The sequence below is a fragment of the Capricornis sumatraensis genome, chromosome 17, assembly GCF_032405125.1.
Source record: "Capricornis sumatraensis isolate serow.1 chromosome 17, serow.2, whole genome shotgun sequence".
NCBI classification, from domain to species: domain Eukaryota; kingdom Metazoa; phylum Chordata; class Mammalia; order Artiodactyla; family Bovidae; genus Capricornis; species Capricornis sumatraensis.
In genome coordinates, this window is record NC_091085.1 from 53,177,550 (window position 1) to 53,249,427 (window position 71,878).

At 43.9% G+C, this 71,878-nt stretch overlaps 1 protein-coding gene across 2 annotated transcripts; it reads left to right on the top strand.

Moving 5' to 3' along the window:
* The first annotated feature begins 10,552 nt into the window (after nt 1-10,552).
* On the top strand, nt 10,553-52,444 carry STX2 (syntaxin 2). 2 transcript variants are annotated; one of them, XM_068989581.1, is made up of 11 exons: nt 10,553-10,621; nt 22,016-22,090; nt 28,183-28,282; nt 37,708-37,782; nt 39,341-39,414; nt 40,100-40,208; nt 41,906-41,979; nt 42,101-42,238; nt 45,120-45,230; nt 47,101-47,224; nt 50,321-50,432. In XM_068989581.1, the coding sequence occupies exons 1-10, from the start codon at nt 10,592-10,594 to the stop codon at nt 47,179-47,181; spliced, it is 867 nt and encodes a 288-aa protein (XP_068845682.1). In that variant the 5' UTR covers nt 10,553-10,591; the 3' UTR covers nt 47,182-47,224; nt 50,321-50,432. The 2 variants fall into 2 exon arrangements, with proteins under 2 accessions (XP_068845682.1, XP_068845683.1); XM_068989582.1 differs by lacking the exon at nt 47,101-47,224 and having other exon boundaries at nt 50,321-52,444.
* The last annotated feature ends 19,434 nt before the right edge of the window (nt 52,445-71,878 follow it).

The following is a 71,878-nucleotide window of genomic DNA, read 5'->3' on the forward strand; positions in this document are numbered from 1 at the left end:
ATGACATAGTTGGCCAGAGGGTTGCAGGTGTTAAGAAAGAAAAAAAAAAAGGTAAGAGGGATCAGAGTGAGAGGAAGAGGGTGGTAATTTTTAACAGGGAGAGATACTCCTGAAAAGTGTCACTGGACCAAAGTCTTCTATTATTATTATTATTACTTTATTTATGTATTTTTGGCTGCGGTTGGTCTTTGTTGCTGTATGGGCCTTTCTCTAGTTGTATTGAGCTGCGGCTACTCTCTAGTTGCTGTGCATGGGCTTCTCATTGCAGTGGCTTCTTTTGTCGCGGAGCACTGGCTCTAGGGCCCCCGGGGCTCAGTATTTGCGGCATTTGGGCTCAGCAGTTGCGGTTTCTGGGTTCTAGAGAGCAGCCTCAGTAGTTGTGGAGCAGGAGCTTAGTTGCCCCTCGGCACGGGGGATCTTCCCAGATCAGGGATCGAGCCCATGTGTCCTGTATTGGCAGCTGGATTCTTTACCACTGAGCCACTAGGGAAGCCTCTGGACCAAAGTCTTAAAGGAAGTAAGGGACAAAGCTATACAGTATTTGTGGGAAGAGCATTCAGACAAGAAGAGTCAGTGCAAAGGCCCTGAGGTGGAACGTGTCTGGCCCAGGAGTCAGTGGAAGGAAGCGTGGAGGGAAATAGGCTCTGGAGGTATTAGAGAATGATCAGTTAGGGCAGGACCTTGCAGGCCACTCTAAGAACTTTGGTTTATATTCCCAGTGAGTAAATAATTTATATATATAGTATATGTATAATAAATTGTCCCACAAAACTGCACATCATGTTACCAATGTGCTATAACCTCTGGAGTGTGGGCTTAAACTTCAGAATTAAAGAATCAAGGCTACTGCAAGCAACCATTTCTTTTCTTCCATTTTTTTTTAAATTTATTTATTTGCTTTTGGCTGCACTGGGGCTTCACTGTGGCACACGGGCTTAGTTACTCCATGGCATGTGGGAGCTTACTTCCCCAGCCAGGAATCGAACCCATGTCTCCTGCATTGGAGGGTGGATTCTTAGCCACTGAACTGCCAGGGAAGTCTGAAGCAACCATTTCTGACTGATGTATCAGTTGTGAAAAGTAAAACCAATGGTCTAGATGAGAATCTAGGTTGCATAGGCTTCTATTGCTGACATAACAGAAAAAGATAGGAGGCAATGTGTTGGAGCCTTAATGGGAGTCTCTAGCCTAAGAATTGTTACATGCTTCCTACAGTAACTTCAGGAGGCATTCATTTCTGTATTAGCTCTGTATAGGCTCTTCTTAGACATCCTGGAGTGTGAAGTTAAGTGAGCCTTATAGGAAACATTGCTACCAATGAAGCTAGTGGAGGTGATGGAATTCCAGCTAAGCTATTTAAAATCCTAAAAGATGATGCTGTTAACATGCTGCAGTCAGTATGTCAGCAAATTTGGAAAACCCAGCAGTGGCTACAGGACTGGAAAAGTCAGTCTTCATCCCAGTTTCAAAGAAGGGTAGTGCTAAAGAATGTTCAAACTACTGGACAATTGTGCTCACTTCCCATGCTAGTGACATTATATTCTAAATCCTTCAAGCTAGGGTTCAGCAGTATTGAATCAAAAACTTCCAGATGTACAAGCTGGATTTAGAAAAGGCAGAGGAACCAGAGATCAAATTGACAACATTTGTTGGATCATAGAGAAAGCAAGGGAATTCTAGAAAAGCATCTACTTCTGTTTTCTGGACTACACTAAAGCCTTTGATTGTGTGGATCACAACAAACTGTGGAAAATTCTTAAAGAGATAGGAATACCAGACCATCTTACCCGTCTCTCAAGAAATCTGTATGTGGGTCAAGAAGCAACAGTTAGAACCTTACATGGAACAACTGACTAGTTCAAAATTGGGAAAGGAGTATGACAAGGCTGTAGATTGTCACTCTGTTTATTTAACTTAAATGCAGAGTACACCTTGCAAAATGCCAGGCTGGATGAAGCACAAGCTGAAGTTGCCAGGAGAGGATTGCCAGGAGAAACGTTAACAACCTTAGATATTCTGATGATACTACCCTAATGGCAGAAAGTGAAGAGGAACTAAAGAACCCTCTGATGAAGGTTAAAGAGGAGAGTGAAAAAACCAGCTTAAAACTCAGTATTAAAAAAGTAAGATCATAGTATCTGGTCCCATCACTTCATGGCAAATAGAAGGTGAAAAAGTGGAAGCATGGCAGCTTTTCTCTCATTGCACTCTAAAACCACTGCAGATGGTGACTGCAGCCATGAAATTAGAAGATACTTGATTACTGGAAGGAAGGCTATGACAAATATAGACAGCATATTAAAAAGCAAAGACATCACCTTGCTGACAAAGGTCCATATAGTCAAGGCAATGGTCTTTCCAGTAGTCAAGTATGGATGGAGAGTTGGACCATAAGGAAGGCAGAGCACCAAAGTATTGATGCCTGTGGTGCTGGAGAATACTCTTGAGAGTCCCATGGACAACAAGGAGATCAAACCAGTCAGTCCTAAAGGAAATCAATCCTGTATACTCATTGGAAGGACTGATGCTAAAGTTCCAATCATTTGGTCTCTTGATCCAGAGTCGACTTATTGGGAAAGACCCTGATATTGAGAAAGACTGAAGGCGAAGGAGAAGAGGGTGACAGAGGATGAGATGATTGGATGGCATCACTGAGTCAATGGACATGAACTTGGGCAAACTCTGGGAGATAATGAGGGACAGGGAAGCCTGGCATGCTACAGTCCGTGAGACAGCAAAAAGTTGGACAAGACTTAGCAACTGAACAGCAATCACAACAGACTTTTCTACTCTGTGGTGACTAAATGTATGCTTTATTTGTTCAGTATATGTCAACGCAAAACATAGATATGTGAGTAGGGAAGACAAATACAAAGATCAATATGTTATCATCCTTGCCTACCTATTCTTTCATTCATTTACTTGTAACAGCCCTTGAAAAGGGATATATGAAAAATATGCCCTGTCTTCCAGAAGCTAAATTTTTAATTTAATTTTAAATTAAAGAAAAAATTTAAAATGTTTATTTATTTGTCTGTCCCAGTCTTAGTTCCCCCATCCATCCTGGGTGGTTAATACTAAGTAATCAGATTCTCTTTCCTGGGAATATAGGTCTCTTTCAATCTTGAGTAGAAGGTATTTTGAACCCACTACTGTGGCCTAACTGATATTTCAACCCCAGAAACATCCAACTGCATTTGTATGTACGTAATAGGGACAAAAGTGCTGAATTATATATTAGTAGTCACACTTTCATTCCTTCCCTGGCAGGATAAGAAAGTCCTGGTTGACAATTCAACGTTATCCAGCTGCTCTCTCCATATTATATGTTATGGAATAATCTGTTGTGGGAGGGGGAGGAAAAGGTAAGGTCAATACTTGTATGCATGCTAAGTTGCTTCAGTTGTGTTCGACTCTTTGCAGCCCTATGGACCATAGCCTACCAGACTCCTCTGTCCCTGGGATTCTCCAGTCAAGAATACTGGAGTGGGTTGCCAGGCCTTCCTCCAGTGAATCTTCCTGACTTCAGCCAGCACTTATTGGAGAGAAATTAATAACAATGGTAGATGGAAAGAAAGTGCCCTTGTGGGGAAGTTTAGGGTGTGATGAGCAAGAAAGATGATATTCTGGGAACTTTAAGGTATAAAGGGCTCCCCAGGTGGCTCAGTGGTAAAGAATACCCCTGCCAAGGCAGGAGACATCAGTTCAACCCCTGGGTTGGAAAGATACACTGGAGGAGGAAATGGCAACCCTACTCCAGTATTCTTGCTTGGAAAATCTCATGGACAGAGGAGCCTGGGAGGCTATAGTCCATGGGGTCACACAGAGCTGGATACAACGGAGCACACAAGCAGATGCAGGTAGGGTATAAAATACATGGAACACTAGGAAACTGTAGAAAGGGTTTAAAGAGAGATCTTGGGAGTAACAAATGAGACCTCATCTAATATTCTCAGAAATAACTGAATAAAGACTGGAATCGTTTTTAATTGCCTTGACTGTGGGACTCCATTTTTCCAAGTGAAATGCCACGGAGACTGGATGTTTAGATGCCACATTCAGAATCCAGGGAACATTTATGGATAAACACGTTTAATCAAAATTGTCCTGACATCAGTAAGTATTCATTTTAACAAAGTGTCTCTCAGAGGGAACTGTGTTGGCGCAATTCAATGCCTCAATTAGTGTTCTACACAGTGCAACTGAAGGATCGCAATGTCTTCCCTTTTCACTTCTTGCTAATGAGTTTATCTTCACTGGAATCGAGTGGGATGGAGTGGATTATTCAGCCACCCAGAAACCTTCATCCTTCTACAGGCTTATTCATCATACCTCCCTCTGCCAGTGATTTTGTGCCAGGCATTTCTGGTCTCAGGCGGGTCACATGACTGGGTTTGACCTGTCACAGCTGCAAAATCACCTGACTTGTGATGGGTTGGGAGGTAGGCAAATAAACCCAGCTGAGTGAGAGTTGGACTATAAAGAAAGCTGAGCACTGAAGAATTGATGCTTTTGAACTGTGGTGTTGGAGAAGACTCTTGAGGGTCCCTTGGACTGCAAGGAGATCAAACCAGTCAATCCTAAAGGAAATCAGTCCTAAATATTCATTGCAAGGACTGATGCTGAAGCTGAAACTCCAATACTTTGGCCACCTGATGTGAAGAACTGACTCATTGGAAAAGACCCTGATGCTGGGAAAGATTGAGGGCAGGAGGAGAAGGGGAAGACAGATGATGAGATGGTTGGATAGCATCACTGACTCAATGGACATGAGTTTGAGTAAGCTCCGGGAGTTAGTGATGCACAGGGAAGCCTGGTGTGCTGCAGTCCATAAGATCGCAAAGAGTCAGACACGACTGAGCTACTGAACTGAACTGATTCAATCAGAGTGAAGTTCGGGAATGAAGCTGCAACCCAGAAAAGGTGCTGTTTCTTTTCCTTGGGACTGAGTCTGGCTCCTGGCTCAGCCAGACACCAAGGCAGAGGAATCACCTGAGAGATGAAAAATGAGCTCTGATGGCTGAGTACCTGTGTCAGACCTGCCTGTCTGAGTCAATACTCCAACCTGACTGAGAAAGATCAGTTCTTTCCTTTGTACTTTTCACTGCCAAGATTTTATTCATTGATCAATAGCTCTTTAGTTAGTATAAAACATTTCTCTATTACAACTCTTGTCATTGGAAAGTATGGGTGTGTGTGCAGATCAGTTCAGTCAGTTCAGTCGTTCAGGCGTGCCTGACTCTTTATGACTCCATGGACTGAAGCATGTCAGGCTTACCTGTCCATCACCAACTCCTGGAGCTTGCTCCAGCTCATGTCCATTGATTTGGTGATGTCATCCAACCAGCTCAGCCTCTGTCACTCCCTTCTCCTTCTGCCTTCAATCTTTCCTAGCATCAGGGCCTTTTCTAAGGACACAGTTCTTCACATCAGGTGGTCAAGTATTGGAGCTTCAGCTTCAGCATCTGTCCTTGGAGTGAATATTTAGGACTGATTTCCTTTTTGTCCAAGAGACTCTCAAGAGTCTTCTCCAATACCACAGTGCAAAAGCATCAATTATTCGGTGCTCAGCCTTCTTTATGGTCCAACTCTCACATTCATACATGACTACTGGAAAAACCATAGCTCTGACTATATGGACTTTTGTTGGCAAAGCTGTCTAGGTTTGCATAGCTTTGCCTCCAAGGAGCAAGTGTCTTTTAATTTCATGGCTGCCGTCACCATATGCAGTGATTTTGGAGCACAAGAAAATAAAGTCTCTCACTGTTTTCATTGTTTCCCCATCTATTTCCCATGAAGTGATGGGACTGGATGCCAGTCTTAGTTTTTTGAATGTTGAGTTTTAAGCCAGCTTTTTCACTCTCCTCTTTTACTTTTTTCAAGAGGCTCTTTTTAGTTCCTCTTTGCTTTCTGCTATAAGGGTGGTGTCATCTGCATATCTGGGCTTCCCTGATAGCTCAGGTGGTAAAGAATCTGCCTGCAATGCAGGAGACCTGGGTTCTATCCCAGGGTTGGGAAGATCCTCTGGAGAAGGGAAAGGCTACCCACTCCAGTATTCTGGCCTGGAGAATTCCATGGACTGTATAGTCCACGGGGTTGCAAAGAGTTGGACATAACTGAGTGAAAGGACACTTTCACTGTCATCTGCGTATCTGAGGTAACTGATACTTCTCCTGGAAATCTTGATCCCAGCTTGTGCTTCATCTAGCCCAGCATTTCGCATGATGTACTCTGCATAGAAGTTAAATATGCAGGGTGACAATATACAGCCTTATTGTACTCCTTTCCCAATTTGGAACCAGTCCATTGTTCCGTGTCCAGTTCTAAGTGTTGCTTCTTGACCTGAGTACAGATTTCTCAGGAGGCAGGTAAGGTGGTCTGGTATGTCCATCTCTTTAAGAATTTTCCAGTTTGTAGTGATCCACATAGTCAAAGGATTTGGCTTAGTCAATAAAGCAGAAATAGATGTTTTTCTGGAATTCTTTTGCTTTTTCTATGATCCAATGGATGTTAGCAATTTGATTTCTGGTTCCTCTGCCTTTTCTAAAGTGTGTGTAAATAATTTTTACTCGATGCAGTTTCTCCAGGCTGATTTTGCACATCTAAAGTCTGTTAAGATTTGATGCTTTCATCAGTTTTTGAAATAGAGCAAATTTTGCAGTATTCACTTTTAGGAAGTTAATTTTATGTTAATGAGTCTTTTTCCCCAAACCTAAATTCCTGGGTAATTTTTTTTTTAGCTGTTACTAACCAGATATAACTTTTCAGTTTTTAAAATTTGTAACAAATCTTACCATGTGTAGTTTAGATTTTTTATTACATGGTAATTATTTCTAAGAGTAATAAGCCTAAGTTGATCAAACACACGTCATTCATACTTATTGTTTGCAATTAAGAGGGCCAATGAATAGGGCAAATCAGTTTCTCGAGGCATAGTGGGGTCAAGATGAGAAAGTCATACACAGCCTTTCAACTTGAAAGCAGCCTTATCACCACTTTACAGGCAGGAAAACTGAGTCTTTGAGAGGTCAGTCTTTTTGTTCTGGAAACCTAAAACAATAAGACCGCCAGTTATTTTACCAGCAACATGGGTTTATTCCCGAGCAGCAAAGAATTTCTACTTGCAACATGCAAATATGGCAAACTACAAACAAGTCTGGTAAAACAAAAGAAAGAAAATTCTTACAGGGGAGAAGGGGCACCTGGGAGGGGTTTTTGTGAACAAAAAGTCCATGGGAAGAAACTAAGAATTTGAAATACAGTGGCTTTCATTGACTGAATTGTGCTGGTCTCTCATTGACTGAGTTGTTGCCAGGCCAAGAGAAAAAACTTTCTCTTGCTGGCAGTAGTAATGTCACTTTCCATGGGAGATGCAAGCAAGGTACCATCTCTTCCTTCTGGGATCTGTATTGACAATGAGTGAGAGTTCCCCCTCTGGCCTCGACTCCATTTTAGTGAGGTCTCCCTTTATATATCTTCACAGTCCAAAGTCACCCATAGTAAGTAGCAGAACTGGGATTCAAAGCCAGGTCTCGACATCTATTTTTACTATTATTTTACTGAGGTATAGTTTATTTACAATATTGTGTTAATTTCTAACACATAGAAAAGTGGTTCAGTTATACACACACATTCTTTTTCATATTCTTTTCCATTGTCACAGGATATTGAATATAGTTCCCTGTGCCATACAGTAGATCCCTGTTGTCTATCCATTCCATATATAATGGTTTGCATCTGCTAACTCCAAATTCCCAAGCCATCCCTCTCTCAACCCCTCCCTCCTGGGCAACCACAAGTTTGTTCTCTACGTGAGTCTGTTTCTGATTTGTAGATAAGTTCGTTTGTGTCACTTTAGATTCCACATATAAGCTATGTCATTTGGTATTTGTCTTTCTCTTTCTGACTTGCTTCACTTAGCATGATAGGCTCCAGGTCCATCCATGTTGCTGCAAATGGCATTATTTCATTCTTTTTTTTATGACTGAATAGTATTCCATTGCATACATGTATCACGTCTTCTTTATCCATTCATCTGTTGTTGGACATTTAGGTGGTTTCCATGTCTTAACTACTGTAAATAGTGCTGCTATGAACATTGAGGTACATGTGTCTTTTTGAATTATATTTTTTGGACATCTATTATTTTATTTTACAAATTATGTATTGAGTGCCTCCAACTTGCCAGAAATTTTGTAGGGATTGGAGCCACAAGACAATGGTGAACAAGAAAGACTAAAGCCCCTATTCCCTAAGACCTTGTATTTTTAAAGTAACCTAGCTCCTAGCCTGTAATCTGTCTATTTTAATTCTCTTAGCAATATATTAGGGCTTTTTTATTCTAAGTGAAGAAACTGAAAAAGATTTCATTGGCTCATGAAAGTTACTGCTTGACAGAAGACCTCAAATGCTGTGTACAGGACCAAGTGTTTTTTGTCTAGCCTCTCTGTTTTACTTCCTTTATATTAAACTCATTCTTAGAAAATCTCTGCACAATTGCCCACTCTTCCCCTGCCAACACCTTGTTTTAATTGCTTAGTCAAAATGGAAAAGTTTTGTTCGATCCATATCCATCAATTTACTGATTTTGATTATGAAAAACATATCAAAGTCATAAATTAAGAAGAGACAAGTTTGCCTCTAGTTCACCCAAGTTTGAAAAGTGAAGTTGCTCAGTCATGTCCAACTCTTTGTGACCCCATAGACTGTAGCCCTTCAGATGCCTCTGTCCATGGAATTTTTCAGGCAAGAATACTGGAGTGAGTTGCCATTTCCTACTCCTGGGATCACCCCACTTCATAGGTACCAGCTAATCTGGAGTCTTAGATCAACCAGGAGGGCAATTAATCAATCAATCAAGCTTGTGCAATGGAGCCCCAGTAAAAACTCAGAATTTGGTGGCCTGGGTGAACTTTCCTTGTTGGCAACTTCATGTATTCTGACATCCATCAGTGTTGTGAAAGTAATGTGTCTGGACTATCCAAGGAGAATACATCAGAAGCTTCACATTTGGTACAACCAGGATGTCCTCCACTCTGCCCCCTCGCCCCACCACCAAGCATGTCTGCCCTTTCCTGACATTAATGTATCCATCCCCTGTGTTAAACCTCAACTGTGAGCATTGCAGTTTTCAGTGAATTCTGTGAGTCCCTCCAGTGAGTTACTGAACTTGTAGTTGGTGTCAGAAGTCAGAGTGGTCTTGGAGACTGTTCCCTCTAACTTTTTTTGGCCTAAACTCTGGTGCCTCCCATGACCACTATCTGATGTAGCCACCTCTCTCTCAGCCCTTCTCCAAGTCTATGCCCCATTTTCTTATTTCTTTGTCCACTTCTGTATTGTCTGTTTCTCACACTAGAACTGCATCCCAAGGCCTGAGCCTCTGCATATTACCACTTCATGCCATTTTAAATTACATTCTTTAAGTTATATTAGTTAATCATTATGGGTCTTCAGTTCAGTTCAGTCAGCTCAGTCATGTCCAACTCTGTGACCCCATGGACTGCAGCACACCAGGCTTCCCTGTCCATCACCAACTCCCAGAGCTTGCTCAAACTCATGTCCATGGAGTCAGTGATGTCATTCAACCATCTCATCATCTGTCTTCCCCTTCTCCTGCCTTCAATCTTGCCCAGCATCAGGGTCTTTTCCAATGAGTCACTTCTTCATATCAGGTGGCCAAAGTATTGGAGCTTCAACTTCAGCATCAGTCCTTGGAATGAATATTCAGAACTGATTTCCTTTAGGATTGACTAGGCCTTAGTCACACAAAAAAGGATAAGAAGCCATAAAAGTGTGTTTTATAGTCACTCACTCCTGTCCGACTCTTTGCGACCTCATGGACTGTTGCTCCTCAGGCTCCTCTGTCCATGGAATTCCCCAGGCAAGAATACTGGAGTGTGTTGCCATTCCCTCCTCCAGGGGATCTTCCCGACCCAGGGATTGAATGCTCTCCAGCATGGCAGGCAGGGGCCACTAGGGAAGCCCCAAGAATCCTTGAAGAGACAGTCTTTGTTCGGAATATGCATCTGCAAAGCTGCACTTAACCCATCTCCATACACTTGCTAAATTCGTCACCAAATTTTCCACGAATTTTTAAAGTAAATCAAATGAATGTGAAAGCACAAAACCAAAAGCAAATCAAGAAGAGCAAAAGTCATACCTAACCGACCAGGATAAGAGACCGCCCCTTCGCGGCCAGCCCCGCCTCTCCTCAGCAGGCCCCGCCCCTCCCCTTTCAGTCAGGCTCCTTCCCCCACCAGATCGCGTCTGTTCCTCTGCCGCGCCTTTTGGGCGGGCCCCTTCCCTCCACGATAGTCCCCGCTTACCCAAACCAGGCCCCGCCCCTCCCCGGCGGACCCCGCCCGTTGGGTCGCGGCATTCCCTCAGGAAGGCTCCTGCTGTCTGCGTGGGTCTGGGCGCGGCGCGGGCCGGGCATGCGCAGAGCAAGAGGGTGCGGTTGCCGTGGCAGCGCCGGCCGAGGGGAGGGCGACAGGCGGGCTGAGGCGGCGGCGGGGACACCGAGAGCCCGCGGCCAGCCGGAGGCGGCGCCGGGCAGGCCGGAGCGGCGGGGCGCGGCGCCCGGCCCGTGGGGATGCGGGACCGGCTGCCGGACCTGACGGCGGTGAGCCGCGGGCGGGCGAGCTGGAGTGTAGCGGTTCGGGCCGGGAGCCCTGGGGGCGCGGAGATGGGCGGGGCGGGGAGGTGCGGGGCTGGGCTGGGGGCTCAGGGTGCGGGATCACAGAGTGAGTGGGGAAGGCGAGTCCAGGTCCCGGGGCTCAGGCCGGGCGGGGCGGCCTCTGTGCGGGGTTGGAGGGGGCGCACGGCTTCCCCAGTCCGCAGCACCACCGTCCCACCATCTCCCCAACGCCCCGAAGGCACTCTTCTGCCCTCGCTTCTGCACTGGGCGTTGGGGCAGGGAATAGCTTTTGAGCCGGCGTCTCGGGGCCCGGCCAGGCCTCGAACCTCCTTTTCTGAGCTGGGCTCTGCTGCTTCTTCAGGTGACTTCCTTCCCTAGAGGCTGTCCATTCCTTCGCCTAGTTTAAATCCTTGCAGAGCACTTATCAGGACCAGAAATTACTTGTTGAATTATGGCCTATTCCATCCTAGTATGCGTCAGCTCCCTGAGAGCAGGGACTTGTCCCCTAGTTCCCTGTCTTATATCTGGGGTTTTGGGTGGGACCCCGCGCGCAGTAGGAGCTCAGTGGCTAGGTGGGAACGGATGCATCTGATGCCACATGCCAGTGGGCGCCTTGCCGGACTGGATGCTGGAAGGGAGCGGTGAGGCAGGTACAGAGGGGCGCCTTTTGTTTCCCCTGTAAATAGTTTGCTTTGTGTTTGTTTACTCTCAGTAAACCCCGCTGGTGGAGTACATAGGTGCTCAGCAAATTACCGATAACTTTAGTAAGAGAACAGTGTTTTGTTCCCTTAGGAATGGGAGTTGTGTTTGATGCATTCCACAGACAATACTGTGAATGAGATGATGACATTGAAACGGTAGTGGTTTATAGAATGTAGAAGAGTTGAAACATTTTAGGTGAACAGAATTAATTCTGACTTTTTTCTTGAAAAATATAAGTACTAAAATAGAGTTGAATGTTTATATTTCGTTTCCCAGTACTCTGAACAGCCTCAGAACAGAGCAAGGCCCACTGCACTAACGCATCCATTTAATGTAATGAATTAACTCTCTCCTTGGCTTCTAGAATGGATCCAGCCCTGTCCCAGGCTTAGGAAGTAGAATAGTCCCTCAGATTCTGTTGGCCGGATGAGGAATCTTAGTTCAGAGAAGCAATGAATTATTCATTCTGCGATTATGGAAATTATACTTTTACACTCTCTCCCAGAAAGTTTCTTCATAGTGATTTTTCTTTCCTTCCCTTTTTATCAACGGTTAGATATTTTGACGTTTATGTTCACAGGTTAGCAACATGTTAAATGGCAAATTGCTGTTCTGTTATCGCACTCAATGGAGTATCATTCCTTGTTAGAACTCAGATATTTGTCAAGTGAAGAAATGAAGACTGTATCATGAAAGAATAGACAAATTTAGGAATATTGGAGAACAGTAGAAAATATGTTAGTTGAATATGTGAGAAGCTTTTCTTGACTTGTTTAGCAAAAAAAGCAAAAAACAAAAAGAAGGCAGTTCTTTATCACTCTTAAGTGTATGTGTATTTCAGCCCTTATGGCAACAGTGTTGGTAAGAAGATGTTTTAATGTAGAATTCTAGAGGAAGAAGTGATCTTTTCTGATCCAGTACCATGTTGCTGTAGACGAAGATTAAGCAGCTGTAGGGCAAATTAGTGGACGTATCTATGTCTGGAGTTGTTGAATCTTGGGCAGAGAATTTCTGAACCACTCAAAAACCTCAGTTTTTCTGTATACAAAATGAGGATAATAAGATTTTTTTGTGTGTACTCTTATGGAAGAAGTGCTGAATCATAAAATTATCGCCTGTGTGTGACACTCTAGGAGCGGGTGGGAGAGAGAATAATGCTTTGTAATTACAAGTGCTATTAATATGTATTAGTTTTTAAAATGTTTTCAAGCAGTTATAAAAAGCAACCTTCTCCCTGGCATTTTAACTCAAAATTGAATCTGACATACTTCAAGTTTAACTTTTAATATTTATAAACTCATCTGAAAATTATCACCTATCAAAGCTATTTTTTTTTTTTTTCAGGAAATGTGTGTTTTCCAGGTAGCTCTTGGAGTAGTAAAATGACCTTTCACAACCATGTTTCTAAGTGGCTGGTGTTTTTTCCTAGGCAAACGTGAATATTTAATTTTACTAGTTAAAATGCCTGTGTTGTCCACATTGACAAAATGTTCTTGATGCCTTCTAGAAGTTTCCTTTATTAGCTGTTAGTGATTCCTCGTGAGAAAAAGATTCCCACTGATAACTACTTGGAAAGGACTTAAAAGTTAGTTTGTCCAATACAGTTTGTCAAATACAGGTTTAGCTGCTTCTAAGTAAGAATTCTCTTTTTGAGCAGCCAGTTAGTTCATTTGGGTGCAGAAAGTTTGAGTGACTTGCCCAAAGTTTCCTAAACTCTAAATCCAGAAGGATATTTCTGGTCTTTAAAAAAATAAAAGGACCACCCATTCAGTAGATTCTGAGCACCGGATCTCTGTGAGGTTATGTGCTAAGTGCAGAGGGCACAGAAATGAACTGGGTGTGTGCTGTGAATGTGCACAGCCGGGTAAGGAAGAGTGCAGAAGCAGAAGGAAATAACATTTAGGAAGTAAGTCAAAGTGGAATTGCTGTCCTTCGAGATAATAACCCCAAATATATTTTGATTACCTTTTTAAAAATGTTTGTGAATGCAAAAGACTATTACGATAGTTAAAAACAGAAAAATTGCAAATTTCAGCTGTGGGAATTTGCAGAGTAATAGACGTAAACACACATACTTAGATGGTATTCATTAGTAGACATATGAGAAAGTTACATTTTTTAAGAAAAATTATATTGAAATGTAGTTGATTTACAATGTTCTATTTCTGCTGGACAACAAGGTGATTCAGTTATATATATATATATTTTTTTTCATAATCTTTTCTATTAGGGTTTTCACAGGGTATTAAATATAGTTCCCAGTCTATACAGTAGGACTTTATTGAGAAAATTACTATTTTTAATACTTGGGTTCATGGTGATGAATTGCACGTAAAATTTTTTAAAGGGCAAGAGAAGCTGCCCGCATATTTTTAAGGTTCTGTTTTGGCAGCTCAGATGGGGACACAGAGTACAGGTTGTTACGTGGTAAAGATTCAGGTTCCAACTTAGAAAGTAAAAACATTTTTTTCTAAGTATGTCACTGAAATTGAAAATACTGAGAATTTCATAATACATGTGTACTTTAATATATGAATTGTCTGTAGTATTTGAATATGTTTATAGTTGAGGATTTCATAATTTACTGAATCCTGTGTCATTGTACAGACAGTTGGGATCCCACAGTTGGGATCTTTGCAGCCCAGATCTATAGTTTCTCTGTGTGTAGGCAAGGATCGGTTGCATTTCCTCTTCCAGGGAATCTTCCCAACCCCAGGGATCGAACCCATTTCTCTTGCGTCTCCTGTATTGGCAGGCAGATTCTTGACCACTGCGCCTCCTGGGAAGCCCTTGATATTTCTCTGGGAACCACAATAAATACTGTTTGTATACAAAATAAAAAGGCAAAGTCTCCACATTTCCACAGGTTAATTACTTCTTGTTTTTAATTTCAAGTCTGTTCATTCTGAATATAAGGGATGGAGCACCCAAGAGAGAACCAGCACCTCACTCTGGCAGGTCCCCTGGTCCAGTCCGCTGTTCCCACGCGCCCTCCTCTCTGGGTCCTCATGAGCTACTCACTTTGTATGTCTCTTGCCCCCTCCCCTTTTCTGGCCCCACGTTTTCTTTTGGCCTCAGTGCAAGCACCACTACCAGTAAGTCTTCCCTCTTGTGTCCCCCGCGATCGCCCGTCCCTGCCCATCTGAACACACGCGTGGTGCTGTTTTCTGCACCCTCCCGCAGACTCTGCACCTTTCCAGGTTTGCTCTGAGGGCTCAGGACTCTGCATGGAGCACCTGCTACGTGTGGTTTGAGTGTCTTTGCATCTGAGCACGCCCATGGTTAGTTAGGAAAATGCAGATGACAATAGACTCTGTTGTCTTCAGGCTCTTTGGGTCGCAAGGGACAGAAACCCCTTCGCTAAAACAGAAAAGGGAGATTGATGCAATGATAGAATGGGGCTTCAGACTCAACAGCGGGACCTGCTGTCAGACCTCACGAGGGGATGGAACCAGGGGCTAGCGAGCAACCAAGACTGCCTCTGTCCTCCGGTCCTGCCCATTGTGCCGCTTCATGCTGTGTGTGTCTGTGTCTTTGTTTCCTGGTTTCCCTGTCCTTCTGTATGCGCTTTCTCTTCTCTCCATCCCCACCTCCATCTCATCTCTCTGCCCTTCATTCATTCCTTTAGCTGGTCTCAACTGAGTGACTGCTACGTGCCAGGCACTGTTTCAGGCCTAAGTTGCAACAAGACCCTTGAAGTCCTTGCTCCCCTGAAACGTGTCCTGGGGGGACGGGACAAGGAACAGTTAAGTCAGTGAGTAGTAACTGCTGGGGAGGATATAACACGGTGAGTGGGTATGGGTTGGCTGCTTTGGGCTGGATGATCAGGGGTCTTGATCAGGGAGGTCTCTGAGCTGAGATGTGATAAGAAGGAGCCAGCTGGGTACAAGCTGGGCAGGGGGCATGGCCAGCCAGGGCTCTCCTATGAACGACAGAAGGATGATGAGTTTGATAGTCAGTGGTGAGCGAAAATGAGAGATGAGGAAAAATCTTTAAACATGTGTTTGAGAGGAAAAAATCAGAAGCATTTATGCAGTACAGTGTTATTTATGTAAAGTGTAAGGACCTGTAGTATTTATAATAGTAATAATGGAGATAAATATGAAGTGAAAATGTGAAACATGAAACAGTAATATTCTACCTAGGGCATAAAACTATAACTGATTATATAAAAATATGGGAAAGAATTGATACTTATATCTGGCAACATGATTACCAACTGGCCAGCAGTCAGCTTTTACCTATTTTTAATTACAAGTATTCTTTTTTTTTCTTTAACTGAAGTAATTTTGAAAAATTACCATATTCTAACAATAAAGCTATTGCCACCATTGGGCATATTTCAAGATAATTGCTTCTCCACAATTAGCATTTGCATGGAAGGCCCTAGTGTACATGTATATGGAGAATAACATGGAGAAAAATTCAGTATCTTATCCAACTTTGGATTCTTTTAGTTTGCGATAATTCAGCTTCTGAATTATCTCAACAGAGAGCATTCCAGTGACAGATAATTCATCTTTGTTAAATAGTTTCTAAATAGGGAAGCTCCTTACTGTCTCTTCCTCACAATACTTTTCACAGAGAGAATTGTATTTTAATATAATGTTCCTTTTAAGGAGAATTCTTTTAAAATTTAACAGAAATGGAATGTTGATATTTGGGTGCTTATCTTGCACTTTGACCCTTTGGAAATCAAGTTGGAGGCTATTTCCACTGCTCTTAGTGAATGCCATGAATCATTTTGTTATTTACGATAAGTACACTGTTATAAACAACAGCTATTGTACAGGGGTTACACCATCTCAGCTGGAAAGATGGAACATGGGCTTCATGGACATGGTGGGGGGGGTGATTGTGTAGCTTAAATAACATTGTTAGGTAGTCATTTTTTGTTTTGTTTTTTAAGTGAATGGAAAAGCTAAGATAGTATTACTGGGTCTATTTTCTTATGTCTAATAGTTCTGAGAATTCTAGATAAACCTAAGAAATATAAGTAGGAAATGGGCTTTACTCCAACATAAAATAAAAAGTTAAAAAAGAAAAAATGTCTTCACAACTGATTTTATATGTTTTATCTTTTTGTGACATAAGAATACCATGCCTTAACGAATAGAATAATTTTAGTAATCTCTAATCTGCAAAAATTGTGTTAAAATTGCACACAGTGTCGTTGTTTTGCTGATTTTTCTCTAAGGCACTGAAACATAATAGTAAAACCGGTAGCGCCCGCCCCCCCCCACCCAAAAAAAAGGAAGGAAAAAAGACAGTAGAGGAGACAGATTCCAGTCATTGGCTCCCTCTTGGTCTGCAGGTAGAGAAATGAACGATTTACCAGCAAGTGAATGACTGTGAATAGAGATCACGCGTGGTGACATGTGGGTCTCAGCATCCAGGAAGAGCTGAGTTTTTTGGTGGTTGGTTGGTTATTCACTGCCTCCTGCAAGGAGAGTGGTCCATGTGTAATGTAAAAGGACTGACTTCCCTCAGGGAGAGTGTCGTGTTGGACATTGTCTGTCCTGAGCCAGAAATAACTAAGTTTCTGGAGCAGGTAGAGTAGGGAGCTTAGGTTCTTGGCTGTGTCACACGTGGCAGGCAGCCTGTGTGTGGGCTTTGCCACGAGATGGTGTAGTGCTGCCGGGCTGGGGGCGAGGGGAGCGTGCAGGTGAAGTGAGGCAGTCTGTGAACTGACCACTGTGGAACCCATGCAGTGGATTCATCAAGGGCTCCCGGTATTATTCCTTCTACTTTTGTACGTGTTTTGTCATTTTCCACAACAAAAAGTAAGACTGACCAAACACTAAGGCCTCTGAGAACCTCGAGTAGCTGTCAGAGGGGTGAGATGGGTGCCCTCCGCCCCAGGAAAGCCACAGTAGGGGCAGGTGGGTTGTCATCACTCACCCTCTGGGCCACAAGGGAATCCCAGCCCTGCTCAGCCACGTTCAAGTTCATTCTCTACCCTTCCCCCATTCTTATTTGGTGAATTCATGGGGACTTAATTTAGTTCACTTCAGTGTCCCTGGCACCATGAACGTCCCCCGCCTGCATCTGAGAAGTCAGCTATTGGGGGACAGTGATATGCAGGGTCATTCAAAGAGGACATGATTGTGAAGGCCAGGGAAGCTGCCCCGGGAGCTCACAAGGGAGCCTGGGAGCCAGGCTGTGCCTGGAGGACCTACGTGAAGTCCCCTCCTCCAGGAGGAGGTCCCTGGTGTGTGGTCAAGAGCCAGGGCTTCTGAAGTCAGATGGATAAGGTGGTCTCAGCTCTGAGTGTCCAGGGCAGCCCCTCATCCCTCCTGCCTTAGCTGCTTCTCGCAGAGTTGGGGGAGCTGGTATGGAAGGCATTTTAAGTTTCCTGGTGCTACTGCCATTGGTGAGTCAACACAGTTGTGGGTCAAACCCTCCTGGTTCTCAGAGAGGCTTGAAGCTGTGAGCACGGTGCTCAGCTGTCCCGGGGTGTTCTGTGTGTGAAACGGGGGCGCTCGCAGGCCTCAGGTGGTGCTGGAGGACCAACACAGCAGCAAGTCCTCCTGCTGCCCCAGTGCCCTGGCCCGTGATGCTCGTTAGCAGCCCTCTTTCACTTCAAATGATGCGGGAGCCTGGAGAAGAGCTCTAAGCCATTGGTGGGTTTGCCTGAACATTAATTTTGTTGCAGTTAGCTGATGCTGATCTGCCTTTAAGTGCTCTTTTACTGGGAATTAAGAGCATGGACCTGAAGTGATTTTAAAAGCCTTTATTGGTATTTGCACACCCTGTGAAGTCATATGCCTTATGAAGCCCCAAGTGGGCAGTTTTCCTGCAGCCCCACCTTTGGAGGAGGAAACGGATGTCATCTTCACTTTATAGACCAGGAGACAGACTAGGAGACGTTGGTAGTGCCCAGCAGGTAAGCAGGTTAGAAGCCAGACGTGCGACTCCCAAGACAGTATTCTTCCCTCTAGACGAGACTGTCTGCTTGGGTCCAGATCGATGTCTTGGTTAGTTAGCACAGTTGGTTAAAGAGAGGATCGGGTCAGCACGCTTCAGTCCTTGGTGTTAGTATGTCCTTGGGCCCTCGTGACAGAAGACCACAGATGGGGTCACAGACGTGCTGTCATGTCTGGCCCTGGAGGCGAGAAGCCTGAAGTCAGGATGTCACAGGGCCATGCTCCCCCGAACCTGGGGGCCATCCTGCCTTGCTGCTTACGTCTTTCGGGAGTGGCGGCAGTCCTTGGCTCTCTTTGGCTTATAGACCGTTCACTACCCTCTCTGCCTTGCTTGCCACGTGGCCGCCTCCCCTGTGTCTCTGACTCTTATGAGGACAGAGTCATGTGGGGTTAAGGGCCCATCCTGCTCCAGCATGACCTCATCTTAGCTAATTCCGTCTTCCCAGACCCTTTCTCCAAGTACGGGTCCTGGGGGTTTGCAACATTTATTTTTAGGGGGACACTTCAACCCATAATACCTGCCCTGTTAGAGCACAAATGCAACATTCTCAGTAGCAGCGCTGCCTAATTGCGGGCATCTTCCTCCACGACTGGAGTCACGTGAGAGCAGGGTGGTGGCTCAAAGTAAGGGCCCTGCTGGGGAAACCACTCCAGGCGGATGCCCTGGGGAGTCAGTGTAAACAGAAGCAACGGTGTGGAGAGAGCTCGGCCCACAGCCCTGAGAGGCGCCCGCTGACCCCCTCCTGCAGCTCAGAGAGCTTCTCCCAGAATCCTGTGGAGGTGGGTCTGCTTTTCCCTCGAGACTGCCCCCTGGCCCAGTGTGTGTGTCACCTGGTGATAAAATATTCTTTACGGCTCTCATAAAAACCCCTTGTCTGAGGGAGCTCGTGCCTCTCTATCTTGGAGAAGCACATTTCTTCTCCCTTTGCCCTCGTAGGTTGTCTTATCTGCACCCAGAAGTGGCCCCAGGGCAAGGGAGGTGCGGAAGCCTTCCATGGGGTGGTGAGAGATTATTGAAGTTTAGGCCAGGTCGATTTGCCTCAGCATGGGCCCTGGAAGCTGTAGAGGGAGGGTGCATTGTGTTTTCTTACCACATTTATTACATTTGGCAGATTTTTCTTAACTAAATGTAGTGGAATTTTGTTTCCACATTATTCCTGGTTGCAGATCAGTAAAGCTACACATAAGACTTTTAGTGCTTAAAGACTCTGATTTTCCTGAGGGTACAGAATTCCTGAAATCTGAGGCTGCCTCAGCTTTCGCAGTTAGAGCTGAACTGGCCGCCCAGCGTGCCCTCAGGGAGATGGTTCCAAACAGTTCCCTCCTCTGTACGCTGCCAGGCGCCTTCGCTTTCTCCTCTCGAATGCACAGCTCTCACTGGTAGTTGCTGTGGCCCATGTCCTTGATAAACACTGTGTGACTCGGATGCCAGGTCCCGGGGTCTGACATTGTCTTCTCTCCCCTGTAGCTGTAGACAGAGGTTGCTTTCTTCCCAGTATAGTAAGTTCCCTACATACAAACGAGTTCCGTTCTGAGAGCATGTTCACAAGTCCGGTTTGTTTGTAAGTCCAACAAAGTTGGCTTAGGTACCTAACTAACACAGTCGGCTATATAGTGCTATAGCGTGAAAAGAAGTGAAATGAAGTGAAGTGAAAGCCACTTAGTCGGGTCCGACTCTTGGCGACCCCATGGACTATACAGTCCATGGAATTCTCCAGGCCAGAATACTGGAGTGGGTAGCCATTCCTTCTCCAGGGGATCTTCCCAACCCAGGGATCGAACCCAGGTCTCCCGCATTGCAGGCAGATTCTTTACCAACTGAGCCACAAGGGAAGCCCTGCACACAGATAATACATAAAAAACAAACAGAAAATTAAACATTTAAAATCTTACAGTACCTTGAGAAGTATAGTAGTATAGCAGAACAGCTGGTGAACTGGACTGGCATCGAGTGAACAGGCAGGAAGAGTTACTGGAGTGGGGAGTGGAGGTGGGAGATGGTAGAGCTGAAGGATCGTCAACAATAGGAGACGGAGGGCAAGCTGCAATTTCACTCACACCTGACGTTGATGACACTGGTTTCTTGCTGGCTTCAATTCTATCTACCCTCTCAAAAAAACAGTCCAGTGATGTCCGGGTAATAGTTCTTTTTTTCTCGTCATACCAGTTACCAACTACATCATCGCTGCTTTTGCACTTGCTTCCAGACATCCTGGGCTTGAAATAAAACTGCATTACTATACAGTAAAGTACACAAAAGCCCAACCACTTGTAGGGGATGTACGCACGTGACAACATGTACCAGACTTGCGTACTCACGTGATTGGACATGGGAATGTACGTTCACGTCTTTGAAAGCTTGCAACTTGAAGATTCATGTGTAGGGGACTTACTGCAAAGACTTTTCACTGTTTCATTCTTTTGCCTCCCTTGAGGGGTGGGTTAGGGTTACAGTGTGATGAGGTTCTGGATGTTCTAGGGTAGTCTCAAGTCACGGAATGCCCCACTTAGGCCCCACTCAGCCAGAGACCCAGCCCTCCAGGCGGTCCTGATGTCCCTCAAGTGTGAGAACCCCTGGCCTAGAACATCTCTTCGATATTATTTTAAACTGATGGCACCTGATTTGTAAAGTACAGTGTCATCTTGGCCTTTGCCAGCGGTGGGCTGCTCTCTTCCTCAGTGTTCCTCTGTTGTTCAGTCACTAAATTGTGTCCAACTCTGTAATCCCCTGGACTGCAGCACGCCAGGTTTCCCTGTCCTTCACCATCTCCCAGAGTTTGCTGAAACTCTGAGCATTGAGTCGGTGATGCCATCCAAGCATCTCATCCTTTCTTGCTCCCTTCTCCTCATGCCCTCAATCTTTCCCAACATCAGGGTCTTTTCCAATGAGCTGGCCCTTCATATCAGGTGGCCAAAGTATTGGAACTTCAGCTTCAGCATCAGTCCTTCCAAAGAACATTCAGGGTTGCTTTCCTTTAGGATTGACTGGTTTGATCTTGCGGTCCAAGGGACTCTCAAGAGTCTCCTCCAGTTCCACAGTTCACTCAGGTCTTCTTCACTGAGTCTTTCTTTAGTAAAATGTTTATTGATTATACGAGTGTGGCCATAACTTGGAATTACTTACTTAGGGAAAAATGATAAACACCAGCTAACATATGTGAAAGTTCTTTGAAAATTATTACCTAATCTGGAAAAGAGGGTTACAGAGGATGAGATGGCTGGAAGATGTCACTGATTCTGTGGACCTGAACTTGGGCAAATTCTGGGAGATGGTAGGGACAGAGAAGCCTGGCGTGCTGCAGTCCATGGGGTCGCAAAGGGTCGGACACGACTGAGCGACTAAACGACAACAACTAGAAAAGTTGACTAGTGGTGTCAACTAGTCTTTAATCTTTATAGGCAGTGTGCAGTGTAAGCAGATTCACTTGTGGAAGATAAACCTGGCCTCTGTCACATGGACGTACTCAGTGAGAATGAATGATCGATCCTCTGGTGCTCAGTTCTCGGAGATCTAGCCATTGATTCCCCCTGACGTGGCTGCTTCTCCAGGCCGATTGGCTGTGTGCGCCTGCCCTGACTGTGGCCGGGTGGATGTCACGACCTTGGTGGGTGGCGGGCTTCTTACGCTTTGGTGCTTTTAGTGAGCTGAGATCGTGTAGGTACCCAGCTGCTCTTGTCTTTCAATTCACCGTTGGTGCCTCTGTGAAAACTTTTAAAACCAAATTTTACATTTCGTATTTTTCCATTTCAGTGTAGGAAAAATGATGATGGGGACACAACTGTTGTTATTGAAAAGGACCATTTTATGGATGATTTCTTCCATCAGGTAAGAGTCATTTCGTGAAAGCCAGTCTGTCATTTTTCTTTAAACATAATTAAATTAATGTAACTGTGCATTTGTCGTGTTTGAAATAATACCAAAACTAAATATTTTAAAAAGTTGGCGTTTGAATGACAAAAAGTGCTGTAGAATTTTTAGTGCTCTTAGCACATTTGTTGCTGTTGAGCCCTTCTTCCTGGTGACTTACTTGGGGGCGGGGGGGGGTGGGGCAGGGTGGGTGAGAATGGTGACTGTGGGTGCCGAGGGCCTCTGAGGAGACTAAAGCCCGTGGGCTGGGGGTGGTCAGCAAGGTGGGCATGCTGCTCACGGGCTCATGCTGGGAGAAGGTACCTCCTCCAAACACAGAGTCTCTCGGGGAGGTCCTGCCGCACCCATGGCCAGCAGGGTCCTCCAGACGAAGGGAGACTGGGTCCTGGGAGTGGAGGGCCTGGTGGCACTGATATCCCTCAGCTGGCAGTCAGGCGTGCACAGTACACACAGTGAGGCTCCTCTCGCTCTTCTGTAGAATGGCAGTGAGTCCAATATATCTAAGGGCTCGCTCATATTGTGTATCTTCTAAAATCTTTGATTAAATTTTAAATTCTTCTCCTGAGAACTTTCCCGTATATCAGAGCATGAGTCTTTAGGTCATATGGGACTTTGCTCACTCCTGAGAGCTCTTATCCTTGAGCAAAGATATGATTGTGGCAACTCTGCTCTGCCTTGGTTAGCCTGGCCTTTCTCTGGACTGTCTGTACAGGGGCGAAGCCTCTGGACCTGTGCCCTTGGGTCTTCTCTCGAACCTATCTGTCTCCCAGACTTCTCCCTAAGGCCTTTCCTCTCCCTCTCAACTCCCCAGGGTTTTTTGTAGAATTTAAACATGACAGCATGTTTAAATTCTTAACCCTAAGTCATAGTTGATCAAATTTTGCATAATTTCAAAATTTTGAAATTGAGTCTGAGGAACAGATATTCTGACTTTGTTAGGCATTAGGAAAAGAAACATGGTCAGTATATAATTTTTTAACAGTGAAAGCTTCATTTTCAAGGACTTGTTTTGATTATGCTGAATCTAGTCTAAGAGTTTCAGTTGATCCTTAAATCTGTTGGCAGAGTAAACTGGTCTATCATTAACATGGATTTGAAAATATGTAATATGTTAATTAAAAATGTATTACAAGTTACCAACTTTCCAGCCAGAATTTATTGAATACGTAGTTCATTGGGTTTTGAATATATTTATGTTAGTTCCTAGTCTTTTCTAATGGAAAAAAACATGAAATTAAATCATTATCTATAGGAGCTTACTTTACTGGCGTTAAGTTACTGGATTTCTGGATTTCACTTTGCAAACAAGACGCTTTTCATCCTGATTAGTTTACTGGCCCACTTTGTAAAATCATTATTTCTCTGATTTTACCCCTTTTACCTAGATGCTTAATTCTTCCATGTCAGTTCTCCAGAAAAACCCATATTTTTAATTTACAGAAGCTTTTAGCAATAAATGTGGTATTTTACAGAAGAATTATGATCACTGTGTCGTTAAGCTGTAGTAACTTAGCACTAATCTATTTTGGCTGCAGGTGTTAGAGGTGCCTACAAAAACGGGTGAGTGGTGTGAGGGAGGTTTGAGAGCCATTGACTCTAACTTAAGTTCCAGTTTCATTTGTTAAATAGTTGACTTATTTTGCAGTTAACTTCTGTGAAATGACTTTTTTTTTTGGCTGTGCCGTGCTGCATGTGGGATCTTAGTTCCCCAACCCGGGACTGAACCTGTGTGCACTGCAGTGGGAGCCTGAGGTCTTAACCACTGGATCACCAGGGGCATCCTGAAATGACTTCTGAAACAAATAGAGAAGCAAATGATGTTTGTTAATACAAGCTCTTTCTTTAGAAAACAACATTTAGATCTTAAGTATCACATAGAATATTGCAAAAGATAGGAATTTTGCGCGTGACCAGTATTGGTTAAAACTAAAATAATGCTGTAATAGGCGGCCAGGAGATCCCCTTTTTGTGAAAGTAGTTTGTGGTTGTCTGAGAGAGCCCATGTGGTGTAATTCATAGGCGTAAACGGGCCTGGCGCCACCGTTAGGATGACACTTCCCTCCTGGTACCGAGTTGGTGGCTCAGCAGTTTCCTTTTCTTTTTGGGCCACACTGGTGCTTCTGCTGCACAGATAATGTTGGTGTGTATACTGTAGAACCTTCCAAGAGGCAAAGGAGTATCTTTTCTACTTTGTGACAGATGCGTTTTACTGACTTTACTTCAGAAATGGTGCTTTAAAGATGGCTAACTGAAATGTAAATCCGTGCACTAAAACTGCAAAATCATTTGTGCTCAAGCCTGTGTGATAAAGTAGCAAAACTTTTAAAAAGGTTCTGTTGAAATTTTTTGTGTGGTTTTTACCTGATTAATAAAATTAAATTACAAGTGTGTGAAGTTCTGTAGAAATCATGTATAGATGGAAATAACACTCAGGACCAATGAAATAGCCATTCACTGCTCTATGAAAGCAGAATTCTGTGTCAGACTGTCATCTAATATGCCGCTTTTCAAAATGTGCTTTGGGGCTTGGACCCAGTGTCCCTGGGATCCCTGAGACCCTTCCAAGGAGTTCGTGTGGCTGAAACAGTTTTTGTTAGAATACGAAGATGCTCACCTCTTTGCTCTCCCTCTGTCATGAATGACCATGGGGGTGGGGGCAGCTTTCAGAGGCCACGTCACAACAGACTGAACACGGAAACAGGCATCAGAATCAAGGTGCCTTCCGTTAAGCTAGAAGCTAGATTTGCAGAGAAATGCAAATCACTGCTCTTACTGTCACTGATTTTGAGGGAAAATACTGCTTTTTTCCATAAAAATATGCTATTTATGTTAACATGTATTTTTCGTTTCCTGCTGCTGCAGTAACAAATTGCTACAAATACAGTAGTTTTAACAGAGCACGTGTTTATCGTCTCACAGTTCCAGAGGTCAGGAGTCTGGAACGAGCTGTTTGGGGCACACGTCAGGGTGCTTGCAGGGTCATATCCTCCTATAGGCGTGAGGGAATATCTGCGTTCTTGCTGTTCCAGCTTCTGGAGCCTCCTCCATTCTTGGCTCATGGCCCCTTCCTCCATCTAAAGCACATCTCTGCTTGTTTCTAAATTTGATCTCGTTGCTTCCGTTTTATAAGGACTCTTGTGGTTCCTTTGGATATTCAGATAATCCAGGATAATCGCCCATCTCGACCCTTAACTAACCACACCTGCCAAGCGCCTTTTGCCCTGTAAGGTCACGTGCAGAGGATTAAGATGTGGCCATCCACCACAGCATATCATGGGTTTGTGATGAGTGTAGTAAGAGAATTCATACATGTTAAAGGTGTATCTCCACTGTGGTACTTAGATCAGAAGGAGCTGCAGCCTACATGAGCCAAAGCAGACATCTCACCTCTCCACAGAGAGCTGCGTCCCCGTTGCTCAGAAATCAGGATGATGAGAGAGGACCCACTCCTACGAGAGGCCTCACCCCACCCCCATCTTCATCTGCTTGTCTTCTCACCTCTCACCTCGAGAGGGGTCCTTTTTAAGTTTCTTTATGAGACATTGCAGTGTTTCTTCCTATAAATGTTAACATCTGCCCGTTATTCTGTTTGTTTTGGCTTTTTTTCATCATTGTTAACACATATATACAGTATTCTGCAACTCGTAGGTATTTTTTTCCCCTGTGATTTTAACTGGGTAGTATATGTAATATATCCTGAGTATCTTTTTATGCCTTTTGTTATAGTTCCATAATGTAACCTAACAAGCCTCCTTTTGCTGGGCTTTAGGATTTTCCTAATCTTTTTCTTTTTTAAAATATGACCATTTTTTAAGTCTTTATTGAATTTGTTACAGTATCATTTCTGTTTTATGTTTTGGTGTTTTGGCCGTGAGGCATGTGGGGTCTTAGCTCCCTGACCAGGGATTGAAGCACTTCCTACATTGGAAGTGGGAGTCTTAACCACTGGATTGCCAGGGGAGTCTCCCAGAGTTTTAAGTGTAGAAAATGTGCTTAGATAAATGCTGGAGAGGGTGTGGAGAAAAGGGAACCCTCCTACACTGTTGGTGGGAATGCAAACTAGTACAGCCACTATGGAGAACAGTGTGGAGATTTCTTAAAAAACTGCAAATAGAACTACCTTATGACCCAGCAATCCCACTGCTGGGCATACACACCGAGGAAACCAGAATTGAAAGAGACACATGTACCCCAATGTTCATCGCAGCACTGTTTATAATAGCCAGGACATGGAAACAACCTAGATGTCCATCAGCAGATGAATGGATAAGAAAGCTGTGGTACATATACACAATGGAGTATTACTCAGCCGTTAAAAAGAATTCATTTGAATCAGTTCTGATGAGATGGATGAAACTGGAGCCGATTATACAGAGTGAAGTAAGCCAGAAAGAAAAACACCAATACAGTATACTAACACATATATATGGAATTTAGAAAGATGGCAGTGACGACCCTGTATGCAAGACAGGAAAAAAGACACAGCTGTGTATAACGGACTTTTGGACTCAGAGAGAGAGGGAGAGGGTGGGATGATTTTGGAGAATGGCATTCTATCATGTATACTATTGCCAGTCTATGTCTGACGCAGGATACAGCATGCTTGGGGTTGGTGCATGGGGATGACCCACTGAGATGTTATGGGGAGGGAGGTGGGAGGGGGGTTCATGTTTGGGAACACATGTAAGAATTAAAGATTTTAAAATTAAAAAAAAAAAAGTTCTATGGAAAAAAAAGCTCAACATTCAGAAAACGAAAAAAAAAATAAATTAATACCATTTAAATAGTAGAGAATGCTTGAATCTTGTATGGAGTCTAACAAACTAAACATGTAGGCAATGAATAATGGTCAAATTATCAAAATTACAATTAAACTTTTGCTGGAAACTCAAAAAAAAAAATAAAGTTTCATTTCACATTCAAAAAAAAAAAAGAAAATGTGCTTAGTTTCCTAGGGCAACACACATTTCAGGGCTTGAAACAGCGCAGATTTATCCTCTTTATTTCTGAAGGCAAAACGCCCACCCTGGTTCCACTGGGATGAACCGTGGTGTCAGCAGGATCGCACGCACTCCTGGGAGGCTCCCTGGAGAACTGGCCTCTCCAGCTCCCGAGCTGCGTCCCCGTCCCCTCCCCCACCCCCCACCACCTTCTTCCAGGCCAGCAGCAAAGCATCTTGCTTCACTGGGTCGCGTGGCCTTCTTCTGTAGCCACATCTTCCTCTGTTCCCCCTTACAAGTACACTTGAGATGATGTTGGGGGTCCACCTGGAAGGTCCAGGATCATCCGTCTCCCCATCCAAGGATCCTTTGTTTAGGTCACATCTGCAGTTTCTTTTGCCATATAAGGTAACCAACAGAGGTCACAGGGAGTTAGGTCCTGGACATTTTGGGGGGACAGTATTCATGCTGCCACCCTTGTTAAGAATCCATCTGGACAAATCTTTCTAATGAGTACATTGCATTTTGAAGCAAGTGTTGAATACTTTAGATAATCAGAGGCAAAAAATAATGACTAAGAAGGCTTGGTCTTACCAGCTGTCCATACCTCCCCACATGAGAGTGTTATTGCTGGCCTGGCCTACAGAGGGAGTTCCCGTCTTGACTGCGCAGAGAACTGGTGCTCATAGCAGATGCTTCTATAATAGTTGCCACTGTCTGTGGCAGTACTGGGTCGTGATTGTAAAACTTCTTACAGCCAACTAGGTGTTCCTGGGGATTGATACTGCCTTATTTCCCTTTATTCTGAAAGTTTTAAATTTTATATGTTTTACTTTTTAAAATATTTTATCCTATATATATATGTATATGCAGGAGCATAGATGATTAACAATGTTGTCTTGTTGTGCTTGTCCACCTAAGACAGCAGAGGGACTCAGCCATATACATACATATATCCATTTCCCTTTATTTTTTTTGAGTGGTGCAAGGTTATTATTTCTTTATGTGGTACTTACTCACTTATTTCCCTCTTTTATCCTTCCCTTTTTAGGTGATGAAAGGCAAATCTGAATTTGCCACAGTGGTGATGACTTTTTCTCTCTCTCTTAGGTCGAGGAGATCAGAAACAGTATAGCAAAAATAGCTCAGTATGTCGAAGAAGTGAAGAAAAACCACAGCATCATTCTTTCTGCACCAAACCCAGAAGGAAGTAAGTTGTTGGTTTTAAAAAGAAGTGTGCCTGTCTGTCTGATCTGCCTGTCTTGCTATCCATAACACAAGCCTCAGCCCACCCTCTCTATTCTCTTGTCTGGTCTGGGTAAGCCAAGGCCTCGGGGTGTGTGTGTGTGTGTGTTTATAGCTTGCGTGGGATCTGCTGTTCAGCCTGGGTGAGGACAACTGATGCATGACAGCCATGAGAATACACGGACGTGGCTTTGCAGAACTTCGGGACCACATCAGTGATTGATGGGGCCTTCAGTTCAGTTCAGTTCAGTTCAGTCGCTCAGTCGTGTTCAACTCTTCGCGACCCCACGAATCACAGCACGCCAGGCCTCTCTGTCCATCACCAACTCCCGGAGTTTACCCAAACTCATGTCTATCAAGTCAGTAATGCCATCCAGCCATCTCATCCTCTGTCATCCCCTTCTCCTCCTGCCCCCAGTCCCTCCCAGCATCAGGGTCTTTTCCAGTGAGTCAGCTCTTCGCATGAGGTAGCCATAGTATTGGAGTTTCAGCTTCAGCATCAGTCCTTCCAGTGAACACCCAGGACTGATCTCCTTCAGAATGGACTGGTTGGATCTCCTTGCAGTCCAAGGGACTCTCAAGAGTCTTCTCCAACACCACAGTTCAAAAGCATCACTTCTTCGGTGCTCAGCTTTCTTCACAGTCCAACTCTCACATCCATACATGACCCTTGGAAAAACATGGCCTTGACTAGACGGACCTCTTTTGGCAAAGTAATGTCTCTGCTTTTGAATATGCTATCTAGGATGGTCGTAACTTTCCTTCCAAGGAGTAAACGTCTTTTAATTTCACGGCTGTAGTCACCATCTGCAGTGATTTTGGAGCCCAAAAATATAAAGTCTGACACTGTTTCCACTGCTTCCCCATCTATTTCCCATGAAGTGATGGGACCAGGTGCCATGATCTTCATTTTCTGAATGTTGAGCTGTAAGCCAACTTTTTCACTCTCCACTTTCACTTTCATCAAGAGGCTTTTGAGTTCTTTTTCACTTTCTGCCATCAGGGTAGTGTCATCTGCATATCTGAGGTTATTGATATTTCTCCCAGCAATCTTGATTCCAGCTTGTTCTTCTTCCAGCCCAGCGTTTCTCATGATGTACTCTGCATATAAGTTAGATAAGCAGGGTAACATTATACAGCCTTGATGTACTCCTTTTCCTATTTGGAACCAGTCTGTTGTTCCATGTCCAGTTCTAACTGTTGCTTCCTGACCTGCATATAGGTTTCTCAAGAGGCAGGTTAGGTGGTCTGCTATTCCCTTCTCTTTCAGACTTTTCCACAGTTTATAGAGATCCACACAGTCAAAGGCTTTGGCATAGTCAATAAAGCAGAAATAGATGCTTTTCTGGAATTCTCTTGCTTTTTTGATGATCCATCGGATGTTGACAATTTGATCTCTGGTTCCTCTGCCTTTTCTAAAACCAGCTTGAACAGCTGGAAGTTCACGGTTCACGTATTGCTGAAGCCTGGCTTGGAGAACTTTGAGCATCACTTTCTTAGCGTGTGAGATGAGTAGAGCCGTGCTATGTTCACAGCTAAACAGTAGTGATAGAATTTTGTGTTTAGATGAAAGTTAACGAGAGGTTGATCTGGAAAACAATAGAGCAGGATGGAGCAGTTTTAAAGATGAAGAACAGAGCAAGAGCTGGTTTTACGTCTTCAGCAAAGGCTTTTGTGTGGAGTGTACTGTTCTCAGTGTCTGTGGAGGGCAGCATGTGAACAGGTGATTTAAAATGAACTGAACATCACAGTGTTGGCAGCTTTAAGGAAGTATTTCCTTGAGCTGCAGTGATAAATTTTGAAAACTTTAAAGGTAAATGGATCTGGATAAGCCAGAAGACTGCTAATTGGAATCCATATGTTGTTTGGGGAATAATTGATACCTTTACCATATTGAGTCTTTTAATGCTTGGAAATGGTTCCTCCCTCTGCTTACATCTTCTCTGCTTGCTCCCAGTGATGTATGCAGGGCTCTTTGTAGAGGTCTCACACACCTTTCGTGGCAGTCGATGCTTTTGATCTTAATGTGAATAGTATCTGCTGTAAATTTTGTTTTCTACTTGTTTCCATATATATAAATATAGTAGGTTTTATATGTTGAGCTTTTATCTCACTCTCTGGCCCAGTTAATTATTTTTAATAATTTCTCACGGATCCCTTTGGATTCTCTCTATAGCCAGTCATGTTATCTGTGAATAATGACAGTTGTCCCTCCATTCTCAGGCTTTTTACTTTCAGTTGACTTTTTTTACTGACCTTCTATACAGCACTGAATGGAAGTGGTGATGGGAACATGTTATTCTCGGTCTCAGAGGAAAGTTGAAAGCAACTTTGTTGGAAGATTATTTGATGTGGCCTCACTTTTAAAAACTAACTTGATTTTAAATTGAAAAAGAACTCTTTTACTCATTTTGAAGATTATGTGTATCTTGTAAAATAATGCTTTGCATGTCTGCAGATGCCCTGTCTAATGATTTAGAAAAATGTTTCCCAGAAGCTTGACTCTCACTAGCTATTGTATTAAACGGGAGTTCTGCGGCCAGATACATTTGGGGTCATCTTCACAGCACATCCCCACTTGGATGACTTCAGTGTACTTAGAGCAATAAAGGCCCTGAGAAGTCCTGTGATGAAGAAACCTGTTTAACTTTGCTTAGTGAAATGTTTCACAAACGCATTTGCCCACAGGACTTTTTATGTAACACCTGTTAACATCTTGCTTAATTCTTGGTGAAGTTGAATTTGAATACGTGTTTGTGTATCTTTTCTTTTTTGAGAAATTTACCTCCAAAAAACTCTGCTCCCCAGTAATAGCAGGCACAATTGTTTGAGTAAATTTAGAGCTCTAGTGCTTCACAGTCGTCCCTTTGGGCTCTGAAGAAAACTGTTGCTTTTAGTTTCGCGAGAGTATGGACCAGAGAGCAGGAAGCAGCGTCTCACTGCTTGCTGAGCTGGGCTCTGTAAGAAGGATGCGGTGACCCCTGCCCCATGCTGCCGGGCTCTAGGGAGTGCCCCAGGTGCTGCAGAGGGCAGTGGGCTGCCGTCCGCCTGCCCTTTGTCCGTGCAGGGGGCAGGGGAGGGTGCAGATCGGAGCTCCAGCTCCTCAGCGCCTTGGCTGCCCAGGCTCCTGGGTGGACATACAGAAGGGGTCCAGAGCACATGGCCACCAGGTGGCACTACCCACCCGTGGCCCTTTAGCTTCTGCTTTGGATGCAGGGTTGGCTGGGTGCCCAGGTCATTTCATTAACCTCAGTAACAAGATCCCAGAGGAAGGTTTGCTACAAAGCTAACAGAGGGCACCTTTAACTTGCACTTGTCTTCATTGATCTTACACTTATGTATTTCTTTTGTTTTTGAAAGAAGGTCATTGAAAATGTATAAGTTTCAGGCGCTCCAAAATATGGATCCACCTGGCAGAACTCTGAAATAAATGAACGTGATTCAACTTTTTGGTTCCTACTGGTGATAGGATTATGCCTGACATCACCATCAGAGAAGGGTGGGGATTTTATTCATCAGTGACAGGGCTTGTGGTTCCTTTAATCAGGAGTCATAGTCCCTCTCCTCAGCCCGTGTTTTAGGTGTGGACCTCCTAAAAGGTTGCACCTGTTGCTAACACTTTATCTTTCCTTCTTTTCCATCCCACTGTCTTTCTCCTGGGTTGGCCTCTCTCTGTCTGAGCAGTTGCGTCCTAATTGCATCCCATCTCTCATTCCCCCTCCTCCTGCCCTCTTCTGCTGGAGTGATGCCCTTAGTACGCATTTCAGGCTCTTGAGAACTACATGGCCATCACTGCTTACCCGCCTCTGTGTAGAAGCCTCTGCTCAGGTGAGCTGTGGGTTTGAACCCCAGTGGCACCATGAATTCACTGTTGGCCTTGGACAGATCACCGATCATCATGTAGAAATGCTAACTGCTGCTGTCCTCATTGTTTCTTGTCATCACCTCGTTTCCATCCTATCCCTCCTTCTGTTTCAGAGTGAGAGGCATGTGTCTCCCTTTTAAGGGTAAACTGTGGTGTGTGACCTTGAACCCTCCTCTGGGTGTTTTTTCCTGCTTCTCATCAGCCAGAAGGCTGTCCAATTCCCCTCCTTAGAACCACCCTTCCCCACAGCCCTGCCTGACCCTCTAGTGGCTGTTTCTTTCTTAAGAGAGTGGTCCTCCCCGCTCACCCCCTATCCTGCTGCAGGCCCCACCCTGGCCCTTATGCTCCCTCCTTGGCCTCCGACCCTGTTGGCCGGCTCCCCTCCCCTACCCCAGCCTCTTCCATCTTTTAAAGTTCACCTGCTTTGTTTTACCAAAGCCAGTATATGCTTATTGTGTTCATTTTGGAAGAAAGCAAGAGGAAAAAAACACTCATAATTTTGTCCATTGGTATATAAATATATGTATATTAATGTTTTGGTATAAATTTTTCTAGCAAAAAGCATGTATTAGAAACAAATATTGTTTAAAAAGTGTAGAATTTGGATCACACAGTGCTTGTTGTCTTAAGCATGCTCTTTTTGCTGATTAGTGTACAGTTACAGGCCCACCTGCCTTTTTTTTTTATTGGCCCTACCACTTGTAGGATTCCAGCTCCTTGGCTGGGATTTGAACCTGCGCCCCTACATTGGGAGTGTGCAGTGTTAATCACTGGACCTCCAGGCAAGTCCCTACAGGACCCTTTTCTTGTGGCTGCCTAGCAGTATCATTTTCACTTTTGGTGTTTATGTGGGAGCAGAGTATTTTGGGACCAAACACCTTGGGTGAGATGGCGGCCCTTTACTGTGGACAGGTGCCTCCCTCGCAGTGTGTGAGGGTCAGTGCAGGGATCTCGCGTTGCTATGCTGTCACATGGTCTATGACCTTAGACCTGCTGCTGTATTGAGCAGCAGGGACTGCTGAGTACTGGACAGGTGGAGGCTCATTTATGCTTTGAGATGGCCTTGTGCGGCAGGCTCTCTCCTCGTGTGTGTCTTGGAGCTGAGGGTGTTGTAGATTGAGAGGATGGGCAGTTAGTGCGGTCTCGAGCACCCAGACCTGTAAGCCGGCTCTCCTGTCCCTGCTGCTGTTCTGAAATGGGGCCACAGGCTCACCAAACATCCATTAGGGTTTCATGGTTACACCCCACTTGGCCCGGTCATCCTGACCCAGCTGTGTGTCCCTGAGTACTTGGTAGCTTGTCTCCTGGGCCAGCAGTCCTGAAAACATTATGCTGTGTCAAGGGACTCATCCCATGAAACGTTCTTTTCTTTAGTCTGACTCTTGAGACCCATATATTCCATAGAATTCCCTAAGCAAGAATACTGGAGTGGGTAGCCTTTCCCTTCTCCAGGGGATCTTCCCAACCCAGGGATCGAACCCAGGTCTCCTGCATTGCAGGCAGATTCTTTATCAGCTGAGCCACAAGGGAAGCCCATTTTTAGTTTGAAACTTTTCAAATCTGTGGGCAAGTTGCAGTTTTGGTGCAGTGAAAACTCATATTTCCTTCACCTAGCTTCACCAGTTATTACCATTTCACCACATTTGCTTTATCTGTGTGTGTGTGTGTATTTGTGTACATGTGAGTGCATATACATACACACATTGCACATGTGTATATACATACATGTTATTTTTGCCGACTCATTTTAGAGTGAGTTGTACACCTTGTGACCATCTACCCCTAATTACTCCAGCATTTATCTCCTGAGAATAATATTTTCTTATAAACAGACAGTATAATTATCTAATGCCAAGTATTTAATGTGGATAAAATGCTATCGAATCCACAGTCCACATTCTCAAGTCAAGAATTGTCGAGCTGATATCCTTTAGCGTTCTAGGGTCCGTTCTAGACACCGAGGCAGTTAAAGCCCCGGACCCAGATGCCTTTAGGATTGTCCTGTCTCAGTGGCACATTGAGCCTTTTCCCATGTGAAGGGCCCCTCTCTCTTCTCTGGTGATGCTCTGATGCTCTTGCCGGATATCAGCCAATGGAACTCGACCAGTTTCTCTGATGGTGTGTGCATGATGGATATTTGCCCATCATTTCCTTTTTGTCTTTCTGTATCCTTATACTTTAGATGTTTCTCTCATCTTTTACATATAAAATATAGTTGGGCTTTGTCTTCTTGGCCCCTTTGATCGTTTTTTTTTTTTTGTCTGTCATTAACTCTTGTAGTCTGTTTGTTTACTGGAATTATTGATACGTTGGGGCTAACATTCACGATCTTGTTCGCTTTATATTTTCCTTGCTTGTTCTGTTACTTTTCCTCTGTCTCCATGCTGTCTTTTCGGTTGGTTTCTAAGAACTTTACGCTGCCTCGTTAGCTCTCTCCTATATCCTGTTTGCTGTGGTTTTATTTGTTGTCCTGTAGATTGTGGTATGCATCCCTGACTTGTTGAAATCTAATATAAATTTATGTTTTTACTACTTCCAAGTAATAGGAGGGCCTTAGGAGGAACCTTTAACTCTGTCCCTTCTTACTGCTATCATCATCATCATATATATGTATTGTACTAGATAAAAATAATATATATTTTTATTTTATACAATTAATACGGATTTGGAGCTACCCACATATTTACCTGTACCAGTGCTCCTCGTTATTCTGTATCTTTAAACTTTCATCGGAGATTTTTTTTCTTTCTAAAAAGTACTATTCTTTCTTTCACTAGGGTGATGCCATTGTCTGAAATTGTCCTTACTTGATTTTGTTCTTCAAGGATATTTTCAGTGAGCATAGGAGTCTAGTTTGTAAATTGTTTTCTTTCACCACTTTGAAAATTTGAAAATAAATTTTCAACGTCTTTTTTTTTGTCAGCTATCTAATTATAACTTATAAAAGATTTGATTTCTAGCTTTTGGATTTATCAATGCTGTGTTCATGTTTCCAGATATGGTTTTCTTTTTATTTATACTGTTTTTATAAGGCTTCTTGGATCTGTGGGTCGATATTTTCTGGCAGTTTTGAAAAAGTATTGGCTATTTTCTCTTCATAAGTCATCTTTCCTCCCTTTTCTGTCATTTCTTATTTTGAGACTTGAACTATATGAGTATTAGACCTTTTCACTGTATCTCTTATGCCACTTGCCCTCTGTTCTCATCATTTTGTCTTGTGTTTTATTTTGAATCTATCTGATTTGTCTCCTGACCTCTCTTTAGTGATTACCTTTCAGGTTAGGGCATCTCTCTTAACCCATGAAGAGTTATTTTTGGTTAAAATGTTTTTTAGTCCTAGAATTTCACTGGGCTCCTTTTTCTCCTGTCCTGTTTTCCTGACAAAATCCTCAATCTTGTTTTTACCTCTTTGAACATGCTTATTTGAAGGTCTGTGTCTAATAACTCTGTTAAGACAGCTCTGTTGTTTTCCTGGGGTTTATTTTCTCTGTCTTGCTGGTTGTTTTTGGTTGAGCACTGGGCTTTGAATGTGAAGGCTTGGGGCCACAGTGTGAGTCCTAGAATAGTGTTTTCTTTTTTAAGAGATGATTTTTGAACATTTCTGATGGACAGCTGGGAGCGCCAACATTCTGGACCTGGCTCCCCTTTCTCCCGGGGCATGGCCTTGTGTCAGCTCAGCATTTTCTCAGCTGCTCAAAGCCTTGGCTGCCTCAGTGTCAAGTCCCTCTATTCGCTGGGCTCACATCTCTGGGTTTCCTTCTCTTGAATCTTCTTCTTTTTCTGCTTTTGTAGGTTTATGATGCCTTTAAGCAGATTTTTAAAAAATGTTTTGTCCAACTCTTCTGATTGTTCTCAGCAGGAGAACTGATCAGAATGACCTAGTCCCCTGGATAAGGACGTTTCCCATCTTTGCCTTTTCTGTGTATTGAAATCCTGCCTTTATCAAGTATAACCTCGTGGCCTGCTTCTGTAGCTTGAAGGGCTAAGTACAGTAATGCCTCTTTTATTTCTCTAATTCATGCTTGAGCCCCTGCGTGCCTGTGTTGGCAAGAAGGTCCAGTGATTCCGTTCTGAATGACCCCCCAACCCAGGGACTTTCTTTTCTAGAGAGGTGAGCCATGCTTTGGAATGCTTGCTCCCTGACTCTGTGTCCTCAGCAGGGCAGACCCTGCACAGACCCTCCTGCTCATGCACTCTTCCTCTTGGACACCTTCCTTGACTTTCCTTCCCCACATGCAGTGGTGGGGCCTCTGGGGTTGTTCCGCCAGTGCAGGAATCCACACTCCCTGCCTGGAGCCTGCTTTGATTAGGATAGCAGGAAAGAAAGCAAGCACATGGCAGGCTCCCCCCTCCCCACAAGAATATGGTTAAATTTCTGCTTGCTTTTTTCAGGTCTAGGTGTTAACAATGAATTCAGGGCACTGTTTCATCAATTGATTGGTATAAACCAGCTGTCCTCAAACTTAGGTGTGCACCAGCATCACCTGGGGGGCTTAAGTCACATTCCTGTGCCTGTCCAGTGATGGTTCCTATGGGTAGGTCGGGTGGGGCCCAGGAACTTGCATTTCTAATAAACACTCACCTGATACTGAAGCTGCTGGTCCAGGACTCACCCTCTGAGAACCACTGGTGTGATCAATAGTTTCTCTAAAGAAAAACACAACAAACTTGAGTATTTACCGAGAATCAGTTCAGTTCAGTTCAGTCACTCAGTCGTGTCCGACTCTTTGCGACCCCATGAATCACAGCACACCAGGCCTCCCTGTCCATCACCAACTCCCAGAGTTCACTCAGACTCATGTCCATTGAGTTGGTGATGCCATCCAGCCATCTCATCCTCTGTCGTCTCCTTGTCCTCTTGCCCCCAATCCCTCCCAGCATCAGAGTCTTTTCCAGTGAGTCAACTCTTCACATAAGGTGGCCAAAGTACTGGAGTTTCAGCTTCAGCATCATTCCTTCCAAAGAAATCCCAGGGCTGATCTCCTTCAGAATGGACTGGTTGGATCTCCTTGCAGTCCAAGGGACTCTCAAGAGTCTTCTCCAACACCACAGTTCAAAAGCATCACTTCTTCGGCACTCAGCTTTCTTCACAGTCCAACTCTCACATGCATACATGACCACAGGAAAAACCATAGCCTTGACTAGACGGACCTTTGTTGGCAAAATAATATCTCTGCTTTTGAATATGCTATCTAGGTTGGTCATAACTTTTCTTCCAAGGAGTAAGCGTCTTTTAATTTAATGGCTGCAGTCACCATCTGCAGTGATTTTGGAGACCAAAAAAATAAAGTTTGACACTGTTTCCAGTGTTTCTCCATCTATTTCCCATGGAGTGATGGGACCAGATGCCATGATCTTTGTTTTCTGAATGTTGAGCTTTAAGCCAACTTTTTCACTCTCCTCTTTCACTTTCATCAGGAGGCTTTTTAGCTCCTCTTCACTTTCTATTGTTCCATTTACATTTGTTGGACGTTATTGATGTTGGATATTGTCACTCACATGTCTTTTTTATTTCTAATTTATAGAAATAAAGGAAGAGCTTGAAGATCTGAACAAAGAAATCAAGAAAACTGCTAATAAAATTCGGACTAAGTTGAAGTGTGAGTTAAAGCTTTAATTACGTATAATCATTGATGGTGGGAATGTGGGTATTATTATTTTCTTCTTTATAACTTTTTATTCTTTTACATTTTTAAAAGTTAAGATTGTGACCACTGTAAAATAAATCATTTGTATGTACTTGGAATAGTGACCCTTGCTTAAGTTCCTCATTATTCTAGAATTATTAAGCTACCAGCTGTAAGGATCACACATGAGGAGCTAGAGTTAAGGGCTATTAATGCTTAAATTTTGGAGTGAGGCACTCATTCATGTTCCACAGGAGTGAGCACTTGCTTATAAACTGTTTATCTCTTATATTGTTACGACATTTGGGGCTAAATTGTAGATACTTGAGAAGGTGAGTAGCCTTCAACATGAATTGCCAGGTTCTTCTTGAATGGTCTTGTAGCTGGTGAGGTCCTGTGAGCCTTTGCTACAGTTAAGCTCCCTGCGGGACTTAAACAGAGGTGGTGGTTCTTGATGTGGTAGAAAGACACAGTGTGTTTAATTTTTACAAAATAACATACAAATCAAGAACATATCTAAAGATCAAAGGGAACCTTTATTGTGGAAAATTTCAGACAAACACGGGGGGAAGGGGTTACCACCACAAGCCTAGGGTCCACACTCATCAGCTCTGCAGGTCTCAGTGGCCCTCACCCCACCCAGCGGGTTTCACAATCAATGGCAGATATCTAGGGCTTCATCAGTATATAGTTTTCAGTGTGTATTTCTAAAACAAGGATCCCCTCCCCCAAACACAACTGCAATGCTCTTATGTATATCTAAATCACCTTAGTTGTTATTATTTATTATAAACTATCTAGTCAGAATTCACACTTGCCCAGTGATCTTTTAATTTTTCTTCAACAGTTTACTTAAATTGGCTTTCTTGTTTGGACCAGACTTGGTTTGACTTCCCTGGTGGTTCAGACGGTAAAGCGTCTGTCTACGATGCGGGAGACCCAGGTTCGATCCCTGGGTCGGGAAGATCCCCTGGAGAAGGAAATGGCTATCCACTCCAGTACTATTGCCTGGAAAATACCATGGATGGAGGAGCCTGGTAGGCTACAGTCCATGGGGTCACAAAGAGTCGGACACAACTGAGCGACTCCACTTTCTTGTTTGGACCATACACTGTGATTGGTTGTTATGTCACTTAAGGCTTTTTTTTCAGGTCAGGTTCTTCCATCTTTCCCACCCCTAGCACGTTTCCCTCTTGGTTGGAGAAACCAGGACATTAGTTCATCAGAAGTTGCCCTGTTGTGGAGTTTCACTGATTTCACCCCTTTAATTTCACTCAACAGGTTCCACTATGCTCTGTATTTCCTGTGGATGGACAGTTAAGTTCTCCAAAGTGAATCAAATTCAGGTTATTCACTTTGAAATGTGAAGCTGTAACATCTGGTTTTATTTTGTGACATTATGAACAACTGATGCTTACCAAAACTCACACATTTATTAGGAGTTGAAAAGATAAAATACATTTGTGTTTAGGCTTGAAAACCTTTCATTTTTTTTAAGATTAAAATGTAACTTCTTCCTCTTTGCTTCTAGCTATTGAACAGAGTTTTGATCAGGATGAGGGTGGAAACCGAACTTCTGTGGAGCTTCGGATACGAAGAACCCAGGTTTGATGATCAGCCTTTTCCTAGTGTGAAGCAATGTTGAAGACTAAGAAGTCTTTTTACTTCCTTCTTTAAAATTCAGAATAATTACATCCTTACTGTCATATTAATGCTCACAGCATTTCTGCATAAAGACAGTATTTATAGATTCCCTTTCTAGATGATGAAGAAAAAAAGTCTCTTCAGCCCATCAGCAGAAATCTCTTCTGAAGAGCAGAGAATTATCTGAGTCATTTAGTGTTCATGATGAACTCCTCATGTTTTAGAGGCTGATGGTACAGCAAAGTGGAATTTAGTCCACTTAACTCTACTTGACAAATGAAGATTATGGATTCAGACTCTGAGGACATCTTGCTTGAGTGCCAGCCTGACCCCAGTCAGCCTGACACCACTCGCTAATTGACTTCTCGTAATGATGGTTTTCATCCCTTCTGTAGAATGGGGGGCAGTAATAGTACAGGAGGGTTACTGTGAAAATCAAATAAGACAACGGATGTAAAGTTCTTAGCATAGATTCTGTTATACAGTATGCAGTAAGCTGCTATTATTCTTATTTCCCATTTGAAGGAGTAAGCACGTTAGTTTGAATTTATAGAATGTAATGTTTTTATATGTAAGAGAAAAGCCTTCTCTTTTAGTAGAAGAAATGACCATTATATATTGGTCTATTTTTTTTCTATGTTCACAGCATTCAGTGCTATCTCGAAAGTTTGTGGAAGTCATGACAGAATTCAATGAAGCACAGACTCTATTTCGGGAGCGAAGCAAAGGCCGTATACAGCGTCAGCTAGAAATAAGTGAGTCAGTGAGCATGCCATTTTTGTTAAAAACGTGTTTTTTTCCCTTAAGGTCTGACATGAAAGTATGTACCATCAAAAAAGTAATTTCATCCCTGTTTTTATCAGTATTGTAAAGCGCAAAGCCCTTTCATAGCTTCCCATTCATTGAATCAACCAACCTATTACTTACTTACATTCTTCAGCAGATTCTGAGTGAGTGGGCTTTAAATTACTTTCTGATAACCGTTACCTGTAAAGTGTGGATCGGATCTGGAAAGCTTCCAGCCGTCACTTCCTCATGTAATTTTTGTGTCTGCACCCCTTCCTGCCCCTTCTCAGGGGACAGTCTCCATGGTTCTCATGATTCTGCATGTCTGGTGAGCAGACACTTCCTGTCCTTGTGCTCCAGACTTTCTTCCTAGGATGTTTGTCTGTGCAGCCTTGGAGGATGGAACTCAGGTTTTCCTCTGGGCAGAAGGCTGTTTGCTTGCTGATCAAAGGTCAGGCAGGCTTGCTTCCTCCCTGCTGTGAAAGATCAGGGTCCCTCAGCTGTGACACAGGCCGCGGGTGGGTGCACTGTCCACCGAGACTGCTCTTCATCTCCCATGGGCTTAGAGAGAAGTGAGCATCTGTGAACTTGAACTGCTTTCAGTGACATTTTGACTTTGTTGACATGTAATTGACATACCATGTGAACAGGTACTCAAAGTGTACAGTCCAGTGGTCTTTAGTATGTAAATTAGCACAATCAGTTTCAGACCATTTTAATCCCTCCAAAAGGAAGCTCCGCACCCATTGTCAGGCACTTCCTGTTTCTCTCCCCAGAGCCCTAGGTACCCACCAGTTTACTCGTCTGTCTATGAATTTGCACATTTGGGCATCCAAGTGAATGGAGTCATATAATATATGTCTTTTGTGACTGGCCCTTTCACTTGGCACAGGGTTTTCAAGGTTCAGCCATACTGCAGCAAACATCAGTATTTCATCTCTTTTTATGGTTGGATCACATTCCATTGTGTGGATGGACCACGTTAGCATGATGTTTATACATCCATCAGGCGAAGAACATTTGGGTGGCTTCTACTTTTTGATAATTATGAATAATACTGCTGTGAATGTTCACAGTAAATTATATCTTAATTATTATGATGTTTATTCATTTAATTTTGTCTTTTGTGGCACAGTGTGTGAAAATAGGAATTATCAATTGGGTTTTTCTAAAATCCTGTGAACTTGTTCATAGGAAACATTAATACATTTAACTCAAGAAAAAATATTAATAACCAAAATACAGAAAGTATTAGAGCCTCTGATTCTAGTTATACAATCTTTATTATTTCCAGTTAACATATGCTAAGTCTAGCTTATCCTCCTTTCCTATAAGCCAGTTAAACTTTTAGGAAATTGATATGCCAAAAATTTGTATCTTTCAATTTCCTTTTTATAGTTGTTTGTCATCCATACTAAACTTGGATTTTTATTAGTCATTCCAGTTCAAGGTTTTTCATGAGTGTTTTCCAGTTCTTCCTGCTTCTTAAGGGCTTATGTTAATTTCTGTCACCATTAACACTTGCCAAAAAAATATACTGGAAAAGTTAGAAAAACACTGGTTAAAATGTTAGCAACTCAGATTTTACCTGCTAACTTATGGATGCAAAGGTAATTTAAAAATACTGCTGCATACTGAGTGGAGTTTTCTCTTGTTGATATTTTAGCTGGAAAAACTACCACCGATGATGAGCTGGAAGAGATGCTGGAAAGTGGGAATCCCTCCATCTTCACGTCAGATGTGAGTGCCGGGCGGCTGTGTGGCCCGTGTGTTTGTATTTATACAGTTTTTTTTTTTTTCTTTAAGCTCTAGAAAGATCTTAAGTTCATCAGTGTTTCTCCTCTGTTTTTGTTTTTCAAAGATTATATCAGATTCACAAATCACTAGACAGGCTCTGAATGAAATTGAGTCCCGTCATAAAGACATCATGAAGCTGGAGACAAGCATCCGCGAGCTGCACGAGATGTTCATGGACATGGCCATGTTCGTCGAGACCCAGGTAATCACATGCATCTTTGCTTCTCTGGAACAGAGCTATGGCTGGTAAAATCTGATACTTGACTCCAGTCTATTGGGAAAGCCATTATTCTGGATCCAGTCTTGTAATTCAAAAACTGGTTATACCGTTACTGCCATTTGAGGCTCAAGTGCTCGAAGCACCTTAAATCTTCAACAGTAGGGACTGATTTAAGATACGATGTGTCCATAGGATAAGCAGCCATAAGTAGACTACCATAGGTAGACAACATAAACTTTGTTCATGGAAGATTTTGAATGAAATATGCAAATGTATGTGTTGGAATTTAAGTTGACATAGAGGGCGATATTAAACCTTATATGTATGTGTGTATATATATATGGGGCTTCCCTGTTGGCTCAGATGGTAAACAGTCTGCCTGCAAGGCAGGAGACTCAGATTTGCTCCCTGGGTCAGGAAGATCTCCTGGAGAAGGGAATGGCTACCCACTCCAGTATTCTTGCCTGGAGAATTCCATGAACAGAGGAGCCTGATGGCCTGCAGTCCATAGAGTTGCAAAGAGTCAGACACGACTGAGCAACTAAACACTTCATGTCACTTCATATGTACATATATACCTCTATGTATAAATGCAAATATATATGCAGCATACACCCTTATACTCCTATATATAGTGTGTGTGGCATAAAGTCGGCTATCGGCTACATGAAACAGTACTCACAGAAGGAAAGAAATATGCCAAGCAGTATAGCAACAGTGGGACTATGGGAATTTTAGTTTTCTTCTCTAAAGTATATTTTCAAGTTTCCTACAAGGAGCAGATATTAGAGTAATAATTTGGAGAAATATATAAAAGAATAAGCACTGGAGGGGATAGACTGTGACATAAATAGAAGCTTATACTTACTACAGTGTTCAGTACCATAAGCAGAAGGGGGCAGGTATGAGGAGACCCTTATGAGGGACTGCAGAAGTTAATGCAGTTTTTTAAGAAGATAAAATTTACTCAAGAGAGAGGGGACACACACACACACACACACACACACACACACACACACACACACACACATATATATAAAATTATGACTGATGATCGCATTGTTGTATGGCAGAAACCAAAGCAACATTGTTAAGCAGTTTTCCTCCAATTAAAAACAGAAAAAAAAGAACACACACACATACACAAAAAAAGCATATAAAATTCAGTGTAAAATAAAGCTGGTGGTTCCAGTTAGGTGTGTGGGGGTGCTTGCCCCTCCTCTTGTGATGGTGAATAATGTCCTCTGAGACGTCTCAAGTGTGTGAGGCTCACACTTGGTCACTCATGGGTCGATGGGCCGTTGAGTCCAGCTGACTGCCCTGTGAAGGCAAAGCCTTTATACCAGAGCATCTTGGAATTCACATCACAGTCATGTCCTCCCTCCCACGGAGGCTAGATTCAGGATCTGTTGTGGCAGGAATGGTCCTCTGATGGGCCTGTTTACTGGTTTCCTGGGTTATGTGAGGAGCACTGGGAAGTCCATCTGGGTACCAGATTCATCCTCCATATTGCCAGCAATCTTTTGAAGATTTTGCTTGAGGAACTTTGCCATAAAAATGTGTGCGGAGCTGAGGTGCTATGAATTTGCAGATGGGGTGGGGATGGGGCATGTTCACTCCTTTCTGATTTGGGGGTGCCCGTTGCCACTCACGGTGCCGAAAGGGAGTCTGGCTGCTGCCAGCTTTTGTTTTCAGGAAGGAAACCAGTGAGACAGTTAGACCACTCTGAGTACTTTTGTCATTGCTGCTACTACTGTTGCTAAGTCGCTTCAGTCGTGTCCGACTCTGTGCGACCCCATAAACGGCAGCCCACCAGGCTCCCCCATCCCTGGGATTCTCCAGGCAAGAACACTGGAGTGGGTTGCCATTTCCTTCTCCAGTGCATGAAAGTGAAAAGTGAAAGTGAAGTCATTGAGTCGTGTCCAACTCTCAGCCACCCCATAGACTGCAGCCTACCAGGCTCCTCCGTCCATGGGATTTTCTAGGCAAGAGTACTGGAGTGGGGCGCCATCGCCTTCTCCGACTTTTGTCATTACTAAAGATTTTAGAGTACCTTGGACTTTTAGTTAGGAGTGTTCTATGCCAGATGTGCTAATCTCTACTAGAAAAATCAATATATCAGTGTATTCTCAGCTTGGTTGCATTGTTTCCTTTCAAAAGTCTGTTAGTATTGCATAGTATCGACTAATCTAACTCAAACTATGTATAGTCAAAACTGACTAGTATGTTGAAATGTGTGAATGAGTAAGTTAACTCTGCGTCACTTTCCAATGCTTTACTATTCACTGCTGCAGATTATGTCTGCTGGTGGACAGAAAACCAGGTAATGTGCTTTTCTCCCCTGATGCTTCATTGGGTTCACCTCACTTTACATTTTTTTGCTCATTAATCTAGTCAATTTAATGGGAGACCTAAACTATTCCTAGTTTACTGGTATTTTAAAGAAATGACAAATATTGTCTACCCATTAGAAAAGAGGTCATTCTTTAGATGTCGTATGTTTGTGCATAATAGTAAATGTTAGCTTAGCCTAAAGCCAGCTGCCTCTCATTCACTGTGCCCATTTTAAAAGAGTGTTCCTATATTAAAGCATATCTCAAAGCTTACTTGATATGCCTTTAATTGTCAGCATTGTTGCCCATCCCTTTTAGTTCTTTTTATAATGTAAATTGGATTTTGATTAGTTTTCATATTGGCGCATTTATAATGGTCTCATCTTTTTGTAAATGTGAAAAATATTGGAGTGTCCATTCCATGCACATTACATTCCTGTGGAAACTTTACTGCTGCTCTGTGACTGTTTTAAGAGGCACAATTAAGTCATTTGAAAGTATCCTCTAAGTTTGAAACTTTTCATTTTAAGGGTGAAATGATCAACAACATAGAAAAAAATGTTACGAATGCCGCAGACTATGTAGAGCATGCTAAAGAAGAAACGAAGAAAGCTATTAAATATCAAAGCAAAGCAAGAAGGGTGAGTTTGGTCTTTCAGAGTTAAAGTACGTTTTCCTCTGGATTTGGTTTCACATGGTCATACACTGATGCAAGCCTACTTTAAATGTATTCCAGGAAATAAAAACTTCTTACATTAATCTTGCATTTGAAAACTGAAGTGATTCTTCTTGTTGAAACATTTGAAGTGTATCAGATAAGTTATGATGATGGTGAACCCTGTCAGTTCTAAGTAATGATAACCCTTACTAAGGGTCAAAGTTGGCCCGACCTCCCTTTCCTCGGTTGAATGGGTTTCAATTCCAGAGTTCTCTGTTTCTTGGGTCATTATTTGGAGGGACATATAAAACTCATGGGACTGGAAATTCTCCTAAAAATCTTTGGTTACACAGTTTATGGGGTGAACACTTTATTCGTTAGATTATTTGCTAATCCTTTGGATTGGAGGGAAGAGAATTGCTTGAGACCATGGATCTCAGATGTTATGTAGCACTCACTAATGAAGCTTTGTAGAGGAGTTTTAATATCTTCATAGTGAAAGCTTTCTAAGGAAACAGCAAAACTACAGAATTCAGTTGTGATTCAGGGACTGGAAAACTATCTCCTTGTGTGACCCGGCCCACCACTTCTTGGTTTCTTTCTCCCCAGTGTAGATGAGAGCGCCACATGGCGCCAAACCCCCGCCTTCAGTGCCTGTCTCCCTGCTCCTGCTGTCAGAGGCCTTTCTTGGTGCCTGTCAGGGGAGATTTCCATGCCATGTCATAAAGGCCTGGTAAAGAGGGAGTTTCAGAATGTTCAGGAAAAATGAAGAGTCAGATTCACCTGTGACAATGGTCCATAGATATTCTCAAATATGAGGCATGTCTGGGCTTTCATGTCAGCCTGCAAAGCATCTCACCCTGCTTTCTCTTTGGAATATCTGTGTATTAATTATCTTTGAGATGTAAGACATGGTTTCTTACATTATTCTCTGTTATCAGATTTTGAAATATTGAGCCTTAAACTAAAGTGAGGTGGTGAGGTCCAGGTGTGAAGTGCTCTGGTTCAGGCACAAAATGGACTCACACTTTAAAGCAGTCACTAAAAAAGGACAGGTCCCATCCGTTCTCCATGACCTGAACAGCAGGTCAGACCAGTGAACGTTTCCGTGAGACATTCCCATCTCATCGTCATCTGACAGAGAAGGCCTTGCTTTAGTAGGTGGCTGGGTCAGTGCATTACCTGGAGTGGCCACTGGTCAGAACCTGAGGCTCATTTTGAAATTCATCACAACTTCTCCAACTCAAGGCTTGACATCTGAAACCACCCACAGCTTGTTCATCTCTCTCTCTCACTCTGCTGTTGGGTGTGTGGTCCTTGAGATGCTGGCCGTCCCCTCTCATGGTGTCCTGGTTCCATTCCCAGGGCAGCCGGGTTAGCCCCTGAGAGACGGGATGACGCTAGTGGAATGATCTGTTTTATTCAGTGTGGCAGTTAAGTGAAGGACTTACCCGCCAATAACAAACAAACAAGAAGAAAAGTGTAGGGGCTTAGGTCACTGATTTCCTCATTCACTGACCTGGCCACACAGCTCTCTATACATGAAAAAAAAAATCAGCTGTATGCCTCAGTTCATCAGAAATTTATCAAAAGAATGTAGTCTTGTGCTTTCTCATTGATAAAACCTAATATTTCAAGTTCTATAATAGTATATCTCCAGATAGTCTAACCTCATTAAATTAAAAATCTCTCTTTTGGACAGCTTTGAAAATTGTCGAACAGTTAATCGATGGCCCATGATTTAGATTTTAAAACACATTCCTATGGATTATTTGATTTTTAAATGAACGATATCTTCTAATGCGGCAGTGTGGAATTAACCATGATATAATCAGCTTGCTTTTCTTTGACAGAAAAAGTGGATAATTGTGGCTGTGTCACTGGTTCTGTTGGCTGTGATTGCTCTAATTATTGGTTTATCAGTTGGCAAGTGATGATGTGGATAACGGCAGCGTGCATGTCTCTGCCAGCTCGGCAGTAAGTAACTAATCAACTAATCTGCTTAGTCACTCGCCCAATTAGCTAATAGTGGTGCTCACCCAATTCAGAAATACTGGAAAGGAACAAAAGCCTGCCAGCGGAGTATCTGCCTGACTTCTGCATTCAGGCCTCTAGTCATGGTGTGCTGAGAGTAAGCACTGGCTGGGTTGCCGTCCATTTCTAAACCAGGGTTGTCTTCCTGCTGTTTTCTGAAACCTCTGGGTTTGTTTAGATGTGATAGTAGGGGTGGCAGCAGCTCCTGACTCTTCAGGCTTTTGTTTTTGATCCAGGAAGACGCTTCCTCCTTATTGAAGCCCTTCATTAGTGGAATAACTTTAGTAATGAGGATTAATTCTCAATGAAGAAACTAACATTTAATAATTTGTCTCATAAGTTTTAATTCTAAGAATAAGTGCAACAACCGAACGTGCTTTGTGAGCTGTATTTATTTGCTCACCATTTTACTATGGAATTAGAGGGAATGGGACGAAAGCTGTGAAGAACACTCAGTGGAACCAAGAGACTTCGTCTCACTTGTTTCCACTGGCATCATTGAGTTTGTTTTAAATGTGTCCACATTAAAATGAAAACTTGTACTGAGTAGCATGCCTGTTAATTCTCAATTTAAAGGGTTTGGAATACAAAAGATACTCAAAAGATTATTTATTTATAGCACCTTTTTTTTTATTCACTGTATGAGTGTCACCTTTCACCTAACTTTGGTAGACTTTGTGCTTTTCGTCTCTTTTTATGCATTTGGAATCATCCTTTTTTCAACTCTTAAGCTAGCATGCTGTCTGGTGTCTCAAAGTTGGGCATACTAGTTGTTTATTTTAAAATGTTTGTTTGGCGTAATCATTGAAATTAAAATTGTATCTAGATTGTGACAAGTAGTCCTTGATGAATTAATTATTTTATTGTGAAAGCAACTGCTGTTTTGATAAACACTTAGCACTTTATTAAAGAAGAGGTGTTTCTTAGTGTAAGCATCTGTGTGCTGAGCACACAGTTAGCAGGTGAGGATTCTGACATTCACGGAAGCATGGGGTTGCACTCAGAAGCTCCAGGACGTTGAGTTTGTTAGCAAGCCATTTTTTTCAGGAGGCGGAAGGAGCTCTGAGCACTCTTTTCATTAGGCAGGATGTTTATGTATCTCTCCATGCTTTCTGCTGAACTAAAGATATATGTGATTTTCCTTTACTAATAATAATGTATTTAAAAACTATTTTTAGAATTCTTTATGAACTGGGTATAAACTCTGCATTTTGTTAGCTTTTCCTAGTGGCCATAATGTGGTTAGTTGGATGTGTTTCCACTAAAGATAAACATAATTTAAGATCAAATGCTGTGACGATGCCGTTGAATGAGGGCAGGCTCCTCCCAGTGTGGTTCTGGGGGAGCCCCAGGCTTGCTCTGTGCCCTGGGCCTGGGGGGCTGCTGTACCTTCATGCCTTTAAGCACGTGTGAACTCAAACCACATCAGAGTGCATATGAACAATTTTTTTAAATACAAATGCAGTGGTTGTTGTCTTTAATTATATTTTTGAAAAACTAATTTATTCTTTTAGCAGGTAGTTCAGCACAGCCTTCTCTGGGCCTGTAGGCACCATGTGGAGGGAATCTTGGTCCCTATAACCTTGCAGCAAGGGCCAGATGCCCAGCTTTCTATCCGAGGACATGGCTGAGAGATCACGTGGCCGTGATTTAGGTGTAGTAGGTGGCAGCTTGACTCGGGGTGTGCATGGGCCACCAAGGAGAAGTCCAGGCATTTGACTGGAGCTGTAAGCAGGATGTTGGACGAGAATGGTCGTTCCATCTGTGGTATTGAGGGTGCAGGAACCCAGTCATGGCGGGATTCAGGAGGCATTTCCAAAAGCCAGATGTGCAAGCACACACCCATGCATGGTACCCAGAGACCTGGCAGATGCCTGGATGGCAGCGAGGTGCAGAGCCGCCTGATGGCTGAGGTTAACGGGCATATGGAGCAGGTTCCGGAGCAGAAGGGTGGTGCCAATGGGAAGGAAGGTGTGATAGACCAGAGGGAAAAGGTGTGTCTAGAAAGATGTTGAGAGAGGCTCGCAGGGAGACACACGAGGAGATGCCAGGATGGTTGGGACCAAGGCCTTGTTTTTCAGGAAATGTGCATAAGATTAATAAGTGACATGAAATTTGAGGGTGTGATGTCCTGCAGGCAGTGGTCCCTAGGTTCCGAGTAATTGACAGGAAAGTTTCCTGAGGGGCCTGGCCATGCTTGTCTTCATAAATCATGCAGTAAGTGATGGCGTTCTCGGCAGCTAATACTGAAGTAGCACTGACCAGTTTCAGCAGGTGTGATTTCTCAGGTGAAAGTTTGCCATGTGTTTGGTAATCGTAATTTAAAATGATGCATCTCTGCAGTCTACCAAGAGAACTCGAAGTCAGACAGTATGATATGCCTCTCATCTTTGTGAATTCCTCACCTTCTCCCAAAGATGGTATTCCTAGAGAGACTAGATTTCTCAAGCCAGAGGTTGTTTAGCTTTTCAAGCATCCTGTGCAAGGATGCTTGTTAACTGCAAGCAAAAAGTTAAATGTTGTATTGCCTTCCTCTGAGCCAAGGATGCAATAGAAGACTGAGTTAATGGTGTGTTGATTTTTTATATGCATCCTACCTCAATGTAAAAAAAAAGCATAAATAAGATTTTTTTCAGCAAATGAGAAATAAATCCATTTAAAATTATAAGATGTACAGTGCATCCAAGAAATAATAGTTGGGATTTTACTGTGATCAATAAAAAGTGTTTGTTAAGAACCCACATAGTGCCAAGTAGACATTGTGTTTTACCTCCAGGAGTCAATGGTTATTGTTTTAATAATATGTATTTTAAATGACTAAATTCATTTAATTTAATGTATATGTGTCTGTAACTTTGTGCTATGCCTCTGGAACTTCCCTTCCCCACTCCTCCCTTTTCTATGACCTGTAGGGGTTCTTTCTTGATGATGGAGTTTAAACCATCTCAAATTCCAAGAGAATTTTGTTAGGAAATGACATCAGTGATTTCTTTCCTTTGCTACCTTGCAAATTAATAAATGTTTTTCTTTATCTTACAGAAAATGATGTTCATTATTATCTGTGTAGTTATTTTGCTTGTGATCCTTGGAATTATCCTAGCAACAACATTGTCATAGCAACCGTATCCCAAGAGCCATTTGTCCTTGGAGTCAGACCACATCTGCAGCAAATCAGCATCCTCCCATTTCATGAATGAATCCTAGACATTGTGACATGTGGCACTGAGTGCTGATATTTTATTAGTGAATTCAAGGAGAGAACACAACAGAATATATTGTTCAGTGGAAAAAACAGAATGAATGTGATGTGTTAACCCAGACATCCTTGGACTCTAAATAACACAGCACAAACATTTAACAATGTGAGACTTGTTTCAATGGCCTTAAAATAAGGAATTTTGAAATTTTCAATTTTTTTTTTATATTTCAGTGTTAAAAATATGTATGTGAAATATAATTAGAAATATCTTGTTATGAAGCTATTAGGTTTCAGGTCTGAGACTTTCTTCCCTTTCCCAGCTAACATGCTCATTAAGAGATGTTTTTGTACTATGTTTCTCTCATGTCTGTTTATGTTTGCAGAAATTATTTTTATTATCACAGAGCTGTTTTGTAAGATATCTATAGGTTTAAATGTTTATAAATTAATTGTTTAATATATTAACATCTTAATTTACTCCAATTTTATATATTAACTATTGCCTTTTGAAAGAAATAGGAAAGAAACTTCATGATATCATAGCCATCTTTGCACAGTTGTTTACACAGTTTGCCATCGGCATAGAAAACATTGGTTGCAAAGTACCCCAAAAAGCGTTCCTAGTTCCTTCTGTTGAAATTGATTTATGAGGTTCAAATCTGCCCAGTACCCTCCAGGAAAAGCTCGATTATTGTGCTCAGCTTCCTTGCTACCTGTTCGATTACCCAAGATAATAAATTAGTTACTGCACTGTAAAGACAATGGTCTCTGCTTTCATTCTTTACAAAATAAGTGTTTCCCTGTTGACACTAATAATGTCTGAATTTAAGGTGGTGATAAAATCAAATTTTAAACTCAAAGGGATTATTCCCAGACATTAAGTCATTCTTTTAAACTGTTGTACGGATAACCTGAATGTTTTTGTTACATACCTACTATTCTGCTGAACTTTAAAAGTTAATTCTCAAAGTTTACAGGAATCCGTAATTAACATTTGTATTACTTCTTAATTTTTTTGAATTATAATATGCTTTATATTTAGACTGTAAAATGTACAAAATCTTATTAGCGAATGGGCATCTATATGATAGCAAGTAGTCAAAACTTTAATGAATATGTGAAGGATATTAAAAATATAGTTATCTCTTGTTACTTCTGTATGTGATTGTGTAAGTTCGTGACTATAATTTAACATTGTCTGGCTTGAAAACTAGTATATAGACACGCCTGATTGCAAGCTGTAAGTGTGAATTACAGAATCATTTAGAAGCTGTGCTCCCTTTTGAATGCAGTTATGAATTGCACGCGTTCATACTTTATGCATCTGACTGCTGAGCTCAGAGTCAAGTCTGTATGTGTGCATTTTATTTTCTTGCTGGTCGTCACTGTGTAGTCAGGATTCCTTTAGGAGTCTTCTGGCTCCAACATATATGTTTCTTAAGTCTTTGGGCCGTCAGTGGGACAGGCTCCCTGGTTGGTGCTTATGTTGATGGTCTGACTTGTCCTGAGGGAATTTAATTATCCAGAGATCATGCTTGCGTCAGTGTGACTTTTGTACATCCGTTGTCCATACGATTATGTGCACGTGTGGAGACACTTCATGCTCCCCATATGTTCCACTGTGGCTTCAAGTGAAGTCTTTTTAGCCCCCACTCCTCATAGCAATTCTTATTGTATCTTTTCAAGACATTCTTCCTGGATTTGAAACACTTACTGAATCTGTGTTTTATAGTTGAAGTTATGAAACTGCTTTTTGATTTCTACTTAAGATGTTTAAGTCATTCACCAGGTAACCCATTTTGTATGTCTAAGCCTTATGTACCTATTTGACATCCGATTTTTAAAAATACATATACAGGTTCACTTGTTACTTTTTAAATCATTTCTTGAAATTTCATGTTTACATTAAAAAAAACTCAAGAGAACCCCAAAAAGAAATATTTTACTTTCTGCCTTGTTCATTTCTAGAAAGATTTGGGGGGAGATATTTCATTGCATATCCATAAATAAATTGTTAAAATATATTACCTGTGGCTGTTATTATATGTAATGATACAATGTAAGTTAATAATTTTAGGTGTTTTTGGTAAGTTTTTGATTATTTGTTGTTACCAACTTCTGTGGTTTGGCTGTCACATATTAATAAACCCACCTGGCTTCTTGCTGTTGACAACAAATGCTAATTTAGGGAATTTGGCTTTGCATCCTTCTGCCAATTTGACATGTTCGCATTGACAGTTATTAACAGGGCACCCCCCTCCACTTTCTTATTAACTGGAATTTCCCTAATCCATAATCCTTAATTCTAATCATGTTGAAAAGTGGTGTTCAAAATCCGGCATGTAAAAGAAACAAAAATAAGCTAGTTCTGGAGAACTTCAGTTCAGGAAGGTTGGACACCTCTCCACCCCAACTCATGTGTTACCTCTAACCTCCTTTTCCTCTCTTTCTTCCCCAGTGACTTTCCTTTCAAGCTGCAGTCTTGGCATGCACACTCAGTAATTTAGCGCCTTGGTTTATATTTTTTAAAGACTATGAAGTTTATCACCTGAGTTTTTAAGTTCACACCCTGGGGAGCTTCCCAGGGAGGCTGAGGAGGAGGCAGCCCCCCAACTTCCCTCGGAGGTTTGTCTGGGGTTCCACAGGGTACGATCACCACCCACCTGCCTGCTGCACCTTTGAGTTGAGAGAGAGGTCTTCCTGAGGTTCAGACACCCATGCCGCTCCAAGGTCTCCACACCTGCTCTGTCAAGGGGCATCCTTGAAATGGCTCCCACAGTGGACATGGGTGTGCACGGGGGTGGGCAGAGCAGACATCCAAGGACAGGGCTGGGTTGCTGGGCCTCCGATGCCCGGGGGCCACCTTGTGGGTCAGTGAGCAGTCGCGTCTTTTCCAGGACCTCTTCCAACAGTTTTTGTTAATTTCTTCAATAAATCTAAGCTCACATCCTTTCATGAGTTTAAATGGTGGGGGCCCCAGGTCAGGGGTCTTGGGTTGGAAGAGCCTGGGTCACAGGAGGGACCCTGTGGGGCTCGGGTCAGGGTTGCCCAGGGATTTTGTTCCAGTTGTGGGTTGGGGCCTGGTACAGGGGCTCCAAGGAGGTCAGGGGGCCCTGGGTAAGGGCAGTGGGGAAGGCCAGGAGTCAGTCCACATCTTCCCATGGCAATGACTTGTGTGCTTGGCAAGGACCCCCTGTGACAGCTGAGGCCTCCCCAGCCATGTGTCCCCGCCCCCCCCCCTTTCTAGGTTACTATTTCAGTGAACACAGCAGCATACACCCCCATCCACCTCCCCCTCCTCGCCCTCCCCTACTTAAAGGAGAGCATCAGTGAGAAGAATCGACTCCAGAGGGAAACAAGTCCAGAACCAGCCTCTGGAGGGCAGCTGAGCAAAGCCTGGGGCTTTGCTTGGTTTTAAAGTGTGAAACCAACATGATACGCACAGGACACAGGACACAGTCTTGATCTCATCCAACCCTGGTTCCCGCCTTTGTTAAGATCCAGTGTTCGGTGTGGATGATATAGCACATTTTGGGGTTTCAGTGCAGCAGGAGCTCTGTAGAGGCGTCCCATGTCCTAGCCACAGTCAGGGTGAAGATGTGCCCATGTTTCCAGAGAGAGTGCCTTGTGGACAGTGAGCCATTTTGTTTTCCTTTGAGGCAACATCCAATTGTCATCTTCTGACTCGCATCCCCTGAAGGAGCAGATTCCTAAACCAGAAAGATGGTTACAGGTCCGGTTGTGAGAAAGGGGTGAGTTCCAGAAAAGGTGGCATGATCGAGGGCAGGGCCATGCCTTAGTAGGTTCAGCCTGCAAGCCGGGGACTTATGTCGACTGCAAAAAAAAAAAAAAAAAAAAAAGCACACAGCCTGAAAGTTGAGAATGATGTTTCATTTGGTGGCTTTACCAAGGATGTAAGCTGGGTACAGCCTCTTAGATCGCTCTGAGGGACTGCTCCAAAGAGGTCGGGGAGCAGCCAGGATGTATATGAGTTTTCGCTAAAAAACAAACATGTAGTCCAACACTGAAAGGTTAATGCTCATTAGAAAACCAGACATCTCAATGATTTTTGTGATTTTCTAGGGATGGGAAGATGAGAGAGTCAGGGCTCAGTGAAATTATTCCTTTAATATGCACCTTAGCTATCCAGGGCCAGTGTCCTGCTTTTCTCCACCTGCGTCCCCTCAGGCTGAGTGGCTGATGACTTGATTGTGGGCAACATGCATTGTTTACTAGAGTGGCAGGCAATATATATTTTTAATTGAAGCATAGCTGATTTATGATGTTCCATTAGTTTCTGCTGTAGAGCAAAGTGGCTTAGTATATGCACATATATACATTTTTAAAAAATACTCTTTTACATTATGGTTTATCACAGGATATTGACTCTAGTTGCCTGTGCCGTACAGTAGGACCTTGTTGTTTATCCATCTTACATATACTAGTTTGCATCTGCTAACCCCACACTTGCAGTCCATCCTTCCCCAGACCCTCCGCCTTGGCCACCACAAGTCTATCTCTGTGTGAGTCTGTTTCTGTTTTGTAGACTGTTTGTGTCATATTTTAGTTTCCACATATAAGTGATGCCATACGATATTTGTCTGGCTTACTTGCCTTTGTAAGATAATCTCTAGTTGCATCCATGTTGCTGCAAATGACAGTATTTCATTCTTTTTAAGGGCTGAGTAATCTTCCATTGCACACATACCACATCTTTACCCACCCTTCTCTCGATGCATACTTCAGTTATTTCTGCATCTTGGCTATTGCTGTGAACATAGGGGTGCATGTATCATTTTGAATTAAAGTTTTTTCTGGATATATGCCCAGGAGTGGGATTGCAGAATCCCATGGATGGAGGAGCCTGGTAGGCTGCAGTCCGTGGGGTTGCGAAGAGTTGGACACGACTGAGCGATTTCACTTTCACTTTTCACTTTCATGCATTGAAGAAGGAAATGGCAACCCACTCCAGCGTTCTTGCCTGGAGAATCCCAGGGACGGGGGAGCCTTGTGGGCTGCCGTCTATGGGGTCACACAGAGTCAGACACGACTGAAGCGACTTAGCAGCAGCAGCAGCGTGGTAATTCCATTTTTAGTTTTTTGAGGAACCTGCATGCTGTTCTCCATAGTGGCTGCACCAACAGTGTAGGAGGGTTCCCTTTTCTCCACACCCCATCCAGCATTTTTCATTTGTAGACTTTAATGATAGCCATTTTGACTGGTTGTGAGGTGATACTTCACTGTGGTTTTGATTTGCATTTCTCTAATAATGACATTGAGCATCTTTTCATGTGCCTGTTGGCCATCTGTATGTCTTCCTTGGAGAAATGTCTGTTAGTAGGGATGTTTTTTTATCAGAAAGCCATGTCTGATATAAACTGGAGATCCCTGGATAAATAAACAGAAGTGCTTGCCACGGGACCCAGGAAACTGGGAGTGGCTCTGATGCTTTGGTTGAAGGGCAACTGCTAAGAGGTTTCTGTCCTCAGTGAGGAGACCAGTGTTCCACAGTGAACAGCTTCCTGTGGCCACAGCTGCTTTGTTCAAAATACGGTGACATGCTTCACGCACACCCACTTGACGCTCGTCAGAAGCCCTTACTCCAGTAGTCAGATTGCAAAGCAGAGTAGTGAGCAGAGTATTTTGGGCAACGTCTCAGCAGAGGTAACATCAGCCATGCAGACATCCTCTTTTTGGGGAGAGGTCTCCTGCAAACCTCAAGGCAGAATTTCCCTGTCCAGTTCCTGGGACCGTGACGTGTGGAACTGGGATGATCCCTCCAGCCGTGGGCATCTCCAGGGCTGTTCAGACTGGGCACTTTTCATGAACAGACACAGTCTGCCAAAAAGTGAGTACTTGCAGCAGTCAGACCACCCACCATGCCACCCACAGGGGAGAATTTGACTCTGCCCGCTTCCTCCACCTCTAAGAGAATGTGTCTTCCTATTGGTTTGTCATTTTTTTCATGAAGCAGAACAGAGTCAGGGCAATGGGTGGAGAGAAGGGAAGAGACAGAAAGAGAGGGGAGGGGCTTGCATGCTGAGCTGATTCTAGCACATTCCATGGGAGGGAAAACTAGGGTGAAACTGGTGAAGAAACAGGATAAAAAACAGAAAAAGACCCAGGGGCTGCTGTAGTAGTTGAACGGGAGAGTAAACCAAGAAAGAAGGACTCACGATTTCTGGAAGCTGGGTGCTAGGAAGGCTGCCAAAACCTTGACTCCCTGTCCACCGATGCCGAATAGAAATACGGAGGCAGCATTTGGAGGAAATAGAAAAGAGTGGCTTTATTCTTTTTGCCAGGCAAGGGGGAGAACACAGGAGGCTAGCACCTCAAGAACTGTGCCCTCTTCTCTGAGGAATAGGGAGAGGTTTTATATCCTCATGAAGGTTTTGCATTTTTTTTTTCTTTTTCAAGATTTCAAAACAACCACAGCTGGCATCGGGCAACTCAGCAGCCGGGTCTGGTATCCCTGAAGTTATCAGCCTGCACTTTCTTTCTGAAATGCAGAATGCTACAAGAGAGGGTAGGGGGAGAAGGATGCCAGGTGCAGTGTATAATCTAAATGGAGTCAGAGTAATTAGCTTTATGATGGACAAGTCCAGCTACAAGTGTGTGTTAGTAGTAGTAACAGCTAGGGAATAACCAAGATTGCATGACTCTTCCAAGACTGCTTGGCTGGTATGTGCCAAAGGCTGTTCACTCAGTTCTGTTTTTGCTGTAACAGAAAGGATATTTTCCAGGGGAGGTGGGCTGGGGTAGGGAGTCAGTGAGAGGTTTCTAAGTGTAGAGAATTGGGTTCAGAAGGAAAGAAGATGCTCATAGGAATAGCCACAATGTCTCCAAATCTGAAACTCTTCCAGAATAAATAGTAGATTTAACAAGTAATTCAACACGATTGTTATGGTTTATGAATGAAATGCCTGAAATCTTTTTCTAGAAGCATGACTAAAGATTGGAATTCCTTTTTATTCTGCCTAGTTCATGAGGAGCATCTTCCACGAGGGCCCTGGCACCCACATAGGTTACACTAGGCTAGGCTAAGTCATTTCAGTCATGTCCAGCTCTTTGTGACCCTATAGACCAAAGCCCGCCAGGCTCCTCTGTCCATGGGGTTCTTCAGGCAAGAATACTGGAGTGGGTTGCTGTGCCCTCCTCCAGGGGATCTTCCAAACCCAGGGACTGAACCTGCATCTCTGACGTCTCCTGCATTGGCAGGTGGTTTCCTTACCACTAGGGCCACCTGGGAAGCCCTAGGTTACGCTGCTGCTGCTAAGTCGCTTCAGTTGTGTCCAACTCTGTGTGACCCCAGAGACGGCAGCCCACTAGGCTCCCCCGTCCCTGGGATTCTCCAGGCAAGAACACTGGAGTGGGTTGCCATTGCCTTCTCCGTAGGTTACACTAGGAGCTCTTAATTCTCTGAATTTGCACAACAGTTAATGCATTTCTTTTTCTGTGACTTGCCACACTTGACTTTATATTTGCATTGTGGAAGAAATAATGAACTGATTTAAGGATAAACCCCAAGGCCTAGGGACACATGCAGGGGGACTGGGGTGTGGGGTCGTGGGGTTTACATCCCAGTCTCCTCACTGCAGCACATCCTACTCATCTTTTTACCCCCATAATACCTGGGGGAGTTCCCCCAAGGAGTCAGCAGAGCCATGATAATTATCTTGGCAGAGCCGTGATAATTATCCATCTCCCAGCTACAGAGGAGATTGATAATCTATTGATAATCTATGACCATTGCTTGTAAGCAAGATTCATCAAGGTCTTTGTGACCCTCCAAGGGATGGTTTATTTATTTGCAAAGAAGAAAGGGGCAATGAGGGGCAGGCAATGCCTTCTAATCCCACTCCCCTCACCCTGATAGGACCCTCATTTGTTTTAAATCCTGCCTGCTTGCTCTTTTGATGCATCTCTCTTTCTCTCTCTCTCTCCTTTTTTTGCCTTGTTTATTTATTTGGCTGAACCAGGTCTTAGTTGTGGCATTCAAACTCTTAGCTGTGTCGTGTGGGATCTAGTTCCCCGATCAGGGATCAAACCCAGGCCTCCTGCATTGGGAGCTTGGAGTTCTAGCCGCTGGACCAACAGGAAGCCCCTCTTTTGATATATTCCTGATTAATTAAGGTTGATGCATCTGTAGGAAAGGAAGAGTTCAGAGAAATAAACATCAGTGTAACATGTGGTCCTCATTTGAGCAAAATCAAAGGTAAATGTTTTTGAGCTAATCAGATAAATTTGACTATGGAGTGCCTGTGAGATGATTAATTTTGTTGGATGCGACAGACATGGTATTATGTTAATTACAAGTCTGTGTCAGTTTTAGGAAAGCAAATGAACCTATTGACACAGCAGAAACAGATTCGTAGACACAGAGAACAGACTTATGGTTGCTAAGGGATTGGGAGGAGGGAAGGACTGGGTGTTCGGGGCTAGCAGGTGCAAACTACTATATATAGGATGGATCAACAACAAGGTGCTACTGTATAGTACAGGGAACTATATTCAATGTCTGGGGGTGAACCCTAATGGAAAAGAATATGGAAAAAGTATATATATATATATATATATAAATTACTGAATCAGTTTGCTTTAGAGCAGAAATTAACACAACATTGTAAATCAGTTATACTTCAATAAAAAAGATAACAAACAAAAAAAGAGCACAGGGAACATCCTCTTCTCCACCTCTTTAAAGGACTGACAGCCTGAGCATCAATGCCTGGGCAGTATCTTGTCTTGCAAGACATCAAAGGGGGAGGGAAACCCTCAGGCTTGTGAAATGAAAATATCTCCTACCACATCAATTAACAAGAAATGTCACAACCATCAGCGATTTCTGGCCTCCAAATGTGAATGGGGGCTACCCAAGCTGCGATCCAGCAGATGCCTCCATCCCTCACAGTGATTGCTGAGGAGCTGGTGAACAAGCAGCCTTGCAAGAAGCAAGGTGAACAAGGAAACATGATTGGCCCCAGATAGCTGAGGTGCATGGGAAAGGAGTGAATTCAGTGAGCCCAGAGGCTGCCGTCTTCCCATACATGGAATGCTACATTATTTAACTTGATACCTGATCTTTGATGTTCACTGCCTGCTCCCCTTGTTGCAAACTTATATATAGCCTCCTGCCTTCTTGAAGCAGTTTTCTCAGAGCTACTGAGATGCTGTCTGCCGGGCTTGGAGTCCTAAACATTCCCGCCAAATAAAATAACTCTCTACTTTCAGGTTGTGAACAGGCCTCTCTTAACCTCTTGCTATCTTTTACTTTCTCTCCCATTGAGTTCTAAAAAACAAAAAAATCCAAGTGATTGTTCTCAGTTTGGGAGGAATTCCTAGTTTGGGCACAGGTAGATATCACAGTCATGCCTGTAAATAGGTGGGCTTTCTGAGTAAAATGCATTAATGTGGGCTCAGCTCAGGGAACTGGCCCAGGACACCCTGAAACACAGCATCTGAGTCTCATCACTCTCCTCCCCAGTTCCATGAAAGCCCACTCAGGAGGGGTCTGAATTAAGTGTTGGCTCCCCAGGGCTGCATGAGGGGGCACTGGACGGGATTTCCTGTGAGAGAGAAGAGTATCCTTGCCTTTACAACACTGTGTTAGTCTCTGGTGACCCACAAAAGAATTCAGTATACATAGACATGCATGTATATATTCTTTTTCATATTCTCTTCCTATTTCCTATTCCTATTTAATATTCCTTTTCCTATTCCTAGTCTATTCCTTTTTCATATTCTTTTCCTGTGTGTTTACTATAACACACAGTTCCCTATACCATGCAGTAAGACCCTTGTTTATGTATTTTATATATAGCAGTGTCTATCCACTAATCCTGAACTCCTAATTTATCCCTCCTGCCAAGCCCCTTTTGGTAACCATAATTCTTTTCTTATGTCTGTGAATCTGTTTCTTTTTCAGAAATAAATAAATTTGTGTCATTTATTTAGATTCTGTATATAAGTGATATCATATTTGTCTTGTCTGAAATACTATGATCGTTTCTAGGCCCACCCATGTTGCTGCATTATTTCATCCTTTTTATGTGAGTAATATTCCATCATATATATATATATATACTACATCTTCTCATCCATTCCTCTTTTGATGGACACTTAGGTGACTTCCATATTGTGAATAGTCCTGCTATGAATATAAGGTTGCATGTATATGTTCTTTCCAAATTAAGAGTTTTCTCTGGATATACGCCCAGGAGTGGGATTACTGGTGAAAACCCAACCTCTTTTCTTTACATATAGTGTATACATATTGCATGTGTATGTATACGTGTAGGTACACATTTGTGTGTATGGTATATGTTTGTGTATGTATATGTATACATGTGTATTTACGTATATGCATATATATGTTTATATGTATGTATATGCTTATGTGTATGTGCACATATATATATGTTTTCTTGTTGCACTAGGAACTGGTTTAAAATTTCTTGGTCTCTGAATCTTCCCACATATTTGTAGCTACACATGACACCCAACATTTTCCCCCGTCCTGAGTCTTTCTGGAGGCACCACCCGAGTCTGTCTCACCATGATTGGAGGTGTCTGGAAGTGACCTTACCTCCTCCCGGATCTTTCCCAGGCACCTTGAAATTCCCTCAGAGTCTCTCTGGGAATCACCTTTCAGAGGCCACGTCTCCTGTCTTCACACTGGGTTAGGGATACACATGGGCCCTGAAGACCTCGGGAGAGAGCTGTAAACCACCGAGGGCAGTGGGGCCCAGTTGAGGCCAGTGGATGGGGCAGCCCCTACTGCGAGGAGTCCACACACACACACTCCTGCCTGCAGGGCCACCGTCCTGGCCTTCACGGTGCATGTCCCTTTTGCTCCTCTCTGTGGCCATTGTCATGTCGCCAATTCCCATTACCCAGCACCCAGTGCTGTGCTGGGAACAAAACATGTGCTGCCTGGCGGCAAAGAGCCCATTGCCCGATGTGCAGCAGTCAAAACGTGAGCCCCGAGGTTTGCGCCAAGAAGGGGTTTGTCTGCAAGGCAGCTAAGTGAGGGGACAAGAGAACAAGTCTCAGGTCCTCCTCCCGGAAGGTGAGGGACTGGAGCACTTAAGGAATGAAGAATAAAGCAGCTGGGTGGTACCAGGTGTGGGGAGTGTGGGAAAAGGTGATTGAAAAGACGAGCATCATCGTGGTTCTGTGCAGGCAAAGCTAGGTGAAGGTGAAGTCGCTCAGTCGTGTCCGACTCTTTGTGACCCCGTGGACTGTAGCCTACCAGGCTTCTCCATCCATGGGACTCTGCAGGCAAGAATACTGGAGTGGGTTACCATTTCCTTCTCCAGGGGATCTTCCTGACTCAGGGATCGAACCCAGGTCTCTCGCATTGGAGGCAGATGCTTTAACCTCAAAGCAACATTCAAAAACAGATGCGCCTAGCGCCGAGGCTGCCCAGGTGGCTTAGTGGTAAAGGATCAGCTTGACAAGCAGGAGACATGGGTTTGATCTCTAGGTTGGGAAGATCCCCTGGAGGAGGAAATGGCAACCCACCACAGTATTCTTGCCTAGAGAATCCCATGGACAGAAGACCCTGGCAGGCTACAGTCCATGGGGTCACAAAGAACTGGACACGACTGAGCAACTGAACAGCATAGCACAATCTGAGGGCAGAGATTTCAGCCCTCGATGTCAAAAGGTCACCAAGCGACACACACATGCCCCACTGGAGGGTGGTTGGTTCCAGCCAGTCCTAACCAGATTCAGCTCGAAATTGGACACAGCTGACTCCGAATTCCTGAGGCACCATTCAAGGCAGCATCTTCCTGTTCAGGCTACGTGGTGTTTGGAGGAGACGCATGACCTTGATCGGTAAAGGCAAGTGAAGTAGATTTGATGAATCATTACCCCTGGTTTCAAGCTCAGAGAGAGGAAGGCAGTCAGCAGAGACAATGTGCATCCCCTCCGGGACTGAAATGACCGAGGTGGCTGCTCGCTGGTGGTGCTCAGCCAGCAGTACTTCCAGCCCTGGCTCTGGACGCAGGGCTGTAGCCCAGCCGGGGCGGGGCTGTCTGAGGACATGACTCACCCCTCTCGGTCATCACAGAGCACCGAGCTGAGCTCCGTGTGCTGCACAGAAGCTTCCCACTCGCTAGCTATTTTACACACGGTGCTGTGAGTGTTCTCCGTCGTTCAGTCGTGTCTGACTCTGTGACCCCATGGACTGTAGCCCACCAGGCTCCTCTGTCCATGGAATTTCCCATGAAAGAATACTGGAGCGGGTTGCTATTTCCTTCTCCAGGGGATTTTCCTGACCCAGGGATTGAACCTGTGTCTGCTGCCTAGCAGGTGGATCATTTACCACTGGGAAGCCCCATACATACATTAATATACGATATTTGTTTTTCTCTTTCTGTCTTACTCCATTCTGTATGACAGTGTCTAGGTCCGTCCGCATCTCTGCAAATGACCCAGTTTTGTATATATGTACCATATCTTCTTTATCCATTCGTCTGTCTACTAGTTTCTTGCAGCCCACACTGAGTGTTGGCCATGGTAGGGGATGGCAGATGGCCCCAGGCATGCGTGCAGCTCCTCTGTCCCTTAGGAAGGGAAGGGCAGCCTATCATGGCCTCAGGGAAGAGCCTGGGAGCTGAGTCAGTTTGCTGAGGGTCCTGGTTGCTGGGTTGCTGTCAGTGCCACAGCTTGTCCCACATTTTAGTGACGTCACATAGCCCAGGGGAGTGGCCACATGGCCCAGGGGAGTGGCCACATAGCCCAGGGGAGTGGTCACATAGCCCAGGGGAGTGGTCCCCGCCTGGGGTCTTGGAGGGGATCATGTGGAATTGTCAGGAGTCCTTTTCAAAATGCTAAAAAACCTATCAGAAATGATATATTTACCTGAGATAAACAGAAATGATTCATTTATTTATTCTTTTAATCAAAGGATCGATGTTTATGGGGCTCAAAATGTATAGGTATGATTGTTCTTTTTCATCTCAGTTTTCATTATTGCCCATTTCTAACAGGTTAGTATCTTCAATTTTGACTTTATAACCTAGGTATTAAGAGAGGTTTGTTTTTTTTCTTTGAATATGCAAGGGGAGAGGTTTGCTTGTTTAAAGAAAACTGAGGTCTCACAAGAGATGTAAAAGGACTTTTAAATAAATGAAGATAGACATCATAATTCCGGGTGGAAAGACTCAATATTTCAAGAGTTAATTTTCCTCTATTATTTTTGAAAATGTTGCCCAGTGTGTTTCAAATTCATCTAGGAAGATAAAAAAGGACATTTCTGCCAAAAAAGAAATGTAAGGGAAGGACTTCCCATAAATAACGGTGAAGTGTGTTGTGACAAAGTAATAAAATAGTTACTGTATTGGTGGCAGGATCGATGAGACCCATGGTGGAGAATAGGGAGCGGCTAAGATATCAGTCTGAATGGAACTTTCCAGCAAAGAGTGTTAGCAGAACTTGATAACCTGTTCCTCTCCAACCCCGTGCCAGCCCGAGTCCACTAGAGTGGGCCTTCCTTAGACTGACCCATCCATGAATCAGAGCTAATGATATTAATAATCATCCCTTCCTTGAAGAGTGGGGATTGATTTTGAAAATGTGAATCCTTTTGAAGAGTGCAGATAGTAAGCTTCCAACAAGTGTTCTCTTTTCCACTCTATTTTGAGTTCCTCTCCATCTTGCACAAACTTAAAAAAAAAGAATTTTCTTTATTTTAATTTTTAATTTATTTTAAAAAATTATTTATTTATTTTTGACTGCATGAGGGTTTTTTTTTTCTCTAGTTGTGGCGAGCAGGGCTCACTCTCTAGCTGTGGTGCACGGGTTTCTCATTGCGGCGGCTTCTCCTGTTGTAGAGCTCGGGCTCTAGGGCTCAAGGGCTCAGCCATTGTGGTGTATGGAGTTAGTTGCTCCACAGCCCAGGGATAGAACCTGTGTCCCTTGCATTGGCAGGTGGATTCTTATCCACCTGGTCCAGGGAGGCCCCATATGTTGAGGGGCAGCTAAGCCCGTGTGCCACAACTACTGAAGCCTGTGCTCGAGAGCCTGTGCTCTGCCACAAGAGAAGTCACCCCAGTGAGAAGCCCACACACGGCAAGCAGAGAGTAAGCCCTGCTCACCGCAACTAGAGAAAGCCCATGTACAGTAACAAAAGATCCCATACAACCAAAAATAAATGAATAAAGTTTTGTTAAAAAGAGAGAGAAACTCCCGGGAATGTCCAGGTCGTGGGTCACTTTCCCATCTCTGTGTCTGCTAAGCTGGCTAGAGAGATGGGATGGTGATGCCACTTGGGCATCCTGGGGCCCAGAGCTGGGGAAACCCCCCCAAAAATGCACAAAAAATCCACACAGCATATTGGGTGTGCTTCTTCCCTCAAATCAGAGTGCCATTAGTAGAAAAGAGAAAATGCATGCTCAGGAGGAAAAATCGGGAGGCCTTCACTAGTGGAAACTCAAAAGCCAGCAGCCTCCTGGGTGAGACTCATGTGGTCACTGGAAGCCCCAAACCCAGGAGGCCCTGCACTAGGGGTTCAATATGCCGCAGTCTCTTTGTCCTGGGGCAGCCGTGACAAAGCATTGCAGACTAGGCGGCTGAACTAGCAGGAATGAATCGTCTCACAGTGCAGGTGCCGCAGGGCTGGCTCCTTCCGGGACCATGAAGGAGACTGTCCGGAGCTTCTCTCCTCGGCCTGCAGATGCCACCCCCCCTCCCTGCCCGCCGTGTTCCCCATGTCTTCATGTGTTTCCTTCCTGCACCCTGTCTGTGCCTGAATTCCCCCCTTTCCATAAGGACAGCAGTCATGTTGGGTTAGGGGCTCACCCTACTCCAGACCTCATCTTAACTGATTCCATCCACAAGGACCCTATTTTCAAATAATATCAGATTTTGGGGGCCCTGGGTTTTAGGGCTTTGACGTATGAAATCTAGGGGGACAACCTAGCTCATAACGTCTGCCATCTTATACTTCGTAATCATTTTGTCCTTGAGTGGGTGTCTTGTGGGGTCTGATGGGACAATGGAGTGAGTGCCGCGGGCTTGTGTGCCCTCAGGTGGTCCCTCTGCCTCCCTGGATGGGTTCTCAGGTGGCCACGCCTCACCCTCAACACCCTGCACACCTGTGCATTCAGTCGTGTCCGACTCTTAGCGACCCCATGGACTGTAGCCCGCCAGGCTCTCCTATCCATGGAATTCTCCAGGCAAGAATGCTGGAGTGGGTAGCCACTCCCTTCTCCAGGTGATCTTCCCGACCCAGGGATCGAAGCCAGGTCTCCTAAACTGCAGGCAGATTCTTTAATGACTGGGCTACCAGGGAAGCGCCTGCACACCTGGCCCCTCCCCACCAACTTCCACTCTGATGCCCAGCCTGCTGCCCTGTGGCCCCTGGGGCTGGGCTCTGCACAGGGTGTCAGGGTCAGGCGCACACATACTGCAGGGCCTCAGGGGGGCCTGGCAGTGGCTGGCAGGTGAACCCTCACCTGCCCCCTGTCCAGGCACCAAGTGCACCCCTACATGGAGGATGCCAACATCTAAGGGGGCACTGTCCAGAGTAGGCTGGGTTATTGGGTCCATGGAAAGAGGGACTGAGTTTCCTGGCCTGGTCTAGAGGCTGGTGGAAAGTGGGCTGCGTGCTGAGTTACGGGACAGGACCTCCCAAACCTGTGCAGACCTGTTCTCACCGTGAGAGTATTTTCCTGTCCCAGGAAGCATGGCATTAAATAGCAAGTAAAGATGCCCTGATCAACAACAAGGTCCTACTGTATAGCACAGAGAACTACATTCAATGTCCTGTGATAAATCATAATGGAAAAGAATATAAAAAAGAATGTGTGTATGTTGTATAACTGGATCACTTTGCTGCACGACAGTAATTAGCACAACATTGTACAGCAATGTATGTGCTCAGTCGTGTCTGACTGTTTGCGACCCCGTGGACTGTAGCCCACTAGGCTCTTCTGTCCATGGAATTTCCCAGGCAAGAATACTGGAGCAGGTTGCCATCTCCTCCTCCAGGGGATCTTCCCCACCCAGGATTGAACTTGCACCTCCTACATCTCCTGCATTGGCAGGTGGGTTCTTTACCCACTAGTGCCGCCTGGGAAGCCCTATATCCTTTACTCGGATTCATTGACTGTTTATATTTTGCCCCCATTTCTTTATCATTTTATCGATCTACCAGGGATCAGACCCATGTCTCCTGCAGCTCCAGCATTGTCAAGTCTTAATTAAAAAATAAAAATCATGAATTAAAAGACTAAAAAATAAGACACCATGATGGGTTGATAGGGATACCACACAGGTGGAGCAGTGTTATAATTTAGTGCCTCTAACAACCCTTTTTCTGTTTCCCACTTCCATTTCACACTTAGCCCCACACTTCATAGAGAAGCCAGAGGGAGGAGCTGAGATGTCCACGTGACAGGTCATGGGAAGCCACTGAACAGAGAAGCAACACGCAGAAGCTGACGGAGAGCCTGGGTCCTTCTGGGGGAACCACGTTGCCCTCTTCCAGACAATGCCACTGACCTTCTCAGTGATGGCTCTCCCCTTCAAGTGTTCTGTGTATGATCTGTAAAAGCAGAGACTGGAACCTCTCCTCTGAGGCTGTGGAGGGTCTTGCCAAAGATGAAGGGATGGGCTTGGGAGGAAAGGAGAGATACAGATGTGTTTACAAGGAGGCACTGGGCAGAACCAGGGGACCAGCTGGGTATCAGGGATGAAGGACCAGGTATCTCCATTGAGCGAGATGCTGGGATGGGGCCCTGGCTATGGTGGAGCTGAAAACCCTCCTGGGGATGTATTTTCATTTGAACAGGGAGTTGCCTGCCTTTCTCTCAAAGAAGCAAGTCTTGAACAATACACTTCCAGATGACATCACCCGCTTCTTTCACTACCTTCTCTGTTGATGAATAAGCTTGATTGAGTTCAGTTGAATGATTAGTTTTCATAAAATCTGAGACGCATTTCATTCCATCATTGTCACTTCAATGATGGTATCTTTCCTTGACTCTGCTCTCTTCTCTGGGCCTTAGTCTCCCCATGGGTAAGAAGGATGTTGGGTTAGCCAGTGCCTGTGGAGTCGGGGAAACTTCTAGGGTGCTGACACTGTACCCATGGAGGACGTGGAGCTGACCCTCTGTGGGGGCAGGGGGTCCATTCCAGGAGGACACGTCACACTCCATATTTGTTGCTTATCCCAAAAGCTGAGGGTATTGAAGCTTCATGACAACATCTGCAGATCAACATCTTTTGACCAAAAGTTGCCCTTTTGGGAAACCTGTTCAAACCATCAATGCCCCGGGAGTGGGCCCATCACACTGTCCTGGGAAATAACAAGAGGAACTTCTCTTCCAGGGATGTTGAACAGCCACAGCTCATGTGGTCTTAAAAATGCACTTAGGCAGAGAAAGACTAATATTATATGATGCTGCTTACATATGGACTTTTAAAAAAATGGCACAAATGAACTAAATTTACCAAACAGAGTCACAGATGTAGAAAACAAAACTTATGGTTACCTGCAGGCAAGAAGGAGGAATAAATTGGAAGATTGGAATCGACATATACGCACTGCTGCTGCTGCTAAATCGCTTCAGTCGTGTCCGACTCTGTGCAACCCCATAGACGGCAGCCCCCCAGGCTCCCCCGTCCCTGGGATTCTCCAGGCAAGAACACTGGAGTGGGTTGCCATTTCCTTCTCCAATGCATGAAAGTGAAAAGCGAAAGTGAAGTCACTCAGTTGTGTCCGACTCTTAGCGACCCCATGGACTGCAGCCTACCAGGCTCCTCCGTCCATGGGATTTTCCAGGCAAGAGTACTGGAGTGGGGTGCCATTGCCTTACTATACATAAAATAGATAACTAGTGAGAAACTATTATATAGCACAAGCCTGGGTTTTCGCTGCGATTTGCTCTCATGGTCTGCAGAGCCTTGAATGAGCAGCAGAGGGCGCTCTGTCACAATCCCTGAGTCCAGGCTCTTTGCCCAGCTGTGGAATGTGGCTTCTTTTTCTCCTTGGTAACTGTTTTCTTAAAAACTCTGGGTCAATAGAATCTGTGTCAATCAAATCCCATTTCTCGCTGACCTGTGCGACCCTTTAAGAGCTGTTTATCATCGTTTGTGAAGGCGGGCCCCTTCCGACTTCAGGCCTCCAAAGCTCGCAGTACATGAATAATCCGCAGACAATGGTTACCTGTAGGACGGCACCGTGGAAAACATCCCTGCCGCGACCGCTTTTGTAAACTGGAGCCTATTCAGCCCTGTGAAGGATCCCAAGACAGCAGGGGACTCTTTGGTCAATAGGTGGAATAAAACACTGGGCCAGGGCTTTCATAATCGCAGCCTCCTGAGAAGGCAACGGGAGGGAGTTTCCCACAATGCTTAGTGGCTTCTCCTAATCCTATTGGAAATGGGGAGGGGGGCCATGGGGAAAAGGATACCTAGGTGACCAAAGCAGGAGCCAGTGATTTAGTGATGAGCTTGTCCGCAGGCCCTGAGGGGGTCTGAGCCCCTGTGAAATTCCCAACATTCAAGCCACACAAACAAACCACCTGTGCTCCGGACTCACTCTGCCCTGGCCGCCGTCTTGTTAATAATTCTCCCCCGGGGGAAGCTGAGGTCAGCCAGGTGGTGAAAGAGGGTGACCTGGATTCTTCAGTGATATCCTGTCCTGAGAGACTGGACCCAGGGCTTGCAGTGCTGCTGTGTGATGGGGTTATGCTATTCTTGTGGACTGGGGGAAAGTGGTCTGGGCAAGCAGCAGCACAGACTATGAGAGTGCTGGGATGCCCCTCAGCCCACGGAAATAAAATAACTCCAGCCCATGAGCTGCAGGAGAGGGCTGGCGTGGGGCTGGATGGGGGAGGACTTGAGGCTCTTTTTAAAAATGTAACTACACTTGATTCACAATATCTTGCCAGTTTCAGGTGTACAGCCAAGTGATTCAGTTATACATACAAACCTCGTGGCTCAGCTCCTAAAGAATGCGCCTGCAATGCAGGAGACCTGGGTTCGATCCCTAGGTTGGGAAGTTCCCCTGGAGAAGGGAAAGGCTACCCACTCCAGTCTTCTGGCCTGGAAAATTCCTTGGACTGTATAGTCCATGGGGTCGCAAAGAGTCAGACACGACTGAGTGACTTTCACTTCACTTCACCTACATACATACATGTTTGTGTGCTTGCTAAATCGCTTTGTTTGTGTCCGGCTCTTTGCAATCCTATAGACTGTAGACCGCCAGACTCCTGTGTCCATGGGATTTTCCAGGCAGCAGTACTGGAAACTGGGTTGCCGTGGCCCTCCTCCAGGGATCTTCCCGACCCAGGAACCGAAACTGCATCCCTTGCAGTTCTTGCATTGCAGGTGAATTCTTTACCACTGAGACACTGGGGAAGCCCTATACACATGTATATGTTCTTTTTCAGATTCTTCCCCATCATAAGTTATTACAAGATATTGCGTATGGTTCCTTTGTTGTTTATCTCAGGCTTTGCTAGTGGTTCAGACAGTAAAGAATCTGCTTGCAATGCAGGAGACCCGAGTTCAGTCCCTGGATTGGGAAGATCCCCTATTTTATGTATGGTAGTGTGTATCTACTAATCCCAAACCCCTAATTTTTCCTCCTCCCCTTTTCCATTCAGTAACCACAAGTCTGTTCTCTGTGTCCATGAGACTGTTTTTGTTTTATAAAGAGGTTGATCTGTATAATTTTTTAGATTCCACATATAAATGATATGATATGATATTTGTCTTTCTCCTTCTGACTGACTTCACTGAATTTGATCATCTCTAGGCCCATCCATGTTCCTGAAAATGGCAGTATTTCATTTTTTATGACTGAGTAGTATTCCATTGTGTGTGTGTGTGTGTGTGTGTGTGTGTGTGTGTGTGTATACATATATAAAACTTAAGATTCTTGATGGTAATGGTGCCCCTCAGTTTGAATGGTTGAACTTGAGTTACCACCCAGGTGTGTGGGGGGAGGGCTGTGGACAGCTGTCAGAGTCAGGGTGGCCCTCACTGAAGGAGTGGGTGCTGGAGAGGTGAGGGGAGGTGCCAGGGGAGGAGGGGTGACTGAGCCCCAAAGCCATTAGTCTTGCTTGAGGAACCTAGTGTACAAAGGGGAAGAGTTGCAGGCAAGACCCCATAACACTGACACTCAGAACTTAGACAAGAAAGACAGATCAAGATAAAGAGACTCAGAAATCTGCTTGGTCAGAGAGTGAAAAAATGAAATAATGTCAAAAAAGGAGTTCTCCCCATTAACAACTTTTAAAACATTTTTTCAAACACATAGAAAAGTGAAAAAGTTGTGCCATCAGTATAGGTCTGCCCACCATCTAGATTCTAAAATTAGTATTTTGCTGTATTTGCTTTAACATAATTTTATCCATTATACTATCCATCTATGAATTAATCTTATTATTATTTTAAAATTAGAAGAAGCTTTTCAAACTCCAAAAGACCATACAATTGAAAATTACCCATTCATGTTAGTCTCCTAAAGTCTTTTCTACTCTATTGGATAAAGTGAAAGTGTTAGTAGCTCAATCGTGTCTGACTCTTTGGGACCCCATGGACTGTAGCCTGCAAGGCTCCTCTGTTCATGGAATTTCCCAGGCAAGAATACTGGAGTGGGGTGCCATTTCCTTTTCCAGGGGAGCTTCCTGACCAGGAATCAAACCTGGATCCCTGCATTGCAGGGAGATTCTTTGCCATCTGAGCTACTAGGGAAACACCCATTTGGGTAAAACGTGAAATGTAGATCAGATCTTCCTAATGGTAAAAGTCATAGCAACCAAAGTTGCTCACAATTAAATAACATTGTTTCAAGAGAGCTGCTATGAGCTCAGGGTAATGAAATCGGGCCCAACTGAACAGACTCCTGAGAGGTGCAACCTTCCCCATCGATATTTACACTGTCCTGTATATAAGCCGCTGTCCTCTGGGCTTTCCATGTATGGGCTCATCCCAAGCTCACACAAGCCAGGAGCTGTACCAGTGTACAATATGATTCTTACCATACAATCAAAGAAATTGAGGCACAGAAAAATTAGGTGACTGGCCCGGGGTCAAACAGCTGGTTTGTGGCTGAGCAGCACTCACCGCCCCCCTACCCTGACCCCAGCAAATTAAAGCAATGAGTTACCATTGTTTTACATACCATGTTGGTTATGATTTTTAACAAATGATACTGCCAAACATTGGTGAGGATGTAGGGAAAGAGGCGCTGTTCGTGGGAACGCCAATTGGTACTTCCTAGAAGGCAACTGGGCTTACCCTGGTGCCTCAGACAGTAAATTCTCCTGCAATGCAAGAGACATAAGAGATATGGGTTCGATCCCTGGTTTGGGAAGATCCCCTGGAGAAGGGAATGGCAACCCACTCCAGTATTCTTGCTGCCTGGAGAATCCCAT

Excerpts from the sequence above, each read along its gene's own strand:
- STX2 (XM_068989581.1), top strand. The coding sequence starts at position 10,592 with ATGCGGGACCGGCTGCCGGACCTGACGGCG. Across the intron at positions 37,783-39,340 it reads AATTCGGACTAAGTTGAAGT|CTATTGAACAGAGTTTTGAT; the intron begins GTGAGTTAAAGC and ends CTTTGCTTCTAG. Across the intron at positions 40,209-41,905 it reads ACAGCGTCAGCTAGAAATAA|CTGGAAAAACTACCACCGAT; the intron begins GTGAGTCAGTGA and ends TTGATATTTTAG.